The sequence below is a fragment of the Taurulus bubalis genome (genome assembly GCF_910589615.1).
Source record: "Taurulus bubalis genome assembly, chromosome: 12".
Classification (NCBI taxonomy): domain Eukaryota; kingdom Metazoa; phylum Chordata; class Actinopteri; order Perciformes; family Cottidae; genus Taurulus; species Taurulus bubalis.
The window spans coordinates 17,831,169-17,901,709 of record NC_136600.1 but is presented as its reverse complement, the minus strand read 5'-3'; the positions used below and the strand labels follow the sequence as shown (position 1 = coordinate 17,901,709).

Sequence of the window (70,541 nt, the reverse complement as noted above, 5' to 3'; positions counted from 1 at the left end):
GAGAGCAGTCACTATTTTCACTGACTGTCATTGACGTTGCTGGTGTAATCTAGTTTTGTAATGTTAAAACAGATTTTTTTTTTAAATGAAGAAACCTTATAAATATGCAGTTACTGTAAGTGAGCCTTTTGCGTCATCTGTCTATAGGAACTGAAGCACCTCATCTTGGAGGCAGCCGACGGCTTCCTGTTCGTGGTGTCATGCGAGACAGGCCGCATTGTTTACGTTTCTGACTCCCTGACACCCGTGCTCAACCAGGCACAGTCTGAATGGCTGGGCTCCTCCCTGTACGATCAGCTTCACCCGGATGATACAGAAAAGCTTAGAGAGCAGCTCTCTACTGCCGAGAATAACAACACAGGTACACGGCATAAACTAACACTAAATATGCAGACAGTAGAAGATGTGTTATCACTATTAATTCCCAAAGTGTTTTTGTCAATATACAAATGTTGACTCATGATCACTCATTACACCCTTGATTGTGTCTATTCTTTGTTTACCCTTAAAGGGAGGATGTTGGACTTGAAGACAGGAACAGTAAAGAAAGAAGGCCAGCAGGCGTCATCTAGAATGAGTATGGGAGCCCGTCGATCATTCATCTGCAGAATGAGGTGTGACTCTTACTACAGTTGGTTATCCAGTTCATCATTTATATTGATATGTGTCCAGATGTATAAATCGTTCATATTGTGGCCCGTGTGTATTTGCAGGTGTGGCTCTTGTCCCGTGGAGCCGTTGTCCATGAACAGACTGAACTTCCTGAGGAATAGAAATAGGTGACCACAACCAAACAGTTTATTTTACTTTAAGTTTTTTTTAAATAGAGTTGGGATTACTGTGCAGAAATAAACATATGTAGCCCAGTAGCAATAAGATGCACTTTAGCACAATGTTACTACTGGCACAATTAGGGACTGATTTAATTGTTGAAGTATGTATTATAATTTCTTCCTTTTCATCTCAGGAATGGTTTGGGTATAGCTAAGGAAGGAGAGCCCCAGTATGTAGTGGTCCACTGTACAGGATACATCAAGTCCTGGCCCCCTTCAGGTAAAACTAGTAATTTTACTAGGGTCAGCCATATGTAGCTAATATGACCAGACCCTTTAAATGATCCTAAATCCTTTTTGTGAGTATTTGTGGCCCATGTTAACACATTTGCACATTTGTGTTTTAGGAGTATCATTAACAGACGATGAATCAGACAACACTCAGGGGAGTCGCTACTGTCTGGTTGCAATTGGGCGATTACAGGTATGATAGATGCCTCGTGTGTAGAGATATGCACATGTGGCTTTTACTCTGATGCAAGTCAAACAATGAAAAAATCATTTTGAACTGATCATGTAAGTTCATTATTGAGTTGTGTGTATATATAAAATATATATATACACACAACTCAATAATGAACTCAATGAACTTACATGATATATATATAAATAATACAATGAAAATACAAGTCGTGTGTTGGTATGGCTCTTTACTGCAAATTTATATTTACAACAAACGGCAGTAATATTTGATCCGTATATCAACAATCTAAGAATAAAATTACCTTTACCTTTTGCCACAAGGCCATATGTTCTGGCCACAATCTATGGTCTTACCTGAAGTAGATTAAGGCTGACTTTTGGACTGTTGCAGTGTTTGAAAGAAACATATTTTTTACAAGCAGTTGATTGTAAAACATCCATAATATTTATGATGTTTGAGTAAGCACTCTAAACATAGATAACCAAATGAAATTGAAAATATAAGAAAATAAGTAAATGTCATTCATGCACAATGTGGTTTTGACCCAGTTAACACTCAAATCTTTTCCCTTTAGGTAACTTGTTGCCCTGGTGATACAGACGTCAACAGTATTAGTGTTCCAGTGGAGTTCATCTCACGCCATAACTGTCAGGGCATGTTCACCTTCGTGGACCACCGCTGCATGGCAGCTGTCGGCTACCAGCCACAGGTAAGACTCTCGGCTTGTGGACATGTCAGATGGCATCCTCAAACAACCTTTTGTGCCAGAAGTTGCCGTTGATGTCTTCTGAGCTGATCGGGTTTTATTATCTACTGTGTGTTGCAGGAATTATTGGGGAAGAACATTCTCGAGTTCGCCTACCCTGAAGACCAGGGCTTACTAAGAGACAGCTTCCAACAGGTAGGACAATCTGAATATGTGCAGCTTTTTGAGGACTCATTTTTATTTCTGTTTATCTTTTGTGTTTGTACAACCACATTAATTAGTTTAAATGCACATACAAGAATGAAAGAAAAGATGAATACACAATAAAGTAATTCAAAGTCAGACTAAAACTGACCAAAGAGGCCTGTAAGTCTGAATCAGACACTTTCCACAGCAAGAAAATAAACTTTTGGTACAATTTGGAGACATTCATGCTGAAAAGAAAACGGCTCCCTCTCACTAAATAACCTGACTCCAATTACCTGTGTAACCTGATATCTCCCAATAACGTTGCTTGTTGTGTGCATTGATTATAAAAATACCAGATTGTGACTGTTTGGCGTGCTGGATTGTTGCCCACAGGTGGTGAAGCTGAAGGGCCAGGTCCTGTCCGTGATGTTTCGGTTTCGCTCCAAATCGAGAGAATGGATCTGGATGAGAACCAGCTCCTTCACCTTCCAGAACCCGTTTTCAGAGGAGATTGAGTATATCATCTGTACCAACGTCAATGTCAAGTGAGTCACACACAGATTTGACCAATACCAATACTTATGTAAGACGATTACGCAATCAAATGCAGTACATAATGAAACCATTGACGTTTTGAAATGTGACTTTTGTGAAAGATCCCTCTGTCTGAATGCTTACGTATCACCCTCCGTCCCCGGTTCCTCTTACGCCCTTACCACAACCCCTTTGATTACGCCACACACTGATCACTCTCTCCCTACACCTCTCCTCTGCACCCATCTCTGATTGTGGGACAGTAGAAACTCAACTCAGGACCCCCTCCCACCCATCTCCTCCCCAGTGGGTACGCTGCCCCTCTCCCTGGGTCAGAGCAGTCCAAACTGCCCTCCTGTAATACTCAGCCCTGGGCAGGTGGCCGCCAGGTGAGACAGGCCTGGCCTGACTATCCTCCCCTGCATGGGAGAACAAGGGCTGCTTCTTCATGGGAGACTACAGCTGTTTCTAGCAAACTGCCATCCTTCTGTTTTTAGTTTTCATTTCCTACTGTGGGTGATTCTTCTCTCCACTGTATTTGCCTCTGTAGCGATTAGAAAAATAGTGCGGTTTTCTAATAAGAAGCATGTCTCATAGTAAGTAGTGAAAATGGACTTTTAACACAGGTAGTGTAGCATGTTAGCAGTATGTATTTGTATAATAGACCTTTCCTGTCACTGTCTTCCTCTTCTCTCCTCGTTTCTCTTTTATGTTGCCATGGTGACCGGTGGCGGGTTGAGTGCTATTTTGTCAGCAGGTGTTCAGGCTTCTCACTCAACAGTGGAGGGGCATGGAAATGGAATGGAGGCTATTTTAGACCGTCTCTCTGTCCCTCTGTGTTTCCCTTTTCAGGCAGTTACAGCAGCAGCAACAGGCCGAGCTAGAGGGAGGTGGAGCCAGAGATGGTCTCTATGAGGCAGGACCAATCACCCTCTCACAGGTTAGGCCTTGCACGTGTGGGGACACATGAATGTACAGTACATGTCCAGTTTGATTGAAGCATAGATTGCGCCCTGTTTCTCCTGAGTCCTTTGTCCCCAGAACTGGTCCGGCATTTTTGTGGCAGGATGTTGATTATTTGCTTTGCAGTAAAACAGAGCCGGATGTTGAGAGAGACCCATTATCACGGATGCTTGTTGTTCATGCTTGAATTAAATAGAAAACGTTATCTGTAGTACTTCATCAAAAGAGATTTTAAGTATTCCTAGCATAAATGATTTGTTTTTTTCAGGTTCATGACTAAAAGTGCTACATTTGATCACTTAAACTCTTCTTTTACGTTCACTATTCATTTAGGTGCAAACCTATTCAGTCAGCTAGCCGTTGAACAAAACGCAGGGTTCCTTCGGTTGTGAAAAACCTGGAAAAGTCATAAACTGTTTGAAAACGGTTTTCCTGTGCTAAAGAAGACGGATATTAAGCTAATTTAGTTGCTCTTTTCTGCTATGTGTTATGAAATGCATCTCTCTATTGAGCTCTCTCACTCCTTTCTGCGCACACTAACATCTCATAACAACAATTACAAAATAGCTACAGGGCCTACAGATGATAGTACAACAAGGGCATATGGGGAGTAAATAATAGATTCATGTCAATATTTGCCTTGGGACAGATTTAACAAAATGACAGTTAAACTGCTCTGTAACTGTGCCAGTAGTGATTACGACTAGCAACACAGTATTCAACTCAAACAATTGCTGATGGCAGAGTACTTAGTGTTTACTTTATGTCATATGTTATGTACTCTTTATTTACTCTGTTTTCCTAATATTTGGACTGCTGCTTCTGTCTACCCAGTAAAGGTAGAAGCTGTTATATTGTTAAGACAAATCTGTGGTTTCAGGCAACAAACAACTATCCAAACTATTTTGAGATTGGGAGTTATGTCACCGGCTACCATGATTTCAGGCTCCTCCGTCTATTATGAATGTCTTTAGATTAATTACAGGCTGATTATTTTGGTGGCCCTCAGATGCCAGTGCAGCCAGTGACTGCAGCAGGTCCCGACCACAGCAAGAGCCTTGAGAAGCCAGAGCTGTACCCCTCCCTTTTCCAAGGCCCAGATCCGACCAAGGGCCTGCCCTCCACCTCTACTCCCACCACACAGATCTACCCTCCAGCCAATAGCTTCACTGCTGGCCATTCCAATGATGCATACAGGTAGGAATAGGTCTTCATTGTGTATACATATCTGTGCATGTGGTTACATGTACACCATATCTTAAACCTGGAGGCTATACTTAATCTAATCCCTTCCTTGACACTCTTTCAGAGAGTTATTGGTAATTACCACCTCGACTTGGCTCTGTTTTCAGGCTTTAGAAAATGTAGCGCGTGACGGGAGACTTGGCCAGTCACAGGTAATTTCAGAGAGAAGGTGTTCCTATTGGCTGCTCTACACATGCATGTCCAACATCAGCAACAACTGCCTCCACTACACAACATTTTTCTTTTCTTTGTGAACTGCCCAGCTTTAACTTGGGATAACAGTGAATTTGTCAAATTCAGTTAGTGGTGTACTAAATGTAAGATCTGAAGACAATGGGGTGGTTATCTACTGTAAACTATACGAACAGTGACTCCTTGCTGTTGTGAACATGAGTGAATTGACACATTTATGTTACCAACCAACTGGTTTGCATGTCGAGAGGTTTTGCCTATCGGGGCAGAGCTAGCAGGGGCACTTATTTGTATGCTATTGGTTTGTGTGAACAACAGCAGATGGGTCAACTCCCAGTTCCCTCAAATGTGAGTCTACCACATAAAGGGTTTAAAAGAATAAAGGCTTCCCCCATGTGCGTTAAGTTGATGCAGATGCTAAAGATCTCAGATTCCCTTCAGAATGTATTCCTAAAAGCAGTTATAGTATCCTTCCAGTATTTACTCACTGCTATGCTGACTTTGAATAGGATTTCTTCATTTGCTGCTAATCTTTAATTCATAGTGGGTTTTCATCAAAATTATTTCAACTGAGTTTCTAAAATGTTTGATAAGAGGATTTTGTCTGCAGGCCAGTCAACATGACTCCACTGATGCCACAGCCAGCCCACTCGGCAGGGCAGATGCTGGCTCAGATGTCTCGTCAGAATGGAGCCCCGCAGTCGGTCACGCCCTCCAGCACTGGCAGCCCCCTTCATGGAGGACCAGCAGGAGGATGGCCTGGAGCTGCAGCTGGAGTCAGACCACAATTTAATAACCAGGTAAGTCAGTACAACAAGATGAATGATTCTTTGGTGGTATGTTTAGTCAATCTTCATTCACAAATGAGACTTCATATGGTGCTACTTTTATGGTCTATCCCAGTTATTGATCCTTACTTATTTACCAATGACCCCCCCAGCTATAGTCAGTAAATGGAGTTACTCTTCCAATTCTAACCAGCAGGTGGCTCCACAAGCTGCAAAGACCATGTCTCCACAGTTTGCGCCCATGGTAGGATTTGGCGGTGGCTCTTCCAACTCTTTTGGCCAGATGCCTACAGGTGCTGCTCCCACCCAAACCAACAATGCAAACTACCCGCCCATTAATGCACATGCCAGCCTCAACGGCAATGGTTATGGTAGGTTGTGTGCTTATATCTGTGAACCTGTGTCTTTGTGTTATACTGGTGCACCATCTCACCCCGCTGTGCTTAATCCCAGATGGCTCTCGGTCCGGGCCGCAGTTCCCGTCTCGAGCAGCAGAGGCAGTGTGGCCCCAGTGGCAAGGCCAGCAGCACTCGCAGAGTAATGCAGAGCAGCATCCTCATGCTCAGGGCAACCAGCAAGACATGTTTCCTGTGAGTGAACCCAGCCTAATCTCTCTGTCTAGTACATGTTTCTCCCTCTCTCTGTCTCTTAATTCTAATAAATCTCTCAATCTGATTCAGGATGTGTTGTCTATGCTGGACCAGCCTGCCAACTTCAACGGTGATGACTTTGAGATTCCCATGTACCCCGCGTTTGACCAGTGACCCGGTCAATACTTCTCAGCTGGTCCACCCCTTTTGTCTTCTTGAGTGTTTTTGCCCTCACTCTTCCTTATACTGTATGACTCTTATAGCTTTTTTGATCCTCTTTTCTTCCTGCTCCTGAGAGAAGCACTCTTCCCTTGCTATGCATGGCTTAAATTGCACTGCTGCAAGCCATTTAAAGAAGGAATGATATATCTGACTGCAGATATAAAGGGGAGGAAAATCAAGGATTTCCTACTGACAATAAGACAATTGTTTTACCAATATTACAACCATTGTAAGGCTCCGTTCACACCAAATGCAAAAATGCAAATAGACGCAAGCAACAATTTGCACGTCACGAAAGCCTATCAGCATTGAGATGGTGGCACCGATCAGCGCCAACTGGTCATCAAACTGGCTACTGGTCAGCTAGTAGTCCGGCGAGTAAACTCACGCGAGTAACGCAACATGAGAATTTGCTTTTGGTGTGAATGCAGCATAAGATAATTATCTAGCTAGCACTGCCCAAAGCTCAACAACCTATATTGTAGATAGATATATATATATATATATATATACACACACACATACATAAGCGCACTATCGCCCAACCACACTTGAATAGACTAAACAAAAACACTCTTAAACTCTGGTAAATATACACAGGAAGTTAAAGCACACACACACACACAACAGCCTTTTATTCTGAAATGTTCCTAAGTTTTCTCAGGCATTGATGAAGAGTGTATTTAGATGTATCACCCTTTTAGCATGTAGACTAATCACTCCAATCGTTGATTTAAACTCTCAGGAATTTGCAGGGATATACAGCTTTGGTGATTTGTTTTGTTGTAATTCTCAGCTGTCACGCAAACCACCACTGCCTGTGCTAACCTCGCTCACAGTTTAAAATCCACAGCATGTCTCTGCATGTCAGCGCCGCTTTCATGGAGCACTTCTACCATGTGTAGATTTGTACTAAACACAGTTTTCTGTGGCTTTGCCTATACATTTAATTCTTTTCTGTTTTCTCTTGAGGAACATGAGTTTTTTTGTTTCCCCTTATTAAATGATGTCCTCCAACAGACGCACAGTGTTAACAATTGCTACATACTGTTTGCCTAGGTGCCTGTTGGAAATGTATACATACAATCTATTTGTCTTTGCCTACAGAAACGTGTTTATACAGTATTAATGTGTATGTAAAATGGATTCATACAGTACCATCAACTGTAACACAGTCCTAGGGTTTCTGACTTGCTTGATAATCTTCTGTCACCCTGCATTACCCTGTACCAAGCATAGGCTTTTTGTACTCCTTTTGTAAAAGAAATATAAAGAAAAGGAAATCACAGCAATAATTAACAAGCAGGAATTGAGTACTTTTAAAGCCATTCTTTATTTGTTGTCAAATGTGTCCCTTGATTATTTGTATTTTAAAATGGAGAGATATGGTAGTAATGTTTGATTTATTGTTATATTGAAACTCTTGACCTCTCTATCGCCCTATTCTGATTGGTATTTAATCAATGGCTTGATCATGGTATTCAGGATTAAAATGGAATAAACTGAGCTGAAAATAATATGATCGTTTAGTGAGAATGCCCTCAAAGTGTTTCCTCTCGTTTGTAACAAACATGTTGATCTTTGCCAACAAGGTCCAATTACCTGTGTTTTACAATCATTTTTTTGGGTGTTTGTATTGTAGAAGAATGTTGTGAGATGAAAGATGCTTCTACAATATTATGTGGAATTAGTTTGAATTTTACTCTTTTTATTAAAGTTTTTCATTGTCTGTGTGAAACACGCACACTTGTGATTACACATTATGTAATTGTAATTGTAAACAAATGTTGATAATTCTCCAGTTTTCATCTTCAAGAGGATGGTATGTTGGTGACTGTGTTGTCTTTGTTATTGGTTGCTTTGTATCCAGGTTTTCTTTTTCAATGATGTGAACTTTTATCACTCATAGAAACACAAATATATAAATATATACTGTATATGAAATGTTAAACGAAATAAATAAATGTTTGGTTTTTGTATTAAATTGTTGAAAGTGAAGAAGTTGGACTGTTTTGAGCTGCCCATGCTTCTTTGAGGTCAGAGCCGGTTTAGTCAAAAAACTGAGCATAATTTCATCCTTAATTACAAAGTCATGTATATTTTTTTGGTTGCTCCTGATGGCTGTTTTAGCAGTCGACTGATCACACACATGCAAGGTCACGGCTGTTTTCAGTCACATTCATGCATGTATTCACTTTCTTTAAACAGTTTAAAGTTATTAATTATTATCTTTGCTTTGATTGGAGTGTATCTTTTTTCTTTCTCTATTGTGTATCAGCGAAAACTCGAGATCTGTGGGTATCTCCTGGGATCAGTTTCCACCTTCGTCCTGTCCCCGCTCTCATCAGCCTGGGGGTGAAAACGGATGGCATTAATTTCACACACATGCAAGGTCAAGGCTGTAGAGGTCTAAGATAGGTTTTCTGTGCCCTGTTTTAGATGCACTTGAGTAACATCTTGTGCTGTAAATCTTGTTTCGCGAGAATCCTCTCAACACACTCTTCTCACAGGTGTTTGCAGAGAGTTACTTTACTCTTAACTTGTGTGTGTGTGTTGCTGTAGTGGCATCAGAATACAAGCAATCTGCATGTTTTTGGTCAGGATCAGATTCCAACTCAAGTGGATTGTTACCAAGGCGTCATATCCTCTTTCTCTTCATTAACCTTTCCGTATCTTGAACACTCTGTACTCTTAATTTATCGACAACTTGTAGGCCATACATTTTTTATAATTGTGCATATGTGATAGGGTAAACTGATTGATTCAGTATAGACCGAGCATCTTAATCTGCACACCACTTTTTCTTTATTAAGCTCCAAAAGGTTGCGTACATACATGTGTCTGTCGTGTTGTCATGTGTCTATTCGTTTTACTCGCCAGGGATCCAGTGACTCCTTTTAAGGCGTCATCTCCTGTTAAATTCTCGTCTCCTGAAGAGACCAGAGAGATGCATGGGTGTTCTAATCTCAGGAACGGCATGGTCGTTACCAAACTCCTTATTAACTATTCATGGAGGACACGGGTGCCAAATGGGGCTCTGTGTGTCGTCTTTGGGAGGACAGTAGGTGTCAATGTGAGGAGAAAAGAAAACAGACCAAGACAGAGGAATGGATTGTCGAATTCAGACACAACCGAAATAGAGTTGGTTTCTCATTTTGAAACTGCAGCCGCTTGATAGATTGTGTTTTAGCATCAACAAAGGAGCTGCTAGACCCATTTAAAACAAAAATATACTGGATTTTTGTAATAATTCAAGCATTAGTGGAATTACTTTGATGATTAAGTAGTTCCAACAAGAGGGAAGTAAACGGATGAGGTAACGCCTGAGGAATCAATACTTTATTTGTTATTTTCTTTGTGGATTTGTCAACATGGACCCTCCAGTCGTGTCTGTGTCCAGGGTGGATGTGGATGTGGATCTTGGTTTTGCCCTCTTCTTCTTTTTCCTGCTCTGCTTCTTCTTGTTGGTGACCATAGTTCGCTGCGGTCAGATGGTGCTCGACCCTTACAGTAATATCTCTGTCGCGACATACCAGGAGGCACAAACAGAGGAGTGATGGACCTACAAATTAAGGCCTACAGTAAAGCCATCTATTCAAACTCCTCTTATGGGATAACACAAATGAGTTGCCTCCAGCCAAAGAATATTTGTAGGCTTCTTTTATGACAATCAGTCTCGTGGAGTTTTGTCTTACACTTTCTCAACTTTTTTACTGAATTAAATCACAATTTTGTACAAAAAAAAAGAAGTCTTCCAGCAGCATCCAACAACTGCAAATGATGTAAGTATGCTATGTACATTTCAAAATATACTGAACATATAGTGTTGAAAATGCATATGAATAACAAGGTATTCATGGTTTAAAAATACAAGATAGTTGTAAAACTCAAAGATAAAGCAAGTCATTTTTTGGAAATCATTAAAATGTTGAAATGTAATTATTTTAAATGACTATTTACTGTGAGTGATGTATGGTCTATATATGATTAAATATGTTCAACACAAATCTAGAAATGTAATAAACTAATGATTTATCTAGGTAGGCCTTTCTAGTATGATAGACATAAATGCCTGGAGGTCCATATTGAAACATTAAAATATTGACTTATATATATACTTAGCTCAACTGGTAAATAAACATTGAACTATTCATCAACAAACACTGATCTCTGCCTGTGCATTTAATCAGATGTACAATTCCATGACCTTACAAAAAAAGGCATATCTCAACCAGCCCCATTCTCCTCGTTTCATACTTTTCATTTGCACTAAACAGGGAGGCAGACTTCAAGAGATTAAGTGGGATTTATTCATCATATCAGAATGTACATTGTGAAACGCTGTTTGATAAAGACAGAGAAAAATGCCTTCCCCTCCACATTAATAGCGCACAGATGTTTCAACGTTCTCAATGATGTACATATAATGCAAAACAGATGTTTTGCTCTTTGCCCCAAATTCTTGTTTTGGATATTTTGCACAAACTTTCATGCAAGTTACTTGTTATTGAACAAATTCAATAAACCCTTTTGTGTATATCATGTGTTGGTTGTTCAACAAGGGTGAGTCTTTCAATAGAGGCATATTCATAATAATAAGCAGAGTCAAGAAGGAATCCAGAGAGAATATTCTTGTGCACCCTCAAGTGGTGAATGTGAGTGATTACTGATTAACAGTAATTTAAACTAATGAACAGGAATAATGCAAAAAGTAAGAGTCAGAGAACTGCCCATTATGCTCGCACCTTTTCCCTTTCACTCAGATGTGGATTTTCTACTTACAACGTTTTGTAAATTTGCTTGAAAAAGTGACACTTTTAGATTCATATATTAAGCATTAAACGCCTCAAAGCCTCAACATGACACCTAATGCTCCTATAATTAATAAATAAATGCTAATTCCATCTGGGTATCATTCAGAAACTCCATAATGAGCACCGATAAGTTGTTCATTAATTATTTCATGGCCAAATTTCTTTTAAGTGTATTTTGTGCAAGATAGTTGAACGATACTCTCAAAGTAGTAGCCTGGAATCTTGTTTTATGACACATATCGTCATTATTTAAGCCTATTCATCAGAATATACAAAGTGTGTTTAAAAAGGGCAATCAATACATAATCTTAATTTCTTCTGAAAGTCCCATATCTTGCATGAATGCAGTAAATACGAGCTGGGCCCAAGATAATATTAATAAGATGGCAGTGAGTTTATCTGTTTTCTTGATCTATTGGATGAACTATCCTGAGACATTTCTCTGTCCTCAATGTGCACAGCGTCATGTGGCTCAGGTGCGCGTTTTTAAATACCTGGACAACCTGCGTGGGCGGGTCTTTCGTCTTTCACTGAACCAAACTCCGCGCTATACCTCCGCCCTCCTCGGTTACCCCGGGAAGCAATGCACGCGCTCCTTGTTGTGGCTAGCTGGTAGCATTAGCTAGCTAAGCTCATGGATGGCAGGATGGAAATCAGCGATGGGTGAGTTTTTCGTGCTGTCTCTAAATTAAGTTCACCGCCTGGTGGGTGTCTGAGAACAGCTCCAGAGGATACAATGCGATTTTATTTCACCGGCTCCAGTTTGTCAAGATATGAGACTTTCTCCATGCTAATGCTAAGCTAACGAGCTAGCATACTCTCCCTAGTAACACGCTTCAGTTTGATGTCTTTTCACGGTTTTGTTTGACGGGACGTGTCTCATTAAAGTGTCAGTGAAGTTATTGTCGGTTAAATTAGCAGCCACTTTGTCTGCCGATTTTAAATCGGATGTTATCTTATTTAAATGAATGTAACGGTATTTAACGTTAGGTTTTTCCCCCAACTGCCCCGTGTTGTGCTGACCAGTGAGGTCAGCAGGCAATTGTCCAAGTCTGACCATTGCAGCTGCTTCAAGATTACTTTATCGCTGCCTATTGTTATTGTGAAGCCACGTGCCACATTAGTACCAACTGTTCATGGTTTTGGTTGTCTATGGGTAAACAAAGCTAACGTCAACAGGCTGAAGCCGGTTTATAACGTTTACACATGTGTGACCTCGTCTAGTGTGCGTGGTTTTTAATCACAGCCCAACTCTGTAGACGACCTCAGTCTGCGTTGCACTCGTTGATGCTTTAAATGTCACGATGCAGCACGTCGGACGGATCTCACGAAGCATGTTTCATGAGTCTTAGCAGACATTACATGCAGGGTTACAACCACATATGTTTTGAGTCCGCTTTATGATATTAATGTGGATGAAAAGGTCTGCGAGATAATCATACTGGTGTCTAAAACAATGACTTGTCTTTCAGGGTGTTGTATCAGATCAAACTCTTTAAATGTGTAAACAAAAAAATGTATTAGGACAAGCTTTTCATGAGGTTATAAAATAATTGAATGTAGTTAATAATTAATAAGTGAGAAATAAAAGCTTAATGTATCTGTATTTAAAATGATGTTTACATGTTGTTATTCTGGGTTTTTTTCCCTCACAAGAATGGAAGTGGACGGCTGGGACTCTAACATGGAGGAAGAGCTGGGCATTTCTCTGGACGAGCTGAAGAAGTGGATTGACGAAGCAGTGGAGAAGAGTGAGATTGTGCAGAAGAAAAAGGCTCAGCTGACAGAGCTCAAGGAATGGGTGGAACAGAAAGAAGAAGAGGAGGCGAGGACAAACAGTCTTCTCAACGATGCCAACAAGTAAGTGTGACATGACACTTTTCCCAAAGTCTGTTTATTTATTAACAGTCATGTGTCTATAAGGGTCAAACACAAATTTGAAAAAACAAATGCTTTTTTAGGTTCTCTGGAGTGTTGCCTTTGCACATGTAAGGGTGGGTCCATGACTTATACAACCAGTTATCACAAAAGGTTAATCCTGACATCCCTATTTGCAATATTATTAGTTTATTCATATAGCGATACAATATTGCTACCCAAAATATACATATATTATGCTGTATTATACTAACGCCAGTAAACAACTCTAATGTAAAATGTTTGTTTGTATTACGTAGTTATTTGTATCGAACAGGTATTTTCTATTGCACATTAGGTTGTCAGGGCTAGAAACCGGTTTTCTTGATGTGTAGCTTAAATATATAGTGGAGTAATATCTACATGTGCAGGGAATGAGTAGCACTTACCCTTCAGTTGCCCCTCAGGTAAACACTGTGCAAGCTTCTGCTGTAGTTTGCGCTGTTAGCGCTGTTGGTTATGAGCTATATGAGCTTCTATATTTCTAAATAATCCTGATCTCTGATATTGATGAAAGAAATCATAATTTGGGCCATAATTGTGCTGCCCCAACCCATATACAGTATTTCTACATTTCTTCTGTATTTATATTTTTATATATCTTATTGGTTGCTAGCATTTGAACTATGTGCGTAATTGTCCTACATCTTGGTGAATGTGCACCTTTATTGGTTTGAAAGATTCAAGGCAGCATGAGGCTTTAGCTAAAAGGGGCGTGATTATAAAGTCAACACATACAGAACCACTGTTCAGAACAGGCAGATTCTTTGATGGCATTTGTGCTTTGGACTAGTCTAAACAACAAATTATGACTGTGAGGTTATTGTATAGACGCCAGCTGAATCAATCAGCTCCTGTATAACAAGAAAATATAGCAGGTAGCATTGACAGAGCGAAGGGACAACAGACCAACAATTCTCTAACAAAACATCACGGATGACAGTGGCTCTGCTGGTGCTCCAAATTATTACACTGTGTTCCTGTTTAACTTTTAATAATGAAAACAAAATAACAAAATATATTTTGTTTTGACATCACATATTGCGTTATGTAAATACATGTTGTAAAGCACAGTGTAATTATTTTCACATTTTCTGTGAAACGGATAAGAATCCGTGGGTGTAATGTGTGACCATGGGCTGTTTTGTTTGGGGCATTGGATCCTTTATTTGATAACGCCAGTAGAGGGATGACAGGAAATGAGAGAAAGAAAGCATCTCCTGATACAGATGCCAATACTGCAACTAAGGTTATCTCTGAACACTTCGAACTGATCCCATACCAGTATTCTCTTTGGCCAACTCTTTTAAATTCTCTTTTAAACTTAAGTTGGTCAAATCTAGACTTGCACATGTAAAAATAAAGAAATGTTTATGTGTACATTATAATGCATAAGAGAGATGATAAAACAGTGTGAGGAAATGTTGACATTTTTCAAACGGCACAACAACCTGTGATACGCTGGTATTTACGTGCAGGTTCGCAGTTATTATACCGTTTGTACATGTCCTTATTGACTGTATTAAAAAACTGATACAAATGAGTGTGTGAGTTAAGAGTTCCGACAGGAGCTGTCTGGCTGCGCTGTTGCACATCCACAGTAATTGTTCATATTTAGCACAAGGCCGGGGGTCGCTAGGTCACTAAAAATATCTTTAAATCGACTGTTACTGAATGAATGTAGTGGAAACTGTATTTAATGGGATCCCCGCATCCTGGCTTGCGGTGAAACTGATCCTCTGGACATGCTCAGAGCATCCCGAGTTTTGTCTTACAGGCTCACTTTTTTTCTCCCGACTGTTCCTCAGGTCCATATTAGAGTGTGAGAAGCTTGTGAAGGCAACTTACCACAAGAGCGGCCTCGTTTATCAAGAGAGCAGCTCAGAGGAGGAGGGGGGCGGAGGAGGCTTGCTGTCCTCTGAGGTCATCGAAATAGACGATGATGATGACGATGATGTCATTGCTGTTGGCTGTCGTAAGTCCTGCTTCTTTCAGTTACAATGTCATTGCTACTACAACATTAAAAACAATTGAATTGTTAAGTATCTTCTGTTCTTTATAATGTTTCAGTGGTTCCTCCAAAGAAGCCTGGCACTCCTGGCAAAGATCTAGCGGTGAGAGCAATAAAAATGATCTGTAATAACACTGCTCAATGCTAAATATTTAATAATATATGTGGGCTGTCTGATTGAGAGTTAAGATGAGTTGAAACATTGTTGTTGTTTTTTACTTGAAGTCTTTTTGGTCTTCTCTATTTTAAAGTGTTTGATTACTTTGCTAACTTATTTCTAACAAATACTGTAGATTGATAAATGATGCCGTGGCGTCTATGCATACGCATACAAGGAATTTGACTCTTAACATACAAACACAGAAATGAACAACAAAAACAAGGACAACAAAGTAGAACAGAGAAGAGCATTAACATTTAGCTACAAAATGAAAAAGTATCCGAGCGTGCAGTACCAAGGCTGCCATTCGTGGTGCCATATTGATGTAATGATCTATGGAGCTGTATCACTGCTCAGTGTATGTGAGATAATGATGTATATGTTGTTTATTTACCAGTTAAATGAGGCCTCCACAGCACTACACAAAACATCCCAGCAGGTGCATAAATTGGTCCATATGGTCAGCAAGCCCTCACCAGGTGCTCCATTGCTTCGATCTCCATCACAGTCAGGTGAGCAAACATATATTTCCTTTGGTAATGCATCACACCTAGTATGATAAGTATGTGTGATGCTAACAGTGTGTGTGGCTTGTCCTACCCTCCAGGTATTCATGCTTCAGTGCCAGCCGTGTTTGTATCCCAGATTCAGTCTCAGTCCATGACCCAGCCGAACCCAAACGCAACAGAAGATGAGCTTAGAGTTGGGATGATGATTTTGGGAAAGAAACGCACCAAGACCTGGCACAGAGGCGCCCTTGTTGCTACCAGCCCTGTCGGTGTGTTACTAAAAACATTTTACATATATATATATATATATATATATATATATATATATATATATATATATATATATATATATATATATATATATATATATATATATATACTTTTTTTAAATATAATTTATTGTGTGTATTCTATGCTTTAATTTTCCTGATATGCTGTGTTTAATGCAACACACCCTCTGTCTATGTTCAGGGAACGGTATTCTAAAGTATAAAGTGAAGTTTGATAAAGGAAAGAGTCTGCTGTCTGGAAATCATGTGGCTTTCGAGTATAACCCCACCCTGGAGATCCTGTATGTCGGGGCTCGTGTTGTCGCCAAGTACAAAGACGGCACCCTGGTGTGGCTCTATGCTGGAATAGTAGCAGAGATGCCCAACAACAAGAACCGTATGAGGTGGGTAGACAAAGCTAAAGAATGGGTAAACTCAGAGTGGGATGTGCTTACTGGTTGATGTCAGAGTTCTACCAATACCGTATCTGTGAGGCCAATATTACAAAATCAGATGTTTCAACTATGTTAGCCGTTATTCATTTTTGTTAAACGCATAACATCAACATTTTTGGTCCCTTTTAAATTTGGTTAGTAAAGATTTGAGACAAGATATAATGTCAGTGTGACTTTTTACAGTGTGAGTGCTCATTGGTGGTTCAAACTATATAATAGAGACAGTTTATACTAAACAAACTGATGTATATGTAACAAGTGAATCAGTCAGACTCTAGTTAATATCTTTTGTTATTTGTGTTTCAGGTTTTTGATCTTCTTTGATGATGGCTATGCTTCATATGTGACACTACCTGACCTCCACCCAGTTTGCAGACCATGTAAGTGGCTATTTCTCCATGTTCTCCTTCTCTCTTGTAATCTGTAAACCCCTGTAAATTCAACCCATTACCCAGCTGCAGAGATTAAGAAATTTTGATTATTCTTGTTTTTACAGTAAAGCGTACCTGGGAGGACATAGAGGATGCATCGTGTCGCGACTTCATTGAGGAGTACATCACTGCATATCCCAGCAGGCCTATGGTGCTCCTAAAAGTTGGGCAGATCATCAAGACCGAGTGGGAGGGAACCTGGTGGAAGAGCAAAGTGGAAGAGGTGGATGGAAGCTTGGTCAAGATCCTCTTTTTGGTATGTAAAAAAACATTCACCTCGTCAGACCGCTGTCAAAAAGTTCAGAAGGGAGAGTAAACCTCTTGTTGTTTTGTGTTGATCAGGATGACAAGAGGAGTGAGTGGATTTATAGAGGCTCTACCAGGTTGGAGCCAATGTTCAACCTGAAGATGACCTCTGCCAACACCCAGGAGAAGAAGCTGGCTGGCCAGCAGAGGACACGACCTAACATGGGTAACATTAACATTTAACATTCTCGCCATCTTGCCAAAAAGCCTAATTTGATGAATAAATAATACATCAATAATAATTGTTTTAAAGGCTTTCAGTAATACCATGCTTTACCACACACACACTCATGTTTGATTAAAGTTATTTGATTTTCACTTTATCTCTTATTGTTCATTTTGATCTCCAGGGGCGTTGAGGAGTAAAGGTCCAGTAGTTCAATACACCAGTGATGGACATCTTGGAGCCTCTCCCGTCGAAGCTCTGCCAGGCTCACCCAGCCAGTCGCCACAGACACCACAACAACAGCGTCCACAGCCTCCACAGCCTCCACAGCCTCCACAGCCCCCACAGCCCCCACAGCCACCACAGCTCCAACAGCTCCAACAAATCCAACAAATCCAACAAATTCAACAAATTCAACAAATCCAACCAATCCAACCAATTCAACAAATCCAACCAATTCAACAATTCCAACAAATTCAACAAATTCAACAATTCCAACAAATTCAACAATTCCAACAAATTCAACAAATCCAACAAATCCAACAAATTCAACAAATTCCACAGCCGATTCAGCCTTCACAGCCTCCACGTGTTGAGTAAGTGATGCTGACTGAACTATCGCAATAACACTACTGAAGAAAGTTTGCTCGAATGTGTATGTATACTTTGCAAACAAAAGCTAAAGCTGAGGCTCAATTTACTTTTTGACAGTGGTCCCAAACCACCGGGTCCTTTGGTACCGGCCAGCACAGAAAGAATTAATGAAAACAATATTGTATTTATTTATTTAAGCTCTAAAAGACGTTTTATTTTTGAAAAAAGACCGGATACATCCGTCTGTGCCTCTTGACAGATGACAAGACACTCATCTCGGTCACGTGATATGAAATTAAGCCCATAAGCAAGTAAAAATGTGTATTTAAAAAAAAAAAAAAGTCTAATGAGGAGACAGAAGAAGTGGAACTTTAAACCCAGAGTGTTTGAAAGGAAGTGAATACTTGATATTGACTGACTGTCATTTCTCTCCTTGCTGTCTTCAAGCAATAAACATCAGATGGCAAAGAAGAGTACTTCTCCATTTGTCCCAGGGGTGGGAGGCACTCATGCCTCGAAAATCATGATGCAGGCTCTTTCTCCCATTCCCAGCGACCTCACTAGGTGAGTCCACCTCATATTTTGGTCTCATAAGTTGCTACTAAGCATCAACCTCCGGTGCTGAGAACTGAAGCCGACGCGTAAATTCCAAAGACTGCAGTTCCTCAAACGGACACTTTGGCTCCAAAAGCGAGTCAATCCCTGTTGTGACATAGAAAAAATATATAGTGCTTTTAAAAGTGATCTCATCTTAGATATTTAATGTTAACTCGTCTGCTTCTCTTGTGTTTTTTTTTGTCAATCCATAGTGCAAGAATTTTGTCGTATCAGAGACTGCCCACTCTGGCTGCCGCACCCCCTCCTGTGACCCACACGATGGCCACCGTCCCACATCAGCCCTCATACCGTGCCCCGACGGACCGCATTTTCTATCTTGCACACACTTGTCAGCCCGCATGTCTGAATCGTGTCCGACCTGTAAACTCCGACGTGCACCGAGGAAAGAACCCCCTTCTCACACCTTTACTTTACGATTTCAGACGCATGACGGGACGACGAAAAGTCAACCGCAAGGTAAATTTGAAGGAAGATTACAGTAATGTAGTGAAAATACGAGGCCTAACCCTGAGCTAGACTTTCTCCCTAACCTTCACATATCCAGTTTTCCTTCATTATCCTTGAGGTTAAACAGAAACTCTTGTCTTCTGCTTGTCCACCCCTCAGATGTCCTTCCACGTGATCTACAAGGCTCCATGTGGGCTTTGCCTGCGCAACATGGCAGAGATCCAGCACTACCTCTTCCAGACACGCTGTGATTTTATATTCTTAGAGATGTTCTGTCTCGACCCCTATGTGCTCGTGGACCGGCCATTTCAGCCGCAGAGGCCATTCTATTACATTCCCGACATCACGAGTGGAAAAGAGGACATCCCACTGTCCTGCGTCAACGAGATTGATTCCACCCCGCCTCCTAAAGTAGCTTACAGTAAGAATCACATTGAGATGTTAACAAAGGAAGATTCATTGGGCTTGTGCTAGGAACACGTGTGTATGTGGAGAAAATAGTAAGAAGCTTTTTGTGGCTCAAGAGACAGTTATGCAAAGTCTGATAAATTGCCTCAAATGATGTCACTTGAGTCGGCGTCAGAAGTTTAGCAGATTGAGGCTACATCAGCGTAACTCACCCGGATTTCAGGCTGAACTTTCAATGATTAAATAGCAATGTGGGCAATGTAAGTGCTAAGTTTAGACAATGAAGAATAGGTCTATTTATATATATATTTTTTAAAGCACCTGCTGCCTTAAATTTGAGCTTTTGTGTTACAGGAGTGCAATGCTCAATTAGCAGAGCAACTTTTTTTACGTTCTTTCTGTGACTTGGCCGAGAGACATTGCAGAAATTCATTGTTCCTCCTGACGCCACTAGCAGCACATTTACTGTGTCATGATTCAGTCTGCTTCTTTCGGTCACCGTCACAGAACATGTCGTAGAAGTTATGTTGGTTTCTCTTGTGCAATGCTGCATCAGTTGTCCTCCACTATGACACAGACAGTATACACAGTATAAAATGGTTTGCTCAACGCTGATTTATATTCCCAACATCCCACATCTGTCATGTTGAGCCATTATTGGGCTGATATTGTGTTGTCTAATCCTAGCGTTAGTTTGTTCTCTAGTGGGTGCATTTATGCAGTTTGTATTATTGTTGAATAGCTTGAATGAAAAAAACGTAACCCTAACCCCCTTTAATTAAAAAAAAGAAGTGTTATTTGTTTATCTTGCTTTTAGTTTTCATAGAGCTATATTTGTAAGACTTTATCTTCCCACTTCACCTGCAGGTCTTATGTGCAAAAAATAATTACCTAGCCATGCAGCTGTTTTGCTGCCCCTACCTCTTTTGAAAGATCACTGTCGTTAATTGTTCCTCTCTTCTAGGTAAAGAGCGTATTCCTGAAGATGGAGTATACATCAACGCTAGTCCAGACTTCCTGGTTGGATGCGATTGCACCGACGGCTGTCGCGACAAGTTAGTGAAATTGTTGACACATTGTTTTTCAGCATTTCTCCCACTTTGAATATTCTGAACACGTCTTTGCGTACTTGTTACAGGTCCAAATGCTCCTGCCACCAGCTGACCCTTCAGGCTACAGGTTGTACACCAGGGGCACAGATCAACCCAAATGCTGGGTTTTTGCACAAACGATTAGAGGAGTGCCTCCCAACAGGGTGAGACATTGTGGATATCACACTCTACAGAGAGATAATTGCTTTTGAATATAATTGCTATTTTGGTTGTCGAATCTCATTGGCCATCATCTCGCCTTCTTTCTCTCTCTCAGGATCTACGAGTGTAACAAGCGGTGCAAATGCTGTAGCCAGATGTGCACCAACCGGTTGGTTCAACATGGCCTGCAGGTGCGCCTCCAGCTCTTCAAGACCCAGAACAAAGGCTGGGGCATCCGCTGTCTGGACGACGTGGCCAAGGGCTCTTTTGTCTGCATCTATGCTGGTGAGGAGAGGAACAGACTTATAATAAGATACAGACGGATACATCATGGAAAACGGAAGCACATGCAGACATCTTCATCCGTTCATACATTGCAATACAACAGATGACTTGATTTTTTTTTTCCCCAGGTAAAATCTTGACGGACGACTTTGCCGACAGGGAAGGTCTCGAGATGGGTGATGAGTATTTCGCCAATCTGGACCACATAGAGAGTGTGGAGAACTTCAAAGAGGGCTATGAGAGCGAGGCTCACTGTTCGGACAGCGAGGGGAGCGGTGTGGACATGTCGAGAATAAAAATCCAACCATCTGCTTTAGTATCAGCTAACCCTGTTGGGAGACCAGTCAAAAAGGGGGAGTCCAAAGGTGAGGGATCAAGATGGTCCCAAAGGGACCGGGTTATCTTTGCTGTGTTTTTTTTTCTCTTGACCCCGGCTGTATTTATTTATTTATGTATTTTTCAACTGTCACAGCCAAAAACCCAAGCTCATCAGGGGACAGCAATGAAGACGATGACAAGGATTCAAAGAGCGAAGCGGAAAGTGACAGTTCAGATGACACGTTTGTGAAGGAGAACTATTTCAGCTCCAGTTCTGTGTGGAGGAGTTACACCACACGTGGTCAGGTCAAGGGCAACAAGGAAGGTGAGCTGGTGGCATCTACATGAGGCGTGGGAGGAGGTTAATGCTCAGTTACACATTTAAGGAATTATGCTTATTCAAAGGTTAAGTATATTATCCATTAAAGGTAAAGAAATAGGCTGGTACATAATTACTGACTAACATAGTAAATACAATACATTACTTAAGACTCTCCCTAATCCAAAACAATTGCATTTAAGTTTTAGGCCTGTGTGAATGCCAAATGTAGGCAAGTTAAAGCTTATATCTTGACATTGTACTGTATGTTGCTAGCTTTCTCAACACACCTCATATTTTGGGGAATATCTGCATTTTTTCCTCTGCATTGAATCTAAAGATGGGTTTGGAAGATTTCTGTTGTCTTTTCACGCCGCACCTCTCCTTCCTGCCCCAGAGAGTCAAGACAGTAAAGATGGATTGAACGCGTCTGCCAGAGGAACTGATGACGATAAGCCACCGTCCATGCCCGAAGAGACGGGCAAAAGCAAAGTGGCTTCCTGGCTCACCAGCCAGGGGATGAAGAAGGTGAGTAAAGAGGAGATGCAGTAGAAATAATGTGTCATGGATGTAAGCTCTCTGTGCAAAGCCTTTTTAAAATTATTGCAGTGTCCCACACAGAAATATAAACACAATTCTTCCATTTCTGCTCATTAGAACTCTCATCTTAGATATGTTATCTTTTGTAAGAGGATTGATTGTAAATTATGATCATGATTGTCTCGCACAACGATTGATAACCCTCAATTTTCTATTTTTCCATCACAGGAATCCGGAGACGGCAAGAGGTCTGTTGTACTTAAAAACTTATGCTTGAAAAAGTTTTAAACATTATTTGAACAATAATTCCGTAACTCTGTGATCATTAACCTCACCTAAAGTTAGATTGCTTTTAAGATTAGTTTTGTGTTTCTTGCAGTCAAGGGAAGTCGGAAGCGGGGAAGAAGCAGGAGGTGATGACTCTCTCTGACAGTGATGAGGTTCAGACCATCAGCTCTGGATCTGATGATAACAAGGAGAGAGAAAAAGTGACCCAGGGTGAGGAGAAGAAAAGGGGAGAAAGCAGAAAATACTTGAATTGACACTACAATGATGCATGTACTTCATGGTTTTGACTGTTTTCACTTTTCTTTCTTGCTCGCCCCTGTTGCTGCTGTTCTGGTTCAGGTGTGACTAAGAAGCAGGTAGCAGTGAAATCGACACGTGGCATCGCACTCAAGAGCGGCCACGGGATGATGGTGAAAACGGGTACAGCTGGAGGCGGGGGAGGGCCGGGAGGTCATGCAGGAAAAACAGGACAGCAGGGTCAGACTGGAGGAGGTGGGGACAACGCTCACAAAAACACCCGCCTGTTCTTTGACGGTGAAGAGTCCTGCTACATCATTGATGCCAAGTTGGAAGGAAACCTTGGCCGTTACCTCAATGTAAGTGTGTAATCTGAAAGATCTCCGCTTGTAACCATTGATTATGTTCCGATGTGTGTGTGTGTGTGTGTGTGTGTGTGTGTGTGTGTGTGTGTGTGTGTGTGTGTGTGTGTGTGTGTGTGTGTGTGTGTGTGTGTGTGTGTGTGTGTGTGTGTGTGTGTGTGTATATTTTATTTGGTCATATCTATCTGCTCTTTGTATTACAGCACAGCTGTAGTCCGAACCTTTTCGTCCAGAATGTGTTTGTGGACACACACGACTTGAGGTTTCCCTGGGTGGCGTTCTTTGCCAGCAAGTGAGTTTTGAAACAAATTTGAATTTTCAAACAGTTTGTCACAGATTATGGATTGGCGAAATGTCCAAAATCTTAAATGCTGATATTGGTAATTTCATATCTCGATAATAATATATATCACAATATAGCATGTCCTCTGGTAATTAAATGAAATGACTACGTGGTACATTTTTGTATATTAATTAATCAAATGGATACTTGACGAATTCAAGTGTTTTCTCCTTTTGTTGCAAAATATAAAATATATTGTTATCATTTCATCACTATATTATTCCATTGAAAGACAATAAATTGTCATATTGATTTATATTGTCTCAGGAGGCTTTTTGGGGTGTTTATATAGTATTAACTCCAGCAATTAGTCCAGGAGAAGGCAATTATTTATGCAGTAATCAATGCACTGCATTTGCTACATAACCGTGCATAACGTCTTTATAAGCTCTTATCCTGCACTCACTTGCCTGCTTGTGTGCTTGTGCAGGCGGATCCGGGCCGGCACAGAGCTGACCTGGGACTACAACTACGAGGTGGGCAGTGTGGAGGGGAAGGTGCTGCTCTGCTGCTGCGGATCCACCGAGTGCAGAGGAAGACTGCTGTGATCTGCAGCCACCATTGACTTCACTGTCTTTACTGTATGGAACCTTAGAGGATCCCTTTTAGCACCCTACTGTTGCTTATTTTTAAGTTGAACATTGTCTTTTATTACAGCTGTTTTGTTGTCTTGGTTTTATATGTCTTGATTTTGTCTCATTTTATCCATCATATTTTTCTTTTACATTTTAATAAAATGCAGTTTTCTTCACGGAGTCAACGCTCCCACAGCTTGTTCTTTTGTGGAAAACCAGTAGGCCATAAAAAAAGATAAATGGTATAATTTCAAGGTGAACCAGTTGTATTATTATGGGAAAGATTGGAGGGGGGGGGGGGGGGGGGGGGGGGAGAGGAATCACAGTTGAAGAGCAAATGTAGTGAAGAGGTATCTTCACAAATCTATAATTTAAATAGATGTAATTCTTACCACATTATTTATGAGAAAAAAAATCAGAATGCCACTAAGGCTGCACAAGCGTTTTATGTCATGTAACTTAAGCATCTGGTAAGTAACACATGTTATAATGTGGTTATCATACAATTTAATAGATCTTTTCTTCTATTCGCTTAGTTTTATGGTCATTGGCTCACGGTTGACTGACCAATCGGCTTGTCTAAAATAACAATAAATAAACCGACAAACAAGCATCTGCTCTCGCCACTGAAAACCCGCTCTGGAGTAGATTCTTAGCTGCAATTTATCAGCTACTTTTATCGACTTTTTTCAAAGATTTTCTAAAATGTTTTACTACCCCACAGTTTTGCAGCGACATACAGGATGTTTCTCTACAATCTGGTGAGTAAAAACAATATCCTGACCATTTAAAATCGATGTAGAGTTAAGCTAGTGAGGTTATGATGGAGACGTGGTTTGATTTCGTCACCAGGCATTAGATGTGTTATATGCCCGTTATTAATGGGGAATCTCTTAATACACTGGATTTGTACTTTATTATCAGGTTTTAGAGACTCTACTATAACGCTGCTGTTTTGTTAACTGGGAGTTGGTTTATAGTATTTTTTTTTTTAAGACTTACATTAAAACCTTTTGAAAATCATCAAATACTTAAAATACAAAATCAAGCTCTCTTAAATTGAAGTTGATGCCCCAATATTCAATTCAATTTAATCTCGTCAAGTAAATCACAACTAAGACATCTTGATAATGAAGGTATGCGGGTTTAAATGCATATTTGTCAGGTCTGTTGTTACACTTTTTCCCGAAATGAAGAATTACCCAGCATGTAAAACCAACGCACTTTTTTTTTTTGTAATTCAAAATCTACAATTTTAAAACCTAGATTCTCCCTCATATACAACACAAATACTATTGGAGCACACACTTGCATATACAGTATGAAGAAGGGAAAAAAGCCCACAGTGCAGCAGGTGCACCAGTGGCAAAGAAAACAAACACCTGGCAACATAAACTGCAACCAAAACAACAAGTCTCAGGCTTTGAAGTCCCCTTTTAAGGCAGCAGCTTTGAAGCAAAGGTCAGGGTCAAAGGTATAAAACAAATGCATGTAGGCTTGCAGTTGCAATTAATGCTTAAATGAGAATACACTTTTTATTTCTTATTTTTTTGTATTCAAATTTGCTTTCTTGACATATTATTAAGTACAGTTCTGCCAGGACAGAATGATCAAGGATTATAATGTAAACATAATAATTAAGGATTCAAGAATAAAATGCAACAAAGAGTTTGTGCATAAATACACTGCATACTATCATGAAAAAAAGATGCCATCAAAGAATTTCTAGCAAGCCTGCAAAATTATCTTGGCACCGTTCTGTTTAATTTAGCCTTAAAACACAAATGAACAGTTATCATTACTTTAGTCCTGTACAATGGTGAACTGAGCTCTGTTTATATTGTTATTTTTTTTTTTTTTATACACTGATGTATTAACAAGTATAGATGAATGTTCAGCAATATGAATACAATGACAAACATCTACTTTTTAAAATCTTATGAAACTTCAGCTTTGTGTTTTGGATAGTAGGGCATCTTTAATGACCTCTTTCAGTGCTCTCATCAAATGCTGTAAACGATGAACAAGTTGTGTGATCTTTCTAACTATTTTTTGTTTTGATTGCTGAGAAAAAAAAGTTCTGTAAAAACGTTAAAGATTAAATATAAAATGTGTCCGTGTCCAATTCAGGCTGGTTGCTACAAAAGGAATCCGAGTTCCTCGTCGGGATTTCCTAAAAGTCAACGTCAAAAGAACCTGGTAAGAAGTTATTTTAGTCATAGTCACGTATTTAGAATGGTCTGAACTGTGAATCTGTCCAGTTACAATAAAGCTTATGTCCATACAGTGACGACATCATGAACTACTTGCTGGAGCAGGTCCCACCACCGCGGCCTGGTCTGCCACGACCTCGCTTCTCCCTCTACCTCTCATCCCAACTCCAGTATGGCGTCGTCCTCGTCTTCCACCGACAGTGTGCTATTTTCCTGGGTAAGAAGTCGTCAACTGACTGGAGGAAAGAGATGTGTGCTGGCTCTTTTTTGACAATATATTAGTTTTTTTGTGTGTTTTTACAAGTAGATGATGCAAAGAAAAAGTAGAAAAGACTAATTATTAGAAGAAAAAAATGGAAAAAAACACAGAACACATGTTCAGATCCACAGTTACAATGGAAATGTTCAAAAAGAAAAATCAAGAAAAGGCCTGCAGCATGATGACACCAGGCTCTAAGTAGTTCAGGAAGAGTGCCCACATTTTATAGAATTGATCTGTTTAAATGAAAGGTATTCTAATGCCCCTAAATCCAGAGGCACTCTCTCACTCTAACAGTTTTAATGTTTTTTTAATGTTACATGTTAGCTTTGGAGGCCCAGGATGAGGGACACTGGGTCCAACTCCAGCTCCAGACGTATTATGTTTTCTAAATTATCAGATTTGACCAGTGCTGTTGTAGCTTATGGCATGCTAAAAAAAAAAAGTTAGGGTACCATATTCTTATCTTTGGTGAATGAGTAGGGCTTAATGAATGTTTACAGTTGATACATGCAGTCTGTGTATGACATTAAAACTGTATTGCTTTGGTACAACGGCAGACTTAAATGGAGTTGGCATGTCTCCAGATGTCTTTCCACTCTGTGACAGCTGGTGTGCACTGCAATATATCATCTGCAAATAAATCCTCCATTCTACTAATTTCATTGTTGCAGCACTTTCTGAAACCAGCATCTGGAAATATGGATTGTTAACAATAAGGTGGAAAACACACTAAAAAGTAACACACCTTGTGTCTTTCCAGAGGAACTTCATGACGTTGTTGGCCAGCTGATGAAAAAGAAAACGTCCAAGAAAATTGATATAGATGGCCACAGCAGGTGAGAACGGGTGCTCAACATTTCATGAATTTGTCTGCACTTATAAACACAAAGTAACTCCGGTTTCTTTCTGCTGGGCCTCCTGTCGACTCTCAGACAATCTGTGGACTTTCTTGACGCCCTGTCTCACCTGGAGGAGGCAGAAGGAGCTCCTGACCCTTTATTCGGAGTGATGTACATGCAGGAACCCTTACCCAGTCCAAATACACTGATACAGGTACCCAAATACCAGAAAATGAAAGAGATTTAACACGTAGCCAACACTTGCAACTGAAAGTAAATATTTGTACTAATACAATGAGTGTACTCTTCTGTCTTTCAGATGGGTCAGCAGTATCTGAGAAAAACATCTCCTGAAAGGGGTCCAACTCCAACCGCTGCTGCACTAAAGAGCGGTAGGATGACTTGATGTGCTGCAATGACATGAAATAATGATCTCTTCAGGGCATGGGGGTCATCGCAGGTCCAGAAAAAAGGAATAAATGGGCATATGGTAGAATTTGAAACAGCCCACAATGTGTGCAGATGAACGGTGTTTGTCTTCCTCCAGCAAACCTCAGTCATCAAAATGATTAGGGAGCTCTCGGCGCTGGAAACATGGGAGGGGCCAGACACTGTTCGTCTGCACACATGGGATGATACAGAGCTGGTTGAAATCTGCACGGTTTCCCTTTAATGAAGGTCAACTAGCGCTATTTTGAACTGATAACACAATACAAGAATACAAGAACAATAGAAAGAATACCAGCACACAAAATATTTTTGCGTAGGATTGTTTTTTGTCCCCAATCACGTAACATTGGCAGCCCATTAAGAAATGATCTTTTAATGCCCAGAAGGAAGGATTACATCGCGCTTGCCTGACATGTTATTGAAAGGGAATACACAAGGCCTGTCCTGCTTCTTTGATTATCAGCATTAATTGATTAATGTCAGCTGTGCAGCTTTCCAGAGAGACATGCAAAAACGTGTCCAGAATTGTGCAATATGTCAGATTGCATGCAGCAATATGCACAGAAATACCAACAGGTCACAGGAATAGACAGAGCGCAGTGCCAATACAGGCGGAAATCCAGAGCAGCACAGAGAGATACTGTAGGTCAGGTCAGGGCAGGGCAGAGCACACTGCCTTCAACAACATCCTCCTAATTGGCAGAGGAGGATGCCACGGTGTCAGGAAGTGTTATGTAACTGCATTTCACACTGCAGAAAAGAGCACTTTAATTGCTGCTTGATTAGTTGTGTTCTCTCCTGCTGGTTTGAAATAATGGGATTTTTTTCATTAAATTCACCCTGGTTTTCCCTCCAGACATAACTGCATCTCAAGACAGCATTACTCTGAGGGAGACGGAGCCTGTCACTATCCCGGTTGCAGAGGTATGACTGTCAGAAGAATACATTTTTGTGTCCTGCTGGTCTTCACTTTGCATTCATCCCTTCTCTTCCTTCTCCTCAATGCTAGTTTGAGGGTGAGGAGCTCGTCGATCAGCATCCAGATACTATTGACTTGCTCCTGGCCCAAATGGATCACTTTCCAGAAGGTGTGTGGTAAATCTAGGAGCTCCTTTCTCTCAAGAGACAAGGGTGAAAATAACGTAGTGACGTTTCTGTCTGTCTTTAATCTTTTCGAACAGAGGATTTTGAGATGCCGAGAGAAGAGGTGGCACCGGGAGAGCAAGAGAGGGAGATGGAAAGACATCTGGAGAAAGAGAGAACAAAAGAGCTCCTAGGATCGCCTATAGAGTAAAGGATCCAGATGCACATAGAGGACATCAGCACAAACACACACAGATCCGCACAAGCGCACACTGACGGGGGTTTCTTCATGTGTCAGATCACAGCGCACCACGTATTCGAGTGAGGACGCCATGCTGTTGGCTCAGGAAGAGCCAGACCTGTCCGTGGAGAAGCCTGGACCCCTACCAGACCATCTCACCCCCGTCTCTGGGCCCGTTATCCCGTCCCCGCCATCTACAGCAGAGGAACGTGAAGGACCAGTCCTACAGTCAGAGGTGCAAGCATACCAATGCTTTTAAGATCAGATTCAGATTGATAAATGGCCAGCACTTCCACGTTCTAATAACCTGTTCATTCTGCAGTTATAAATCTTAATAAATGATCAATAAAATCCAGCAAGCCTGCACTTGAAATTGGTAATATTGTGTTATTTATTAGATTGTAGTCCAGTGGTTAAAAGGTCTATTGGAGGTGTTAAAAGGTAAAAATAGCAAAGCAAATGTTAAGCTGAGGGAGTGTAAACACATGCAACCTGGCAACCCAAAAGTCTTTTTTATTTTAAAGAGGCACCCGTATTACTACTTGACAGCTGGAGGAAAGTTCTGGTAAACGTACTTCCCCCACCCCTCCCATGCTCAGGACGAGCCTTCTCCAAAGGTGAAGACGAGGAGGAGGAAGAGGCAGCTGATCTTCTTCGACTCGCAGACGCAGATCGACCAGGAGGTGCTGCAGAAGCAGTTCAATGACCCTCTGACTGAGACCAGACCAGCACCTCACCCACCGGCGCCCTGCCACAGGTTGCCCTCTGCTGCTGAGCTCTTCAACAATCCATGCACCTGTGAGTAACACGCCTGTGAAAAACTGTTTCCTTTTACATGTCTGATTCTGACAGACGAGTTTCCCATAAACACTGAACAACAGCCTCGTGTTGCACTCTAAATTATGTTTACTCTAAAAAAAAAATCCCCTGCAGTGTTGCCTGAAGCAGTGCTGTTTCTATGGAGACGGGCTGCGAAAACCATGCCTGTCTCGGGCTCGGACCTGCTGGTCGGGGAGAGAGGGCTCGAGTCCACGGATTCTGAGAAGGAAAGAGAGGGCGAGATGGTCGAGGCGGCTGAGGCACTCGAAAGAGAGGAGGTGTGGAGGGACGTTTATTAGTTTACTTTTTTTGTGCTGGAAGAAGATGGAAAATGTCACAAAATGAATGACTGATTGTGTGTGTGTGTGTGTGTGTGTGTGTGTGTGTGTGTGTGTGTGTGTGTGTGTGTGTGAATGCAGGTCCCCAGAGATGTGGCAGAACCAGAGTTGTTCAATGTTTCAGGTACACCATGATGAGACTGCGTGGTGGAGGATGAATCCAAACCAGTTGACCGGGGTCAGATAGTTCTTGGTTAACTGGGGGTGAAGTTGCTCTGTAGTTGCATTCAGCACAAGCTAAAGGGTTTGTATGTCTTCCCTGAGGTGAAGCTGAGGTCAGAGGTCGGGGTTAGGCATGTATCACTTATGGTTAAGGGTTAGGGCAAGCCTCCAGGGAACGGATACAAGCCAATGCAATGCTCTCAAATGTGTGTGTGTTTGTCCAGAGCCTGGCTCACTGCTGCTGGAGCGCTCCGACCAAAGGGACGTGACTCGAGAGATCTCTCCCATGTATGAATCCGAGAAAGAAGGGTAGGTAGCTATAAAAAAAAAACTTTAACAAAACAGAAAAGAGAGGAAAAAAAGTGTGTGAGTACAGACGTGCTTATGTGTGTTGGCAGGTCCATCGTCTCCAGGTCTGTTTCTGCACTGCAGGACATCCCGGAGGTGATGGACGAGTTGCAGGAGATGGCTGCAGCAGCGTCTCCAGGGTAATGACAGTGGACGCAATACCGTAACTAACCTGTAAAAACTCAGAGCTGAGAAGTTTGTTTTTCCCAGGCTGTGCATCTGATGAGTTTGGAGATAAGAATAGGACCACGTGCTTGTGTTTCCTTGTGTGTTTAAGGCTGCTGCTGGATTTGCCCGAGCAGAATGCGGGACCTGTAGTGTTTCAGTCTCTTCTGCCGCCAGACGTCGACCGCAAAGCTGTCAGCAACACTTTTCAGAGGCTCCTGGGTAAGGAATCAGTATTCAGTTATCATCCACTCATCTCTTTACACATGGTGAAATTGTGTTAATGTTACAGCATTGACATTGAAGGAAACTCTGTAATCAGTAGCTCTGTGGGAGATCCTTGAAAATACCAAATGGTGTCACGAGTGGAAGCTTTAATCATGAGGTGGAGGTCTTGAGGGACCAATAACACACTGACGTCATGTATTATCATTGGATTCAAAATGAAAATATTTCAACCACTTTTAGTTCCAGTAAAAGTCCTACATAATTAGTTGTGAATGCTAATAGCCTAATTTTTCCTCCATTGATCGTTTTGTCAAAGCATGTTTTATTTACGGTAAGTGGATGTTTTAAACTCTGTGTTTGTGTCTTGTCTGCAGAGACGTTATCGGCCAGGAAGGTGCGCGTGGAGCAGGACGAGCCTTATGGGGACATAGTGATATTCCCAGGAACCAACTATGAAGAGGTGTACACTTTGTGACCACTCCAGGCCTCACAAGCCCCCCAAAACAAATTCATCAAGTGGTTGTTCAGTCTGATAGAAGGTCATTTGTCTGTTTCCTACTGTTCACTTCTTCAGAGAAAAAAAAAATCGTGATTTAAACAATATGAAGTCAATAAGTCAAATATGTTGTTACTAATCACTTCATAAGATGTGTTGTTGGTGTGTCTTGTTAACATATTTGAAATGATTTTAGTTTTTAAAATACTTTACCTGCTGCTTCATATGAACTCCAAAATAAAATCTTTATAAGAGCTCTGTCTGTTATTTGTAAAGTGGGAATGTCCTGTCTATTGAACGGCATGTGTGAAGCATGCAGAGCAGGACAGGTGTGGAAAAACATGTTGCAGAGGTTAAGGAGGTGCAATGAGGAGAGTAAGTAAGATGAGTGAAACTGGATCTCTCCTCCCCCTGACCACATCTTGATTCTCCTCTGAAGACTTTCTCAGGGGGTTGTGACCAAAGTTTATAATTAGCATCAGTCTCAGCTCTCTCTTTCTCACCCTCTCTATCTGTCCTCCTCCTATCTCTTCGTCTCATTTCTGTCCGTCACTTTCTGTTTTTGTCTTCGGCTTTCTTTTTTCCGATTCCGTTTGATTTCCACTTTTCTTTATTCCGCTGAAGCTATTTTTTCTTCTGTCGGTTTGGTTTCTCACCTTCACTTCTGGTTTCCGCTGACAACATCGCAAGCTGTATTTTACTTTGTCACAACTCGATGTCCTGCAGTTTTTTTTCTGTGCCGTCCTTTGTGCTTTTTCTCTCCATGACTCCTGGTCGACTGGTTTTCCTGCTTTTGCTTCACTTGCCTCTCTCCTTCACCTGATTACGCCAATCCATCCTCTTCCACTAAAGCTCTTCTCATCTCCGAGCAGCGCTGTCCTTCTGCATAATGGGAAAGACAGAACTGTGCTCTCTCTATAAGGGTTTTCTGGACTGTATTTGCCTCTGCCTCTCTGTGAGTATCTCCATTTTTCTGTGTTGTTTTTTCTTGTTGTTTTCTTTCTTCTATCTTCTATCTAAGACTCACCTCTGCATCATGGTTGACATTTGACACTGTGTGGTTTAATTCATAATTAAGCTCCACAAATCATGTGCAGTCTGTGTGTGTTTACATGCGTTTGTGGATGGTCTATTTCGTGGCCCATGCCCTGCAGTAAGTGTCCCCTCAGCACATGCTGGGCTTCTGATATTAATAACAGTCTCAGAATGCAGATGGAAATAGAGCCTCAGCTCCTCCAAAGAGGCCAGAAGTCATTTGACATTTCTTATTAACCTCCTTTAGAACAAACTTGGGTCATCAGGATAAATCTCAATGCAAAAGTTTGCATTCTGGAGGATTTTTTCTTTTATCGCGGCTGCATTCAGAGTCTGCAATTTTTTAGAAATTCGTGAAATTAAGCTCCTTTTAATGCGGATTTGTTGACATGTAAGTTTGCATGCATCAGTGTTAGCCAGGGGTAAACCCACCCAATGACCATGGCCCTTTAAGACCCGTAGGTCAGATGTCACTGGCATCGCCTCAGCCTTGAGTTGGATTGTGGGGAAAGGCACAGATCCGACCCAGATTTCTCTTCTTTTGCTCCAGCTGTCATAAATGTGCCTTTGCTTCCAGCGACGCAGCAGTGAGGCTGCAGGCGATAATGAGAGAGACACTGAGAACGGCCACCTGATCTACAAAAGTGGCGACGTCCTCGAAGACAGATGTAGGTATCAGTTGTAAGTGTTGGCAGCCGTCTTAAGAACGCTCTAGCTTTAATTTAATCTTAAATTCTCTTCCAGATGAGATAGTCAACACTCTAGGTGAGGGAACCTTTGGGAAGGTGGTGCAATGCTCGGACCACAGCAGGTACTTTACACCTGTGATAATTGGACCAAAATGCAACGTGTCTTTAGTGCTTTTAACGACCGTGTTTTAACACACAGAGGAGGAAATCCAATTGCTCTGAAGATCATTAAGAACTTGGAGAAATACAGAGAAGCAGCCAAACTGGAAATCAATGTTTTGGAGAAGATCAGTACGAGAGATCCAGACAACAGACAGTGAGTCGTTTGTCAATTTGACTCTTTTTTTATGCACATTTTATCTCTGTGTGTTTGAAGGCACTACAGGTCCATCTCAACCAACAGCACACAGTTCAAAAGCAGCTTCTTTCCTCCTGAAATCAGACCACTTAACTCTCCTTGGTAGCTCCCCTGCCACAAGTTCACACCCACTGACCTGCTGCTCTGAACCATACTCTTACTGGTCTTGTTTGCATTCTTCTGGAAACTGAACATGTACTTCTCTGTCCATGTTTTCGTTTGTGTACGTGTTGTAATGATTCATTGTGTCTGTTGCTTTAACTGTTTCTTTGCACCGGAACTGAGTTGCGATGCTGTACTAAACAATTACCACCATCTTCTTTTCCCATCAGTCACTGTGTCCAGATGCTGGACTGGTTTAACTACTACGGCCACATGTGCATCTGTTTTGAGCTGCTGTCTCTCAGCACCTTTGACTTCTTGAAAGCAAACAACTTCCTGCCTTATCCCATCAACCAGATCCGACACATGGCCCACCAGATCTGCCGCGCTGTCAACTGTGAGTGCAACATGCATCACACCAACTGTACCTCTCTGCTTTTTCTCTTGTACTTTAGGATCAATGTAAGTGATGACAGTAAGCTGTCCCGTGCAGTATAGCGAGATATTTAGGGGCCGACGGTTAGCTGGACATGATAGAGGTGCTCCTGGTTCCCAATGCAGATTAAAGTAAAAAATAAACAAAACTAGGGCAAATTTCTGACACACCAGCATTTATTTTCCCCGTAAAAATGTAGCACCGTCTGACTGTTAAACCAACAAAGAACTGGACCAGACGAGGGCGTTGGCTCTCTCCTGATACATCTCAATCTATTCCCCTCCTCCCTCTGTATCCACTGCAGTTCTCCATGACAACAAGCTGACTCACACCGACCTGAAGCCCGAGAACATCCTCTTTGTCAACTCAGACTACTCCCTCATATACAATGCTGAGAAGGTAAACAACTGCAGGCAGGAGGCTGGGACCTTTAGGGGTGAAAGAACGACAGGATGTTAAATAAGCTGGGATTAATGCCGGCAGAGCAACCTGGGAGGTTTGCTCTGTCGTTGCTCATTTGGATGCAAATTTACGTAAATTTGCATTTACGTATATCATGATTTTTTCTTGATTTTCCTGATATAAAAGGGGCTCAACAGGCAGACAGGGCATGAGATATGAGCAGTGAGACAATCAGAAAGTTTTTAATCAAACCCTCAGGTTAGCCACACATATTTGAATTACAAATGCACATATTTTCTCTTTTGTAAATAGTCTTTGCAGACTTACTGTATTTCTTTTCTGAACTGCTATTACAATTTCGAAAACGCTGTCCCTTACTGTCAAACTCTCAATAAAGAAGGCAAAACACATAATAATACACAAAATATACAAAATATCTTTCATCGCTTGCAAAAGCAAAAAAACTGTATTCAAATATATAATGCTTTAAAAAAAGTCGTGGCAACTGCAAAAGTCTGTAACAGCAAAGTTCTATGTTTTGGGTGTGAGCTGAGAAGGTGGGTTTCACTGACATTGGATGTTAGCTTAGCTTAGCGTAAAGAACTGGGAGGAAAGCTAGCCTGGCTCTGTCTGACAGTAACAGAAACCCACCAACCAGCTCCTCTACTGTCCAGTAATTAACCTGGTGTATCTCATCTGTTTAATCAGCACACATGTCAGATGTGGTCAGAAGTGAAGACAATTTTCTTTTGAAGCCTCATATCATCGCCTCAAATTTTGCCCCTGGATTGTTTGTACAGTTTGTGTACAGTATATTCGGCCATAACAGCCAACATACCAACTGTACAGATGTTAGCTTTAAGACAGCTGGCTACTGACCGTCTATCGGAGTGTGCTTGTGTGTTTGTGTATGTTTGTGTTCAGCTGGGCCTTGGACTGAACTCTGGTTCTTTCGGTTATTTCTCTTCAATCTCTTTGTTAAAACTGTTTCTTTAGGATAGTTGCATGTGCACAATTTTCCTTTGCAAAAGGGGATTATTACAGACACCAGCATGCTTGTGCATCTGGCTAAAGGGTTGGCTTGTTTACTTTCTGTCTTCCTTCAGAAGTGCAATGAGCGAAGAATAAATGACACCACAGTGCGGCTTGTTGACTTTGGCAGCGCCACCTTTGACCACGAACACCACTCTGTCGTCATCTCTACACGTCACTACCGAGCTCCAGAGGTCATACTGGGTAAGAGACGTTGGTTAAGGGAGGGACCAGGAGCTGTGAGCCCTATTCAGTTGTGTTTAAAGTGTTGTCCCTCTTCTCTCCCCTGCAGAGTTGGGTTGGAGTCAGCCATGTGATGTGTGGAGCATCGGCTGCATCCTGTTTGAATACTACGAAGGCTTCACACTGTACCAGGTCACATGTGGGATTATATTGGTCAAATTAGAGCATGCTGAAAGTAGTATGATTGTGATCTTATTGACATGATCTCTGCTTTTAGACCCATGACAATAAGGAGCATCTTGCTATGATGGAGAGCATACAGGGGCCGGTTCCTCAGATAATGATCCAAAGGAGCAGGTAACAGACTCCCTCCCGTACACTGTAATACAAAACACACATGGAAATAAATGTTACCTGACAAAACCTCATTTTATTCTTCACAGAAAGCAGAAGTATTTCCATCGTGGGCGTCTCAACTGGAATGAGTGCTCCAAGGCCGGACGCTACGTGAAAGCCAAGTGCAAACCATTAAGGGTGAGCTGTGGCGGGTGCAAACTTTTAATCATGAGCCACATTAACTCCCTACAACAACAACATGTTCGTCTCTGTGTTTTTCTTCTTCAGAAGTTCTTGTTATCACATGGAACAGAACACCACCAGTTGTTTCACCTCTTGGAGAGGATGCTGGAGTACGAGCCCTCAACACGCATCTCTCTTTCCTCTGCCCTGTGTCATCCCTTCTTCCTGCCGCTGCATCATCCAGGGAGGAGTCAAGTCTGGAGGAACAGCTGTGACATGAGCAGATGAGACCCTGGATAGACACTTGACCCCGTGCGGACCGTACCAGTGTGTTTGCAAGTATTACTTTCTCAACTGCAAAACATGTATACTTTACAATACATTTCAATCAGGACAGACTAATTAAAAGAAGGGATAACTAGGTTATAATGTGCACAATATGAAAAGTTGAAGGAATACTTTATGTGAAGAGTCTTTGGCAAGTTGACCGATTTTATGGGGTTGTCATGCCGCGAACCCCGCAGGATTCGGGTGATGGTGAAAAGGTGAAGAACAAAAGGTGAAGATTTGGATGGATGCAATCTGGAGCGAGATTTTTAACGAGCTTAGTGGAAGGACACCTTAGACAGGTGGTTCTGATGAAACTTGAGGTGAAGTAGAGGTGGGTCGTGTCAAATCGTCCACTGCAGCAGAGAAAGGAATATATGTTTTACTCCAACCAGATGATTGGTGAGGCCCTCAGTCAGCAGACTGAGTTATAAATGGCAAAGAGAACATGTATCTACAAAATTAGAGTGAGGCAAGTCAATTGCATTCACATTGTACAGCAGCTTTCATAAACACGCTGTTCTCATGCAGTGTTCAAAGTTATACCGATGAAAAATACCACGCTGGAATTCGTAGATATCCTCCAGACTCAATTCATATGTAATCTGCGTAATCATGAACCAGACAGCAAAAGCCCACACAGGGTGGGCGGGTCAAACCAAATTTATTTGTCACATAACTAAATGAGTTGTAACCCTTTGAAGGCTCATATGAACTATTGCATGAGGACACGTTGACCTGTGAACACAATTCTGATATAAAAATGTTAAGTTGGTATAGTAAACGTTTTAACAGTTGCCTGTTTACACACCCAGCAGACACAGAACAGAATTATCCTTTGTTTGGAAAGTAAAGTAAAGTCCATTATTCACTCCCTTTTAGCTCTGGTTTTGGTCTCCACCTATTTCTGAGGGGAATCTCTGTCTCTTTCGATGCTAAATGCTCCACCATGTTCCCCTTTGTCTGTCGCTTGGTGCTGGTCAGGTAGCTCATATATGGGAATGAAAGTAAATGCTCAAACCTGCAGAACCACTGGCTGTTGTCTGACTGATCGTCACATGCAAGTACATCAAGTCAGCTTCAAAATGTGAAAAAAATTAAACTGTACATCTAAAATTTTGCTACAAAAGCTTATATGCAACTTTTAAATGTATCTGTGTTACGCTCCGTCACTTTATAACATTAAGTGTATTTTTTGTAATAAATTTGGTATTGAATGACTTCTTTAGTAGTTAAATAAATTCAGTTTTTCAGCGACCCATACATGTCTCACAAGGACAAACTGCCGTTAGCTCGCTGAACCTCCTCTGGCATCGTGATTGAGTGCAGCTCAGCAGAGAGCACGGTCACAAGGCTGAGCGAGGGTGTGCGCCTGCCAATTTTCATCTCCAGCCTGCTTATTATCAACGTATGTGTGTTGGACTGAATGAGATCTTATTTTTTCAAGTGTGCTTGTGTGGGTCGTTGTGTGTACTTGTATGTGTGCATAATGAGGGTATGTATAAGTGTGTGCATATGATCTTCTTCCTTAGCAATGCTAAAAGTACATTTAAGCTGTCAATAGGCCGGGGCATCACAGATTTTTACGTGTGAATGGAGATTTGTTGAAAGAAAGTAAATCAACGTCTTTGTGTTTATACAGAAGTTAGAGTTTTAACAAATATGTTACATCTAATATGTATCATATATGTACACGTATACATAGAATCCAGAAAATACGTATTTTGTTTAAATCTTGGGATTTGAGAAAAGGACAACTAAAGCATGAGTAAGAGTCTGGTGAAATTAGTAGTTTAGACGTTTTTGGGCCAATTTATTTAAAAAACGTCACAACTAGGCCTAGAAGCTGAATGGGGCTTGAACAGGTGGTTTAACAGGCTGAGACGCCCTACAGCGACGCACACTGACTGCATGGAAACGTGTCTGTGCCAAATCTTTTCTTAAATCATCGGTGTCGTGTCTTCTAGTTTAGCTACCATTCTCTACAACAGACCTGAAACCTAAACGACAAACATAATGATAGTAATATTTCAGATTTAGTCATATTTTCTTATCTTCAAATTCGAATGACATGATATTTCATGCAGAATGAAATGTGAGAATGATACATGGTTGTAATTTAAGATTTCTCAGTTGCAGGACCACATCACTTTGCAGCTCTGGTATCAGTCTGCAATAATATTAAACGATATGATCCGCAATTACACAAAAGACATGACTTGTAATGTCTTGGATGAAATGAAGAAAGTCTCAATTTTGTCTGTATTGCTGTTTCTCTATTGCAGGCTGCCGGTGTCTGTCTCCAGCTCATTTGAATAGTCCCTTTTTAATTCCCCCCAAAATAGTGATCGCTGAGAGCCATTTAAAGAAAGATGTATTTAGAAATGCTACGTTCACATAGCGTAGGAGTGAATCCCCTGATGGTGAAATTGGATATATTCAAATGTTTTAACGTATTTAGGTCATATTCTAATGTGTTATGATGAGATGTATATCTATCTCTGTGTGGTGTCAGTTATGGGATGTCACATGTTGAACACGTGGCTCTTTTTGCTGGGCTTTCATGGAAGCTCTGGTACACACGCACACACGCACACGCACACACACACACACACACACACACACTGAGAATATTAACGTATCTCAGATGTAAGGTCGGTAATGTGCTCAACCTCTGTTTCTCTGTGGAGAAATACTGTGGACAGGATCGACGGTTGGACGAGTGAACTGATCCCACATCTGTGTGAGCTTGAAGGAGCAGTGGCTTGTCTTGGTGATCTTGTTAAGGCATTAAAGTGGCCCCACCTGTCAGAAGCCAAAGTGGTCTGGGCGTCAGAGGGAAAAGAAAAGGAGGGGAACAAGGGATCGAAGGACATTCAGTGGGCTGGAGGAAGAGTTTAGAGGCTATGGGAGTGCCAAATAGGACATTAGAGTAGGCCATAGAGCACAAAACCCAACCAGGGGAGACGTTCAAAGACATTCTAACACAGAAAATGTGCTAAGAGGAAATGCAGGAATGCACATGGGTAGCACTTCACTTTAACTTCCACAATGCAACACTCATTAGCTTCATGTAAGCCATTCACCGAGCCACATTCCTTGTATGCGTTGTCAATGAACAGTTCTGATTCTGATTCTCATTAATAAATGATTAAACACAAGGATGTAGCTGTAAGCCGATTTAAGTGTTTCTGAATGTGTGTCAAACAACTAGATACAAAATATGTCTTCATAGGAGAAGTTGTAAATTCTGGGTAACTGGTTTTCCAACTACATTATATTGTGTAAAACCATTGAAAACACAAGCCATTTATTGAATGTTCATTTAGTACTTATATGTACTGTATTTTTAATTTTGTTCTCAACTTAGAGAACAACAAACATTAACGAAACAGAAAACTAAGCAACCACAAATGAGAAAAACACACCAAAATATAAATTATGTTTTTATGGCCTGCATTTCTACTTCTATATTCATATTTTTAGAGGGATGATCTCACTCTGTCACTTCCTCTTTCATAGTTTGGGCAGCTTGTAAATAATCTAATCTTATCTCTATGACTCAGATGCTGCTATCTCAGGCCAGACTCTCTTCATGCAGGTGTCTCTTTGTTTCATTTCCTCTCCCCAAATATGTGTTCATCTCTTCATCTCTTCACTTCTGGATATCCAAAGAGCCAAATACTGACTCTGTTTTTGGAAGGGACTGAAAATGTGTTATATCTTGGTAATTGTCTGAATTGGATGGCTTTCTGGTTGGCTGAGTTTGAAGGACATTACCCATTACTTATTGTGTCACCTTCCCAAATTAAGTGGCCAAGTGGTCCTTAACAAAACTAAATGTAGCATCGTCAGAGCACAATTGAGATCCAACAACACCAATGTCACTCAACATGACATCAGCTTATGTCTCTAAATCTTCATCACAAACACGTGAGTCATCAGGTTCATTGCCTGCCACGGCTAACGAGATTCCCCTCAATAAGTCCTTTAAGTAGCGATCTGTATGGGAGAGTGGGGGGTGTTGAAGAAGGGAGTGAGTCTGGAGGACAGAAGTAGAAGAAGAAGAGGCAGAAACCTGGACCAACAAACAGTACATTTCTCCTGTGAGGGCCAAGGAGCACAGGAACAACATCTCGTGGAGAGTCTTCTGCGGTTTCTTCTTGTTCTCTCTGATTTGTTCCGAAGCTTGGGGGGGATTGTCTGGTTGTGGTGGAAGCCATCTGGAGCTTTATCAGGATTTTCGGCTGTGAACCTTTGGCCTACTGTGACCACCTGCATGGGTAAGAAAACTGGACTGACAAACATGATACATGTTAATGTTGTGTGTGGTTTAATAGGGATAAGTGGCCTGAACAATAAGTTATACATTATGTTTGAGTCTGACTATTTGTCCCAATGTGGTTTCCATCTTTCGCTTGTATATTCCCTTTTCCTCTCAATGACTAACACTGCATCTGTGTTTGTAACATTGTAAAAGAGTTAACTAGGTCTGTGTGTCTGAGCCTTGTCTGACTGACGTCCTTGTCCTTGGCAGGTCTAAATCTGAGTTATAGGACAGGACAGGACCTGAGATTATGTTAGTGTGTCCTGAGTGTTTCCTGTCAGAGCACAACATGAGCAAAGGAGAACACTTGTATCTATTCACCCAACAGCTGGTTAAGAAGTAGGGCAGTGGCCATTCCCTCCCATCCCGAGAGCCTCGGTGCTTCATGGAGTCTGTGGTGAGAGGGAAAAAGTTGCTAAAGACGCCTATCAAGAAGCTGACAAGCTGGGTGTCACGGGTGAAGGAGAGGAAATTGTTTGCCAAATACAATAACAAGAGTAGAGGAGGTCGGAGAGGAAGAGGAGGAAGAGGAAGAAGCAAGCGGGCGGAGAGGACCCCTCCTCTTCGAACAGCACACCCCAAAGACCCATCAATCATCTGCTCGTACCAGGTGGACCTGGAGAAGGAGAGGCAAGTGGACGGCTTTACAAACACATCCTCCCTTTACTCAAGTAAAAGTGACAAGACCACACTGTAAAAATACTTTATTACAAGTAAAAGTCATTTTTTGAAAAGTAAAAGCATTATTTGCTAAATGTAGTCGAAGTATAAAAAGCGTTGTACAATTTTGTAATATATCATTAGATTAGTGCTTTGTTATGAAACGTAATGAAGTAGAAGTGTAAAGTAGCATGAAATGGAAATAGAGTATTTGAGTAAATGTACTTAGATACTGAAAACACATATTTACAGAACGTGTACATTTAAAGACTTTATAGAAACAAAACCAAACATGCATATTGTTTTTAAATATTACTTTTAAATATGATTTTCATAATGTTACCGTCTGCAGCTGCTTGTATTTGCTTTCATTAGAGATGCAAATTTAATTCATTCTGAGTCACAAACCTGAGTCACTGATGCTTTAATTAAATTCTGTCTGCAATATGTCAGGTGTATTTGTGTTTTAATCTGCTGTGTTTACAGAAAGCTACGGGAAGCAATGAACGCTCAGAAGAATGCAGAGAGAGCAGCTATGAGAGCTCACTTCAGGAGAAAATATCATCTGCCTAAGGTCGGTGCTCATGTTTCTAACAGACTGAGAAAACACATTAATAATTTATGTTTTAATTTAGTTTGTTTAGTCAGTGCGACGTCTCATTAGGAGACTTCAGGGTAATTTGAGCTCGGGTCTGGGACAAAGAAGACGTTTTTGGGGAAGAAATAATGTGATGTGTGATATATATTTACAAAGCACTTATACAAACGTTCCACATGTGCTGTGTATATCAATATAGCATGTCCATTTCCACATACACTGACTATTTTTTTCTTTCTTCCCCTAAACATCCAAGCTTCATAATTTTTTTTCCATAACATATTTTAAAGGGGACATATCAATTTAAGACCTTTGCAGAGGTGCACCATATTTTTCTCATACTTTATCAAACCTTCATAAACAAATAGGCCATCACTTACAAGGTACTTTTGTATTTGTTATCAATGCTGCCTGTTGGTATAGCATGGGCAAGAGGGATGCAGACAAATACAGAGATAATTCAGGACATAAAGTTATTTTCTTCTTCTGTTTTTTTATTCATGATTAGAGCCCCAAAGACACAAACCACCTGAAATCTGTTGGAGGAAAAGTGTCACTCCCCCGCAAGCTGTCAAAGATCATTCATCCTAAAACCCAAAATAAGGACGACGGCTTTAACCTGCTGAGCGCCTTTCAAGGCCTCAGCTTCGGCACAGAGGAGCTCAAAGGACGGAGACACAGCAAGACGCCCACTCCTGGATCAGCCACTTGTAATGTCATGTGATCAATATGTGATGAAAGGGATGTGCTAGTTCAGTGCAGGGCAACAGCAGGGGACCCTCATGATGGCTGCTCACACACAAACTGGGCTTCAACATCTTACATACAAACTTCTGTTACACAGACATGTCATTCAGATGCTCCTTTTGTCTTTTATGTAACAATAATACTAACATGCCAGATAGTTTAACTAAATATCAATTTGAATGATCTGCAAATATAATGAATTCCCTGATACGAATCTAAAGAATACACCTGTCGGTGAAAGTTACCTCCCAAGTGGTTTTATATTGCGTTTTTACTTTCGATACAATTTTTTTAAATGAACAACTAAATAATGGCTCAAGTTATTATTTTAATGAGGTGTTGTATTAGGGGGTCGATAGGTTGAGTGAAAATGACGTTTTTTTCATATTTTCTGTAAAAGCGTTGATCATAATTTCTCCCCATTTAGAGCCTCATTTTGTAATTATAATAATGTGTTCATGACATTATGTACTATGTAATCTAGGAGCTATTGTAGCTAGTTTATTTGTACAGTCACTTCTCTATAAATGACATAGATCCAAGTGATCTATTCACAAGTAAGGAACCTCAGGGAAACACGTTCACATTTAATGTGCTAATTTTGTATGATTAACTGAGAAAATAGTTTTACTGTCGCTTTGTAAATATTCTCTGATCTATATCACATGTATATGAATTGTATCCAAGTAGATAAGCCAAGTTTTAGAGGTGCGCAATTAAAAAATCAGAGCATATATGCTCTGATTTTGTATTGTCTCCACACAGCTCTCATGGCAATGGCAGAACCGGCGGCTCGTAGCCAACAGCGATAACAGTGCTGTCATAGCTAACGGTGCTGTCATAGCTAACAGTGTTTACCTGAGGGGGAACCGGGGTGGGGGCTAAGCCTTTGGTTGGGACGCTGTTATCAGCTGCAACCTCCGTGCAGTGCAGAGGGACGGGGGAAGAGCTTCCTGCTCTCTGCTCAGGTCGACATTACTCCACTATTTCAACATAGAAAATGGTTGTTTGATGCTATATTGATGCTCTGAATATTGTAGAGAGCTTATAAGCAATTAGTTTCTTAATTAGTTTCCCTGCCTAATCAAAGGTTGTTATACAACAGGAAGGAGATACAACGAACTCACCACAAAACCTTGGAGAGTTTTCCTACAAACTGATTGGCTGTCATGGTCCTTTTATTTTTTCTTTACAAACTTTGACAAAAAAAACTTTGAATAAAGACATCTTTGAGCAGCTGGAGTGTGCGTGTGTGTGTGTGTGTTCTGGATCAGCCTGACATTTGGGCTCTGTTGTGATTCTCTTGAACTCTGAGCTTCACATCCATAAATCATCATCCACTATCAGTTCATCAGAGCGATAGAGCAGATTCAAGGATATGAGGTTGAGGATGAAGGAGGGAAGTAATCGGTCATGCAGAGACGACAGCGGGCGAAGTCACAACTTTGAATGAGGCCGACAGGACACATCTCGTTTGGACCATGAGGAGCATGCACATCCGAGTGACTGTGTGTGTCAGAACACAGGCCACCTGCGGGCCCAGAAATCTGCTTTGTGGCGTTGCACCGCAAAGAGCTTTTTGTATGACGGCAGCAGGGACGGTGGCGCATGGAAAGTTGGACGGGAGAAAAGGAGCTGAGGGTACAGGAGTTAAAAAGAGAGGTGTGGATGGCCGGGTGCGGAGCTTTGAGGAGATCCCTCACACAGGGAGGAGCGGCTGGATCAACTTGGTGAAGTTCTGGAGAGAAGATCGTTTCCGGCAGCTCCACACGCACATGGAGAGGACCTTCAACGCCCTCGGCCCCATCTACAGGTAGTAGGAAGATAGAGGGGTGGGGACGTTATCTGCAGTGTGGCATTGAAGCTTGAATAAGGAGAGAAGGATTTGATCATCCAATATGTTTATGATGCAGTAGTGCATATGAGTTTACGCCTCTCTGTGTGTATTTGTGTGTGTAGGGAGCACGTGGGCACCCAAAGCAGTGTGAACATCATGTTGCCGCTGGACATTGCTGAGCTGTTTCGCTCAGAGGGCCTGCACCCCCGACGAATGACCCTGCAGCCCTGGGCCACACACCGAGAGACCCGCCAGCACAGCAAGGGAGTCTTCCTCAAGTCAGTACCACTCCTGTGTACATGTGTGGTGTGTGTGTGTCGCTCATTTTGCGGTGATGTAATGATAATAACTTTATTTGTATAGCACCTTTATAGCAAAACAGAGTTTAACGAGATCGGTAAGGCTCTAAAGCTTATTCAGGCTCAACATGTATTCTCTATATTTTGGGATCAGACCCAGATCTGCTTTAAAATTGATCATTAAACTCTTAAAATCGATTCTGAAACGAACAGGGAGCCAACATCTGTAAATCTGTTGAGCCGTCACAGTGTGGGGACTCAGAATTGAGCATTACCATGATCAAGGATAGGATAAGTCTCAAATAAATGTTTCATAAAAGTCAAGGCAATGTCCCTCTTAAGTGAGAGAAACATGTGTAGTGTGTGTGTGCATGTAATCACTTGTGTCATCATAATCCTGTTCATTGTTTGGGGTCATTCAATCAGTTGTGGAAAGTATTCAGCTATTCTCTTGTTGGTGTAGCTCTTTAAAGCTCTTCGAATATTAATGTGATTGTAGCATTATTCAAATTATTCGGATGGCATGAGTTTGTGTTTGTAAAAGAAATCTGACAATTTCAGTCAAAGAAAAAGACTGCAAAGAGACACAAAATGATCAAATGATTGCAAAGTGATGCAAACAACCACAACAATATGTAAAACAACTGCAGAATGACAATAAAGATGCACAAAACGAACGAGAAACAATGCCGTCGTGTTTTTCAGTTTGGGTTTCTTGCTTCTATTTCGGAGGGTTAGGAGGCTTTTCACACGTCTGTCAGAGACCAAGCGTTTCATTATCTGTCCCCTTGGGTTTGGATCAGGATTTGGTCAAGCATTGCAGAAATAAATAGTTGAGTAGCAGTTAAGCCTCAGACAAAAGACCTGTTAAGGAAAGGGAAAACACAAATTGATAAAAACAGACTTTGACACTCTACTTTACACTATTTTATTTCTGTGCTTCAAAGTGAAGCGTGTCACTTTAATGCCTCGCTCCGAATGTTCTTGCCACAGGAACGGAGAGGAGTGGCGAGCTGACCGTCTGCTGCTCAACAAGGAGGTGATGATGAGTGCGTCCGTGAAGCGCTTCCTCCCTCTGCTCGATGTGGTTGCGATGGATTTCTGCCGAATGTTGCGAGCGAGGGTTGAGAGGGAAGGGAGAGGCGAGGAGGGGAAGCGCAGTCTGACCATGGATCCCAGTCCTGACCTCTTCCGCTTCGCACTAGAAGGTCAGAGGTCATCCCCCGCAGTGATTTGTGACCTGTGATTTCTTTGCGTATTCTTGTGTGTGATTGTACGTTTAAGTACACATGATGAGGGTCTTAACCGTTTCATCCAGCAATGGTCAACACTGATTTGGGGCTATTTTGCTTCCATATGTCTTTTTAGAGTGTTGAAAAGAAAACCATCCAAAATAATGTTTATTTTAATACACTGTGTCTATGTAGTCAATAGATTTTTCATAAATTCACCAAAAGTTAGTGTTAGATAATATCTCATTTGCATATTTAAAATGAACATATATTTAAAGGTTTTTTTCTCAAAATGTGTTTTTTCTTACACTCTAAGCCAGAAATCCAATGTCATGTCAGTATCACTTACATACACCAGACTTTCCAGTGTCACTTATATCGAGAACATATCGAGAACATATTTCAAAAGATACCGGAACAGAAAACTTGTAATACAAAAGTGTACATGTTTCACGGTGATATCTACTAAGATGTTTGCCCTATTCATCTGGGGTGTCTCCTCCTGATGTCCCCTCCCTCTTTGACAGGCTTTCATTCAGCCTAACCACAAGCTCTTTGAGTTGAGTCACAAACGCTGACGTAGGCCATGACGGCATCTCACGTCAGATGAATTACACAATCTGCAGGAACCAAATTTTCCCCCTCGCTCACTCCTGCTCTTTCTGATTTTAATTCAAATATATTCTCACCTCATATGAGAGCCAAACCTCAAATTGAACCTGAGGCATATCTGTCGTTAATATATTATAGCCTTATAGGAGAACATGCACCTCTAAAAATAGAAACACCAACAAAGATGATCAAAGCTCCATCAGTCTTTCACCAGGTCTGCTCCTTTCATCCGCCTAAATCTGCAACATGCCACATTCTCACGTGTGAATATGCTTGAGTGACTCAGAGTGATGTACACAGAGAGAAAGAGAGAGAGAGAGAGAGAGAGAGAGAGAGAGAGAGAAAGAGAGAGAGAGAGAGAGAGAGAGAGAGATGATGACTTTCAGTCATGCTAGCCTGCTCCTAATGGGCCGCGGCACACGATGCCAGGTGCTAATCCAGGATAGGAATAGACGTGCAAGAAACTCTATTCCAGTCAGTGTGAGGTTGATATAATACCAGCGGATTTGATAGATGGATGTCTGGTGGAGGAGAGGCAGACCTCTGTGGCAACGTACGCACTCAGAGAACCAAAAGGCTGAACTGTGCGGAGCTGCATTTAAAAAAAAAAACATAGCATTATTTCTTGCTGTTACAGACTCTCTCAGGCTTCAGCATAGAATATCCTCAACCCATAGGGCCATGTAATCCTTCAAAGCTTAAATGTTAACATGAAAATATAAGACAGGCGGTTTTATAATCTACTTAAACAAACTGTCATCCTGAAGTTAATTTATTCAGTGAAGCCTTTCCTAGTTTAAAACATTTTCAAACAACAGTGTTGTCTCTCACCCTCACCCTCATATACACCCCATATACACCCTCATATACACCCTCATATACACCCTCATATACACCCTCATATACACCCTCATATACACCCTCATATACACCCCATATACACCTCATATACACCCTCATATACACCCTCATATACACCCTCATATACACCCCATATACACCCTCATATACACCCTCATATACACCCCATATACACCTCATATACACCCCATATACACCTCATATACACCCTCATATACACCCTCATATATACCCCATATACACCTCATATACACCCCATATACACCTCATATACACCCCATATACACCCTCATATACACCCTCATATGCACCCTCATATACACCCTCATATACACCCCATATACACCTCATATAAACCTCATATACACCCTCATATACACCCTCATATGCACCCTCATATACACCCTCATATGCACCCTCATATACACCCCATATACACCTCATATACACCCCATACACACCTCATATGCACCCCATATACACCTCATATACACCCCATACACACCCTCACATACACCCCATATACACCCCATATACACCCCATACACACCTCATATACACCCCATACACACCCTCACATACACCCCATATACACCTCATATACACCCCATACACACCTCATATGCACCCCATATACACCTCATATACACCCCATACACACCCTCACATACACCCCATATACACCCCATATACACCTCATATACACCCCATATACACCTCATATACACCTCATATACACCCCATACACACCTCATATGCACCCCATATACACCTCATATACACCCCATACACACCCTCACATACACCCCATATACACCCCATATACACCTCATATACACCCCATATACACCTCATATACACCCCATACACACCCTCATATACACCCACACTCCCCCTCACCCCTATAGCTAGTTGCCACGTGATCTACGGGGAGCGTATTGGCCTCTTCTCCTCATCTCCCTCCCTGGAGTCCCAGAAGTTCATCTGGGCCGTGGAGCGAATGCTGGCTACGACCCCTCCTCTCCTCTACCTGCCCCCTCGCCTGATGCTCCTCGTCGGCGCTCCCCTGTGGACGCAGCACGCCAGCGCATGGGACCACATCTTCAGCCATGGTAGGCAGCATTCATTGGGCTCCTAAGGCAACTCTCTCCTCAGTCTCTTTCGGTATCCCCCTTCAGTATCCCCGTCTTACTTGACTCTGTCATCCTGTCCTGATCGCCTTCCAGCGGAGGAGAGGATCCAGAAGGGGTACCAGCGCCTGTCTTCCTCGCGGGCTCGGGGCTCTGAGGCTGCAGCTGAGGGCCAGTACACCGGGGTTCTGGACCAACTCATGGAGAAAGGGCAGCTATCTTTAGACCTCATCAAAGCCAACATCACTGAGCTGATGGCTGGAGGGGTTGACACGGTGTGTGTGTGTGTGTGTGTGTGTGTGTGTGTGTGTTTTTCTTCTTTGTGTGTTTTTGTATACCTCAGCATAACTGATTCCATGTCACCTCTCATCCCATTCTCTCTGCAGACAGCTGTGCCCCTGCAGTTTGCTCTGTTTGAGCTGGGCCGTAACCCAGAGGTGCAGGAGAGGGTGAGGCAGCAGGTGAGGACGTCATGGGCACAAGCTGGTGGTGATCCTCAGAGAGCCCTGCAGGGGGCGCCACTGCTAAAAGGCACAATCAAGGAGATTCTCAGGTACATACTACTTAAGACACATCCATCTGCTCGTGGCCTGATTATCCTGTTTGTGGGCCACTGGGAATTTGTTTAATCTGTCAACCACATTTACACTCTTTGCTGGATCTCTGCAAGTACTCTGTTGCTCCCAGTTTCTATCAACATAGCGGCCAGCGGCTACCTTTATTATAATATACAGTTACCCAGAAACCAGTTATCACATACTGGAAAATAAAGCTTTATTTAGGAATATGCACAATAGTAACACAATGTAAACCAACATAATGAATTTGAAAAAATAATCTAAGCTGTTTCCTGAGCTTTCAACCATCTGCAGACCAATTATCGTCAGTGTATTGAGTTGGCTCAGTTGTCATGGAGACAGATACTTTTTTTTTAAAGAGCACTTTTAGGATGCTTTCATCTGAATTAGTTTAAATGTTAAGCATGACATGTCATTCTTGAGTTGGAAATGTTTTGTCAAACTACTATTTCCAAAGTCAAGGTCTACTTACACGCTTTTCCATGGCATTGGAACGGATGTCTAAAAGTCTGTTTTCATCAACAATGACAATTGATTACCTTTGATACTGAGTATGAGTCATAAGTCAAAGATAGCGTGTGTGTGTGTGTGTGTGTGTGTGTGTGTGTGTGTGTGTGTGTGTGTGTGTCAGGTTATACCCGGTGGGAACCACAGTGCAGCGGTATCCAATCAAAGATATTGTTCTTCAGAATTACCACGTTCCTGCCGGGGTGAGTGATCAGATTCTCACATATACTCGTACAAACACATTCAGGTATACTGAGTGCTATCTGACTTCAGTTTGTTCGACGCTCATCAACTCTCCCCTCAGACGATGGTCCAGGCCTGTCTTTACCCCCTGGGAAGGAGTGCAGAGGTGTTTAAGGATCCACAGCGCTTTGACCCCGGCCGGTGGGGCAGAGAAGACGGACAAAAAGGAGAAGGGGCGGGAGGGTTTCGCTCCCTGGCGTTTGGGTTTGGGGCGAGACAGTGTGTCGGGAGGAGGATTGCTGAGAACGAGATGCAGCTCTTGCTCATGCATGTGAGTGAAGGATGGAGTCAGAGAGAAAGGATGCAACACAAGAGGAAAGAAAAGAGTTGGAAAGTGTGATGTTGAGTTTTAAGGAAGGAAAGACAGACGGATGATGATTAGACAAGCTTCAAGTACTCAGAACCTTTACTTAAGTAAAAGTACCAGTTCTACAATGCAAAAATACAAAACATTACAAGTACAGGTATTGATACTGATGCATCATAGTTTAATTCAGTGGTTACAAACTGAATCTGGAGCGTCGTGAGACCATGATTGGAAGAGGAAAGAGAGTTCTTCTGCACAAATTTGTAAGATTTCTTTCAGCCTTTTCTCTAATATACTAGATAATTGTACCTCTTTAGGCATACAACTGTTAAAACTGTTCAAATGAAACCCTTCTCGAAGTTTAGAGAAAAAGTATATTTCTGGTGGATCTACTACAACTCCTATAATGTGACAAGGAGCCGACTGCTTTACTGTACGGGGTTACATGCCAAAAAGGTTGAGGATCCCTGGTGTAATCATTAACATTGTGTTGAATTTATAAACGTATGATATGTTGAGTATACTTACACCACTGTTGTTGCTGATTATGGCATGAATGTGATCCTTCTTAACATCTGTTCTTCTCCTTCCCGTCCACTCTGTTTTTACGCATCCATCACCTCCTCCCCCTCTGCTTCCCTTGATCCTCCCTTCCTCTCTCTCTCCGCTCCTCCCTCTCTGTCTAGATCCTGCTGAGCTTCGATCTCAGCGTGTCGTCCTCAGAGGACCTCAAAACCACATGCACCCTCATCCTCCAGCCTGAGACCCCACCAAGAATCACTTTCAGCAAACTCTGACATGCGCACACAGAAGACAGTCATGCCATCAACATTTGACACATTTAATCAATACAACACAATATAATACAATACAATGTAGCCTGTTTTAATATCCCAATGTAACAACCATATTCTGATGATACTCACTGAAGCGCATGCTGAGCTTTTTTTTGCATCTTGATACACTTCGTATTCAACCCAAGAATTCATATTGCTGATGAATAAACTTCCTATTGTGTATAATTTCCTCCTGTCTTCATTGTGGCAAAGCTTGCGAAATCAACATTAACACTACTGTCCACCAGATGGCGCTATATCTTACGCCAACCTATTCATTTACATTTGACACACTTGTCTCTCCTCAACACTCTTGGTCTTGGCCCGCATCGTGCATCCAATAGGTTGGTCGTTTCCTTTCTAAAGATCTAAACTTTACACCTTTACTTTATACTTATATAAGTAAAGTTATATACGTGTACTTAGCATGTTTTACTGTTTAGGAACTGTATGCAGTGTGCCAACACTTCTTTCTGTACCCTGCTGTTTATGTAACATGCTTTTTCTGTTAGATTGAAAATCTTTCCTGCTGTTTATTACTGTCGCTCCACCAACTATTGATTGTTCACTACTCTTTTCCGACTACTAGCGGTTCTCCCTTTTGTCAATTGTTTGCTGACAAGTTCCTTAAAAAGACTTAATGTTCTCCTAAAACAGAAGCTGACAGCAACTTCAGTGCTCGATGTTGGTGAAAGCTTTAATAATACTTCCTCTCCCTGTATTTTATTATTCTATTGTTGTAAGCGATGGGAATTTAAGTTGCATGTCATAGTATTACACTACAGTATCTTCAGTTGTCAATGTTCTGGGAGTATCTATGTGTAAAACTGACCTTTTCTCCAGTGTGGTCATTATATTCAGAGCTATTATATCATATAAGTGTGTGTCGCACTGAGCAGAGGGCTGCAGGGTTTATCTAGTCAACTCAGGAACAAAGGTCTGTTTGTCCTTTGGCTAACGATTTACACCTTCTGTCAGACTGGGTTCATGGGTGACTGTGCAGCGATACAACTCTGTTGTTTCACTGAGAGGAAGACACGTCATCTCTTTGTGTCACCTCATTTGTCAAAGTCCAATACTTATATAACATCAGCTCTTATCAGTCTATAGTTCAATAAGACAGCTTTGCTTTCCATGAATAAGGCAACATGCTGCAGTGGGTGAATGGAAAAAATGTTAAGGACAATAAATTAGTTATGATGCAAACTATTCCAAAGGTTCAAAAACTTCTGAGATCAATAACCTCAAACTAAATCTGCAACAAACTTGAAACGATCCGAACCTAGAAATGTACCACTTTTGTAAGTCACCTATTAAAGAGGGGTTGTAAACTGATTTATAATGGTTTCTAATTAATGATGAACAAATACTGCCCTAATACGTTATAGAGCAAATATAATCCATTAATAAAAACGTATTTTGGGTTCACAGTTTGCAGCCGGTGTTTATTATTATAACACCCTCTTTGTCTTTTTATCTCTGTAGTTCAATATGTGGATTCCTCCACTGTTTGACCTCTGACCTCGGTTGCAGGCCATCCAGCCCAAATGCAATTTATTGCTGACTTATTAACATTTACAACTATAGATTATTTACTTACTTTTACTTTTGGCCGATTAGAAAGTAAGAAACTCCTGTTTTCATTATTGATTAATCTGTTTAATTGTTCATTTTTTTTATTTATTTTATTTTACAATTAACTAATAAATTGTTACTTCTAAAAAAGGAGTTAGTAAAAAAAAATCCCGAAGATCTGTCTTCAAATGTCTTGTTTTGTCCAGAGTCTAAAGTTTCACACCAATATAAAAAAGCAAATATTTGGCTGACTTTTATTAATTGCTGATGATTATTATTATGTAGTATTATTGTGGATCAACTATTCAGTTAACCAACAAACATTTGTGTGGAAAGTACAGAGAATATATTCTGTGTCTGGTTTGGTGTTAAAAGTGTGTCAAGCTCAGCCAACATAATCTGTAGCGATGCAGCAAATAGACATGAATCACTTTAGTGCACCCAGATAGTTTAGTGCCAGCACATAAAGTTTATTTTCTTCCTATTTTTAGCATCATCTAGGCCCAGTCGGGCTACTAATTCATCAAAAATCATTCGCCTGCTGCAAGTAATGGCCCCACTCCAAAAGGTATGAGTGGGAGGAGAGACGAGGGAGCAGCAGAGGGGTCAGAGTGTGAAAATGAAGAAAAGAGACTGAACCAGACTTGTTCAGGTGTCACGAGAGAATGACAAGGACACGGCCTGAGCACAGACAAGATTAAAGGCAGAGGAGGAAGCATAGAAAAACTAAATATAAACCAATAGAGGAGGAGGAACTGTGCCGTGGATTTGGATCTTATAAGAAAATGGATGGTTTAATGAAATTGGGTAAGTGGACCAATGGTTTAGCTTTGTATTGTGGGTGCAGAGATATAAAAAGGTGTGTACATTATCATACAGCTTCAGCATGATTAAAAATCCAAAATAACCTTTTAGGGAGGACTGATTGACATGCATTAACTGTGAAAGTGAAGTGGAAGGACAAAGGAGCATTGTGTGCCGTTAATTAGATGTATCTTATCTCGTGGCTAATCATTTTACATTTGCAATATCCGCAGCTATGCATTATCAAATAATTTCATCATATATACCCAGTTGTAACTTGTACGTCAGATAATGCATCACTCACTGGCCCTTTTGAACTTTTGAGCAGAGTCCTAGCTGGACAAACATCTGCCCTCTTGGCTTGATTTCACCGATCGATAGCACACTGAACTGCGTTCATGCAGAAATGTGACCTGCTGCCAACAGGCCACACCCATCACCTGGTTCACCTCTCTTATCGGCCATGAATGCTGTCTTTGACCTGCGTTATTTATAGTCAGCCTTCCAATAACAGGTGTCATGCATTTGTGTATGTGTGTGTGTTTCCATGTTCTGGGAGGTGTCAGAGCAGGATTTCTCAGTGGGACACGTAATGATGTGTTCAGCGGTGCGGCAAAACTGGGTCACAGAGAGGTGGAGGGAGAGAAAAAGACATGAAGAGAAAGAGACAGAAACCACTGACAGCTACCGACTCCACAGGGTGGAGGAGCTGTACAGGTTCCTATTATTCTGCAAAAGACCCCCTTTTCACCAGGGAGTTTCCTCTACAGACATCAAGCGTTGTGCTGTGTTTCTGCATGTCCATTCTCCACTGAGGGCATAGCACTCAATTAAAACATAACACCTAAATGAAATTGGTCAACAAGGTCTTAGTACAGTGAAGAAAACAACCTTAAATAATTGACCGTTTCTTTTGTCCCCCCCCCCTATGATGGATCAAAAGAAATCTTCCTTGTCAGATTAATCCTCTCTTCACCTCACCCTTCAGTCTCTCCAGCTCTCTCCTTTGTCTTCACGTCTTTGCTCGTGTTGTGCTGTTAGCAGCGACCTTGTCGGTCTGAGGCTCTCCTCTTCTCGTCCTCCTCCTCCTGGCTACATGGTCTCTCCTCTCTCCTCCCTTGTAGTGGCAGAAATTGACTGATTGTGACATCCTTTAAAATGGATGCCATCGTATTGGCTCAAAGCCCTCAAACCAGGTTCCACAATGCTTTGCAAAAAAGACACTGGCTCCCTTTACTGGTTTGTGCTCTCAGGGTTTATGCAGCAGCAGGTTGTGTCGCTAGGGTTTGAAAGGCTTTAGGAGTAGTAATTCTACGATTTTAAGAGGTGAAAGGTCATCAAATATTATTTAGCTTTGTGTTATGTAGTTTGACTGATTGGAGATGACTTCTTAATTTCCAATTTTATGTTTTGGTTCACTCAAATTGGAGCATTTTGCAGCTTAAGAGTCATATCTCCTTTTAGTTGAGTTACAATGTATTGAGTGCAAAACAAATTGTACAGGATTAACAAGCATTACTTAAACAATTGGTATCACATAAGAAATGTTTCAATAATAATTTTATGCTTCATACTCTCATTTGTCATTTCCTCTTGGAGAATGTTTTAGCACTTTGGGTTTACATGACTAGCAGAATGCACACTGGAACTGGACAACAACACAAATGCAGCCAAATCAGTCTCCTTCCAGTTTGAAAAGCAAGACATGTCCGTTTGTCTTCATTCCTTCCCTCTTTCCCTCCTCAGACACGTATCTCATCCCTCAGTCCCCTTCATTGTCATTTTCCATCCATCCACTAGATGCCCTCTGACTGTCTCTGCCTCCCCCAGCACCTCTCTCGCCTGCCAATCAACACACCTGTTCCCACTTTCCTCATCAGCCATTTCCCCCTTTTCCACCCTCTGCCAGTTTGTTAGAAATGTAGTTTAGCGTTCTTGCCTTGGGTCGTTCTGTTACTGGCTGTCATGGACTTTGGATTCTAACCTTTTTTGGATTTGATTCCTGTTCAGACTGCGTTCCTGTTTGGATTCTGTAAGCTCTTGTACCTTTTATTTAATCAATAAAGCCCTGAGATGTATCAGTAGTCTGCATTTGGGTTCATTCCCTGGTAGCCCACTCATTCAAGCAGTGACCTCTTCAGTGGAGGGGGAAGTACTCTCTTATTAAGCTGCATGTGTTCCTCCTGTTGTCTAAAATAGGCGACAGCCTTCAATATATTGACGGATTGCTGGTGTAGAGGCCCTTTTTTTAAATTTGTGTTTAAATGTGAACTCGCAGCCCTCTTTATTTCCTCTCTGGCATTAATATCAGCCTTTTTCTTTTCAAATGTGTTGCTTGTCAAAGAACCAGTGTTTTGTTTTCATATAACCGACTTGTATGAAAGCTGAATGTCGGCATGTACATCTTGATAACCTTCCTGAGCTGAAACTGATCTGAACTGTGTCTCTGGTGTGTTTTTGTGCACACATACTGTCTTCTGTATCTTTTAGTTTTCTGTAGCTATACATTCAAAATCTGTAGCTGTTGGCTGCCATATTGTATCTCTGCTGTTACAAGTGTTTTTCCTTGTTGCTTCCTCAGAAATGCACCCTTTACTCAGTTTGAGGTGTTTGGTTCATGTGTATTTGCTGGTGGAGTTGGCAGTAGCTTTCATGACTGACTTCACCCTGCTGTCAACATTTCTCTGTTGCTGCAGCTCGCATCAGGCGCTACTCCGAAGCGATGACACAGCCGGACTCTTTCATCCAACGCCAGCAGCTGGATGCCAGCATGGCGGACACTTTCCTGGAGCATCTCTGTCTGCTGAACATTGACCAAGAGCCAATCACAGCGCGCAACACCAGCATAATCTGCACCATCGGTGAGTGTGACAACCGGTCGCAGACCGTGAGTCTCAGTTTCAAGTTTGTTTTCTGGCAACTGTTACAGTATGTCATCGCTGGCAGCTCCTGGGTGCTGGGTGGCCTTCTGTGTGTTGCCGGAGTCCTGGCGGTGGAGCGTGCGCTGCTTTTCTTCTGTCCAGAAAAAAGAGAAAATAACTAGAATTTAAATTCTGTTTTTAATGTATTTCATTATTTTCTTGGACAATAAAATATCAGGAAACATCACAATATTCCAGAACACATTTTGAAATATGAAGTTATTTTGTCTCAACAGTCCAAAACGGTGAACACAAAACAATCAGCAAATTGTCACATTTGAGAAGCTAGAATCAAGGATTTTAATGTAAAATGTCTTTTCTCTTTCTTTCTTTCTTTCTTTCAGGTCCAGCATCCCGATCAATCCCCAAACTACAAGAGATGGTCAAAGCAGGAATGAATATTGCTCGTCTAAATTTCTCTCATGGCTCACATGAAGTATGTACAGCATACAATTATAGTAATTAAACACGCCTGTCTTGGGCTTTCCTTCAGCCATGTATTGATTCTCCCTCCCTCCATGTTTTCTGTCAGTACCACGGTGAAACCATCAAAAACATCCGAGAGGCAGTGGAGACGATAACCCCTGACCCCTTGTATTATCGGCCGGTTGCCATCGCCTTGGATACCAAGGGTCCAGAGATACGCACGGGATTAGTGAAAGGGGTAAACGTGTTACGCTTCATCTATCAAACTGTTTAAACCTACTCAACCAGTCCGCTGTAAGAGGAGCTGAAAATACGGTCACCGCTTTGTCTCTTTATCATTTCATACAGGTTGTTGCCTTCATATTTTTGGCAAAACAAAAACTGGTTGTGTGTCCTCATTTGTTTTTTCTTCATGTTTTGTTGGGCTTTGAATTGCTGTTACATGCTGTCTGCTTTGTTGAACATATAACTTGAAGCTCTTGTAAATATCTTTTGTAAGCTTTGGTTGGCTCACAAAAGGCTCTGCGTGACGCTGATTCTTCTAAAGTCTGTTCAGTAGCTTAATGGGAAAATAAAATGGAGCAGCAAACATGTTATATTTGACATTATATACGATCTTAATGTTATATTCTTACAAACTAATTGTAATTTCATGTCTTGTATGTTTTAGCAGAGGACATTTTACATTGACAGAAATAATATGGATTGGTACAGGAATTGAATCATAATAATGTTTTTAACCCAAAATACAACTGTAGTTATCAACAATTTATTGATAGAAAGGCCTTGACATATTTGTGTGATAATTGTAACCCTGTAGAGTTGAGATCTGTCACGTTATCGTCACCATTGGTACTCAGTCCCTCTGATGTGAAATACCAGAACTACTCAGCCATCATAAAACACACTGGCTTGTTGACGCTCGGCATGCCATTTAAATCAAACCGCCATATGTCTGCACAGCGTGTGAAGATGGTTAAAGCAGTGTTCAGCCTGGCTCATGTACAGGTTGTGGTTTTGCAACAGCAAATGAGGAGAATTATCTCCCAGGATGAGAGAAAAATATTTGATCTTTTGTTGTTTTTCTTTTTTTGCATGAGCGCCAACAGTTTGCTGTACATCAATGTACGATATAGATGACCGCATCAGAACTTGGGAGGTTTTCGGACTGTAGTTAATTTAATGCCAGTGCAATGTTTATTTATTGTAATTGATAGTGTCTGAGTTTGTTGGTTTTCATGTTAAACAAAAGGCGCGTAAGTCTGTCTGTGTGGACAAAACATTCCTGCAAACACAGAGGCTTAAAATAAATGAAACTGTACTTGCACCACAGGTTTCATCTATAAACACGACACCTTTCATGCATTTGTGAAGAGGTATGTTGACATAAAAATGCTATTTAATGCATTATGTAGCTTAAAGTAGTTTCCTTTTTAAAGATTGTTTTTATTTTTTATAGAGACAATGGTGTTTATTTAAAGGCAGCGCTTCTTTCTTTCAACTACGTGTCTTTTGTATAGAAAGTGGAGGAGGAAGTGGAGCTGAAAAAGGGCAGCCATGTCCGTGTGGTGACCGCAGAAAGTGACAAAGACAAGACAGATGGCAAGATTATCTGGGTGGACTACCCGAGCCTGCCCAAAGTCCTGAAGAAGGGAGGCAAGATCTACATTGATGACGGCCTCATTGGACTCAAAGTAGTAGAAACTGGTAATGCACATTAAATATCACAAGCCGTCACACAAGCTTCACTTTCTAGTCATTTTATTGTTTTGTGTATATCATATTTTTTTTATTTTGCACTATAAATAGATACAGAAAGTTTCAATAGAAAATTCAAGAGAGAACTTCAATATGCAGAAAAAGATTATATATTGCTACTTATACTATTTTAATTAGTTTGTGTTATGCTCAAGTTTGTTGCTGTAATGCATTCATTTGTACGACCACTTCTTTTGGTCACATGATAATGTCTGTCATTCTGAAGAGATTTTGTCAAACGAGGCAATTTTTTTAGATGAATAGCCTATTCATGAAAAGATGGTTTTTCTGCAGTTTTTCAACCTTAACAAAATCTGCTTCCTCACATCGTGTTCGTCAGTATCATATCTGAGGCTCTGCAGTCTTCGTGTGTGTGTGTGATGTATACATAGATATATTGAGAAATCCCAAATATATTTAAGGAGCTTCCTCCAGTAAGTATGAACTAAAGTTGATTCTTAAATCGGCATTATGTCCTGCAAGATTATTCAAATTCACTCCATGTGGTCATCCTCTCTCACGTCAGGGTTTTCTCAACTCTTATAATGTATTGACTGCTTCTTCTTCAGGTCCTGACTGGGTGGATACGGTCGTGGAGGCCAGTGGGCTGCTGTGCAGTTGTAAAGGTGTTAACCTCCCTGGCTGCGACCTTATCGGCCTGCAGGCGGTCAGCCAGCGAGACGAGGCCGACCTGAGGTTCGGGGTGTCCCAGGGTGTCGACATCGTGTTCGCCAGCTTCATCCGCTCTGCTCAGGATGTCAAAGATGTGCGGCGAATTCTGGGGGCCCACGGACGAGAAATCAAAGTGATCAGCAAGGTGGAGAGCCGGCAAGGGGTTGAGAAGTGAGTCCAGGAAAAACCTTTCATGAATTAAAACTATTGAGTCACAGTTGGGTTGGATAGCCAAAGGGAGGGAGTTTTATAATCGGGCCATGACAGGACTTCATCCACTGTCTTGTGGACCGCCAGCTGTCAGCTCTGGCTGTTACACGCTGATAAGAGATCTGGCTGTCTCTGTGAGTTATGGCTGCCACTTAATATATCTGACACAATTTATGTCACAGCTCTCATCTCCATTACTCGTCTCGCTCTCTTCTTCCTGCTGCTAACTGGATGCTGACGGTGTTTAACTATGGCTCTAATTTAAATAGGATGTATTTAAGATCGGATCATAAAATTATTGTTACACGTTTATGATCACGCATGCATTTGGGTTTCATCCAGATGTAATCTGTAGATCTCAATGCAACAATATCCTCAGTTTTCAAGATCCAGAAGCTCAGAGCAAAATTCTGTTTTTGCAGATCAAAACCAGTATTTAAATAATAATGCACAGAAACAAGCTGCACATCCATTGTTTTCCTGCCTCTTCCTTCATGCTCACCCCTTCTTTTGTGCTCTTTTCTGAGTCTCAATCCTGTGCTTCCTCATCATCCCCTAATCTGTCTGCCAGCTTTGAGGAGATCCTGGCTGAAAGCGACGGCGTGATGGTTGCCAGGGGCGACCTAGGGATCGAGATCCCTGCGGAGAAAGTCTTCATCGCCCAGAAGATGATGATTGGCCGCTGCAACTCTGCCGGCAAGCCGGTCATCTGTGCCACACAGGTCAGGAACACACACAAAAGGATGCATGAATGGGAATATAGGCATATTTAGACTTTCCACTGTGTTGTCTAATCAAATATCAGAGGGGTCAAATTAAACCAAGATTAAAGCCTAACTGGCACACATTAACCTTGCACTTCTACATAATGTACTCGCACAAACACGCACTCACTTGTCGAATGAATTCATTCTCAAAGACTTCCACGTTTCTTCCCTTTCACGGCCCTCTCCTGAACACACACGCCCTCTCCTGAACACACACACACCTGCAGCCATGTTGAGTCACAGTGCTTTATCTTGCTAGAGCTCCTGACTCAGAGGGACGGCTTCATAGCAGGTTTGCTACTCGAGACATGAGCCCATAAACCCCATCACACACACTAATCGGCTTCTTAACTACTACAAAAATGCAGTCTCTTAGTCAACGCTGCACCACATTTTCCAACTGTCTGCCTTAATTATTGACTCATAATACAGAGTCTCCGGCATCTTGGATATGCAAGTGGCTTGTTTTTAATTGATCCCTGATTGATTGAATCCCTTTTACAGTGCTTGTGGAGACATTTTGGTTGCTGCAAAAAGACTAATGTGTTTGTGTTTGTAGATGCTGGAGAGCATGGTGGCCCACCCAAGGCCAACCAGAGCGGAGGGCAGTGACGTGGCCAATGCCGTGCTGGACGGAGCCGACTGTGTCATGTTATCTGGGGAGACCGCCAAGGGACTGTTTCCTGTGGAGGCAGTCGCAATGATGCACTCGGTGTGTGTGTGTTCATGATGTCCATTCTGTTACATCTGACCTATGGTTTCCCCTCTGATAACACTCTCCCCCACTCCATCCCTCTCACTCTCAGATCTGCAGGGAGGCAGAGGCGGCCATTTTCCACCAGCAGCTGTTTGAGCAGTTGCGTCGCCTCACTCCTCTCTCCTCTGACCCCACAGAGGTCACAGCCATTGGAGCTGTAGAGTCTTCCTTCAAATGCTGTGCTGGGGCCATCATAGTCCTCACCACCAGTGGCAGGTGTGTATTTGAGACAAAACTATTTCTATGGTAAAAGGTTAATGGGTTGACATTTTGGGAAATATTCACTTTCTTGCGGCGAGTTAGACAAAACGCTTTGAACACGTATCTAGTTTGTTTAATTCAAACAAAAACGGTGTAAAATGACCTTTGGACAGAAACGGACTAGCTGTTTCCAGCCTTTTTGCCAAGCTAACCGGCTGCAGCTTTATATGTATCATACGTCATATAAATCTTCTCACGTAATGCTCGACAAGAGCGCACAGTACATCCTGCTTTTCCTTGAATGGTGACATTGACATGCAAGGGCTGAGCAATGTGAATTTTAAAACTTGGCTAACATTCATATTCTATGCGCCCAAAAGCATGCACATACTGTAGACTTTTGGACTCATTTGTGAAAGAGTTAAACCCGAGTAAGCATCTCTGGTCCTCTTCGTCCCCTTGACATCCAGGCCCTTTAAAGGCTGGAGCAACACGTGTTTGTTTTTCATCCAATTCAGTATTGCAGTACCGTTCCCTGCTTTAGCATCCTCTGGGAGCTTTATGCTTTCTGTAATGTTTATTGCATTCCTCTTTATGTTTGTGTGTTTGGACTGCTTGCTGTTTAAACCAACTCCCATATTGCAAAATAATGTCTTTATTCTGCATGCACACAGATATAGATATACATACTGCATATGTATGGGTCATTTACATAAATACACACACAGGCAACACATACAGAAGGTGACAAATGAAAAGGAAAACCCAACAAATACAAATTCTTCCAGACAAGCGGACTGCATGATGTTGTCTCGTATCATGGTGTGACGTAGACTGGCTGAGCAAACGCTGCTGACCTTGAGTTTGGATCAAGATTGCAATAAAACAAGTCTACAGCTATCAGCTCTCTGAGGCTGTCTTTGAGCTGAATTCTAAAATAGACATGCGAAGACAATGACAAATAACATATTGATTAACGGGTATAAAGTTTACTATATGGAAAGTCTGAGTTTAATGTGTTGCTCTGCTATTTGGTCATTAACCATAGAAAAGGCCAAATTGAAATTTTGACCTGATGAGTGCCAGCAGGTTGCAAAAATAAGTCTAATCATCTATGAGAAAAGGGTCCGTACTTCTCACTTGTTTTATTACCTCAGTAAACATTGTTTACATGTTTAGGTCTTCAGAACAGTGCGATGTAAATTTGGTAACCAAAACATGTTTTGTTCAGTTGTACTTAGCTCCACCCTCTTGTGCCACTTCTGGTTGCAAAAAAACATGGCGACGGTTAAAAACAAAGATGGCGATGACGAAATGACCAAACTCGAGTCTTCATGATGTTAGTCCACAAACTGATGGGTGACCTTGCGGTGAATATGTTCACTTCTTTATATACAGTCTATGGATGACAATATACTCCACTGACTAGTGTCTTAATAGACGCAGTGTCTGAAGTGACATCTGCATTTAGACAGAGGACATGTAGGACTCTGCCACCGCAACCATCGATCATCCCTTTCAGCAGAGTTCAGAGACTTGACAAATATTTGACAACGAGTATTCTGGCATCTGGAACATTTAACTAAGACACTTGATATTTCAGTTTCCTTTTTTAAATTGGTAACCTCATGGAAGTGCTTTGCATGCATTAATATCCTTTTTTTTTTTCTCCGTCTCTCTAGGGCGGCACATCTCCTGTCCAGGTATCGCCCTCGCTGTCCTATTATTGCCATCACCAGGAGCCCTCAGGTACAGTCTGCTAGAAGGCAGCAGCAGTGCATGTGTCTTGCCTGAAACAGACTTTACTGTTAGTGCCCCCCACCCCACCCCACCCCTCTTTTGCAGGAGTGCCCTATTGATACAAAAACCATTAGTGTGAAAAGCAGTAGTCATGTGACGGAAAATAACATTTACATTAGAAATTGAACAAAAATTATAATAGCTACCAGAAAGGGATGACAGATGTTCTATTTCCCATGTATTGCCTGTTTTGTTTTCATCGGGAAAAACTAAACGGGCAATATAAAATTTTTAACATGTATATTAAACATTTTGAATAAGATAACCAATCTTAAAGGCAGTTTTAGATCTTTAGAACATGAATCTGTTTATTCTGCTCGATACACATCTGAGATTTTGGCCTGATGCTGCTAAATAAAAGCTTATAAATTTAATTTAAATATTTATTTATGGTATGTAAGTGGAAATGTTGGCCTGCTGGTGGTACTCGAGTAAAAGTCAGACGTTCACCAAAAATATTGATTTATTGAATATGCACAGCAACGTTTTTGTGATAACCTTTGGACCAAAATGTCAGTGAAATACCTTCACAGAGGTGTTGGATTGTGCCCAAACTGTGGATGAGGACTCCTCAGAGGTCACAAGAAAACCTTTCAAAACCAAATGCATTTGTTACACAAAATACATTTTTATTTTGTGGCTTTCTTTCCTATTTTTGCTGTTTTAAAACAAATACGAAAACACTGCTTTGCACATCTTCATTTCTCTAAAGAAATCTTCAAATGAAACCATCTCAAAAGGAAAATGCTTCTTTGGTTGAACTAATCATAAGTTATGTCCACACAACCTGTGATGAGGGGTCACAATAGAGATTATATTTATTTTATGTTGTCACAAACCAACAAGTTTAGGAACCACCGATGGGTGGCTTTGTCAGTCTTAAATGTAAAAAAATAAACTATTTATTTATAACAAAACTGTATTTATTCACTGTAACAAACCCTTGATATTGGTGTGTCTGATCCCTCAGGTGGCCCGTCAGTCTCAGCTGTTAAGAGGAGTGTTTCCTGTCCTCTTCCACCCTCTGCCTGCTCCCGTCTGGGCCGATGATGTAGACGATAGGGTCAATTTCGGCATGGATATTGGTCTGTGTGTGTGTGTGTGTGTGTGTGTGTGTGTTGCTTGTCTGATTGCATGTCTCCATTAGCCTCATTTATACTATGATACGGTCTTACTCACACACCCTCCTCCGTTTCTTTCCTTCCGCCTCCTCAGGGACAGCAAGAGGATTCTTCAAGTCGGGCGACATGGTGATTGTGGTGACAGGCTGGATTCCAGGATCCGGTCACACTAACATCATGAGGGCAGTCACTGTCCCGTAACCACCCGACCTTCTAGTTGACTGACATGCGGATGTATAAATGTGAAAACCTGAGGACCAACCCTTTGAAATGTAATAATAACCACTGTCATTTATAGATTAACAAACGCACAGAAACACTTCCCCCTGAAACTGGTCTCATGAATATTGCATTTGTGTTTAAACATGTCTTGAAAGTAATGACTCCCTCCAAATAAAACTTGAATTAAGTTTAACACTGTTCTTCTATTTGATGTCGAGACTCTAGCTTCACTAATTGAGCTGCCTTTTTCTTTTCATCTGTTATTTGTATGAGTAATATTGAATTGAAAATGAACATGGTCTCTTTTGGATGGTGCCATTGTTGTAGCATATCATTATTTATAGAATTTCAAGATACGGCCGGGCTTTCATTCCTGAGTTCATCTCTGACGTCACAATTATTTTGGTTATTATGAGATGCAGAGATGACTGGTATTGAACTACTTCCTTTTGTCCACTGAGATAACCCAGATGCCAACATCTGCATATACTGGTCTCTCTTAAACTAATTATATTTGCTCCTGCATGGGGCTTCTCATGTCCGATCCTTTATGTGACATCCTCGCCTTTCTGCTGCAGGCTTCCTCTTCTCTAGGATTTATTTTCCACCTTTTTAATGTAGCTTTACTCATCCTCCCTAAGATACTCTTTCTGTCTACATCCACATTCACATAATGTAGAAGTATCTAATCTAATATTAATTTGCAAAGTAACAAGTTAATACAACTCATGTCAAATAGGTGAAGTAAAGCCTCTCATGATACAAATGCCTATAAATTGTTGGTCTAGAGGTAGTATCACCTTTTAGCTAGAATTTCCATGACTGTATTTTGAAGTTTACTGCTTTCTGTCATTTACATCTCAACACATTGGAGACCAATTGTGTATTTGTAGTCTGTTTAATTGAACAGCTCTGATGGGAAGGAAGATCATGTATTACATCAGAAGTAACCTTTTAAAAGCTTTGAGGTGTATCAACACGTTAGTTTGAACAACATTTTTTTTTTCATTCACTAATTGTATTTTATTTTTCTCGTTTCTTTTCATTCATTTTTTCCCCCTGTAATTTGTCACCGTTGTTAAATAAGCTTGTGATTTTTCAGAGGTTTAAATAAAGTTTCATCATCATGCTCTCCATCACGCGCGCGCTCGCTGTATTGGTGAGAGAGGGAGCGGGTGACGCGCGACCTGTACCTGCGAGGGATGCGTGCGTCTTGCGCCGGGCCGGGCATGCGGCCTTTGGGGACGGATGATGCGGATGCCATGGCAACAGACCGATTAGATCCGGACCTTTATATGCACATTTATTTATTTAATATGTCATTTGCATGCGATGCGCGCCTCTGTGGACGTGCCAGCTCGACCTCTTGAGCTGAGTCAGAGAGATAAGTGAATTTCTTCTCTAAAAGTCCATCGACTCTAATCGGAAAAGGAGCAGCAGTGCACCTTCAAAGCTCAACAAGTTGTTTTATTTTTTTATAGGAGGCTTTTCATTTTAACTGAGCCCATCGCTTCACCTCGGAGCAGCATATGAAATATTGAATCTGTCCTCGGTGTCATTAAGGCGGAGAGGACCGCGCCGTGTCCCTGGAACAATGCCATTGAAAGTCGGCAGAAGTGGGAATGGATGGCAGCGCCTGAGAGAACAGAAGACTCTGAACACCTGACCAGGTTCATTCTGTCATCACTTTTACAAAATCGCCCTGTTAGAGCCGGTTGTCTCCCCGGCTGTCTGAGCGCTTCTTTCAGCGGCAACATTTCGGCGCGCCTTCCATCACGATGAGTGTTTTTCCGCTTGGATACTGGAAATGAAAACGTGCCGCCGATTCGGTGAAATCATGGGATACATTTGGGCTCATTTGACTTGTTTCTGCCGTATTGTGTGTCTGTCGATCCGTTCTTCTTTGTGCGTGTCTGAATGAACGCCTGTGTGTGCCCGTGATGCGCGTCTCTTGTGTCCATTAACAACCCATCCCTCCTGACAGCGGATCAAGTGTCCTTGTCATTCATCCGTGGATGAATGTTCCCCACACTTCCATCTTACCGCTTATTTCTTACATAATGATATTGGTAGAAAATTGCCAATTTGGCTGAGCAGTCTGGGCATGTAGGATCGACAGACAAGGACACCGACAGCCAATGAGCGGCGAGCTCCGTTATCTACAAAAGACCGGGAGTCCTGTGCCAAAATGACCGGCGTCGGGGCGTTGAGGGCGGCTGTGGAGAGGAGAGGGAGGGCCTCGGGGGGAGACGAACGTTTCAAGGACGACGAAGGAGGAAAGATACAGAAACATCTGTAAGGACAAAAGAGGCATTAAGAGAAGAGGGAAAGTGAAGCTGCTGGCGTCACTCTGACAGGGTGCAGGATTTAATGTCTGGATGGGGCTATTTCCAAGGGCACCGAGGTAAGCATGGCCACATGAGCTGAGAGAGGGCGGAGGTGTGAGCAGCCGGCTCCAGGACAATGACTGGAGATACAGAGATCACTTTTCTTTAGCTTCTTCATTTTAACATTCAGATTAAAATTGACATTGTTTAGCCTATAGGTAGATCAACTAAACAAATTAGTAGTCTCCCTGAGGGTCCCTAGTTCACCCTCTTCCCTGAGTTGGGATGGATGGGGTGGCGGGAGGTGTGGGTACCCCCAGCAGCACCGGGGGCTCTGGGGGTGACAGCCTCCCCAGACGTAACGGAGGGGACTCAAAGCGGCGCAGTAAGGGCAGCCTGCCTTCACCGGGCTACAGGCTGTCCCAGGCCTCGCTGGAAGGGGAGAGGGGCTCCTTCGGGGCGGACAGCACTTCCTTAAGTGGACGTGGCCGTCGGCCCTCCATCATGAGCTCCTCCACCAGGGATGGCCTTCCCTTTCGAACAGCAGGCACCCCAACCACCCCGGTGCCCCTGCCGCCACCGCCCTCCTCCTCTGCCACAGCCCATCCTCCCCCACGCTCAGTGGGCTTTGCCACCCGCGCCACCCTGACCTCCACCTCCTCCACCGGGACTGGAGTGATGGTGGTGACCACCGGCCCGGAGACCACCACCACCACTACATGTAACACAACTGCTGCAGGGTCTCCTGAGTTAATGAGTCAGTGTGGACTGGGTGTTTTGGGCATGGGGCTGGACGGAGAGGACTACAGCACCTCCAACCAGAGCACCTTCATACAGAGACAGTTTGGAGCCATGCTTCAGCCGGGGGTCAACAAGTTCAGCCTGCGCATGTTTGGATCCCACAAAGCCGTGGCACTGGAGCAGCAAAGACTGAAATCAGCAGGGGCGTGGATCATACACCCATACAGTGACTTCAGGTATACGCACACACACCCTCCACAGCGAGCTGCAGTTGTTGGTTTGCAAAATAAATGCCACTTGTAGCACATGAAAAACACCTCAAGTTATTTTGGTTGAATTATGGATCAAAGCCAGCTGAAGTCATGCACAGTTCATGGAGCACACTTGAAGCATAATGACAGACACTTAAGTAAAGGGAGAAATAAAAAAGAGAAACATAGCATACATTTAGCTCCCTCTTCAGTTGTTAACTGAGGGAAATAGGGAGGAGTACATCTGGGTGGAGGAAGCCAAAGGCTTTGGTGAGGAAGCAAAAGATGAATATCTGCAGGAAAGGTGATTTTGAGGCAAAGCCTGTATAAAAGGTTAAAATGGAGAATGAAAAAAGGGGAGTATGTTTCCACTGCACATGATGAAGGCAGGGAGAGGCGTTTATGGAAAGGGTAGTGTGACAAGGCCTCCAGTGTAAACTCCATGGCAGGTCTCTAGTCAGTAGATACTCTAGAGACTGATTGTTTCCAGAATAAATAGTTTCAGGATAAATGTGAGAAGATACAAATTAGGAGCACACATTTATAGAAGATGTTTGGTTGATCAGGAAACAGCGAGAGACGCCTTCCATGTCAAGAAAGTGAAAAGTCAAGTTTTCATCTGAACAGTGGATGAACCCAGCACAGCACCCCTTGCTGGTGGCTCTGTGCAAGTAATAGTTAGCATGAGAATTATTGAAATGAAAATTACAATTGAGGCTGTTAATTTGTAGTTTTCTTGAGTGAAACTCTCCTCATGAAGATAAAGATGAACCTGGTGGTTAATTGTTGTCGTGCATGTTTCTCTGGTTTTCTTTTATCAATGTATGGCAGAGGCATTTTTTGAATGTCTGCCAGTCTTAAACACGAAAAGCCCCATTGCATTCACCCTCACATACTTTTACAATGTCGTACTATTTACAGACTGACATGCTAAACACCCATAGGCATGCTGGTCATTGGCTGTTAGAGACTTTGTGTTAATGTAAAATGTGCAGGTGGAGCGCAGAGGGAGAAACAGCATTCATAATCTCTAGACAGGCTGCAGCAACAATGGAGGACTTGATCCCCAAGGCTCCTGGCCCACTTTTGTCTCATGAACCGCGCGCACACACACACACACACACACACACACACACACACACACACACACACACACACACACACACGATTGAGTCATTTTGTATTTGTCTGTCAATTTGACACTCACAAATTCTGCGTATGAGTCTGCTGACAGGAGATACAGTGAATGAGGTCAGTCAGGAACAGAGAAAAGATGGATGGATGCCCCTCTTGCATTTATTGATATTCATGCACGATATCTAAAAATGCTAATAGTCCTAATTAACCTGTCAGAGAATCACAATTGAATTTGGATCAATTATGTATAACTTCCTAAATTATGCAAGTTGAGTATGCATTATGCATAATTCAGTCATCTAACTTTTCCGTTAAGTACCTGTAGTCTGAAGAGACAGCTGAAGAGGAACTTTGTGAGGCCGGAGCAAGCGCGAGGGAACGACGGATTACTGATAAAGCCCCTTTATTGGGTTTTTGTCCCTGTATTGACCTTGAGCACAGAGCCTGCATGTGCAGTAGTGTGTGTGTGTGTGTGTGTGTGTGTGTGTGTGTGTGTGTGTGTGGTCTGTCACTATTGAGTGTGCTGATTAGCTCTCACCTCATTAAGAAAAGATGTATTTCTGCTGCACCTCTAAGAGTCAGAAGAAGCCTATCCATACATTGAAGTAGCAAGAGAGAGGTGAAAACCGAAAGACGGTGTGTCTGTCACCACAGATCTGTCGTGTTGAGACAGGGTTGGTGGCATTACACACATAGTAACAGGGATTTATTACGTAATAGCCGGGTGCTGTTGTGCTTGTTCGTCTGTAGTCTGGCAAGATGATGTGTGGAAACTTGTTCAGAACTGACATCTGGCCAACCGCGAGCAGGGAACCAATCAGACACTTGCTCATGAGACACTTGGCCTCAATTACAGTAGAATTAGTGTTTTGTTTGACAACAGCTGAGCAGGTAGATGCAGGTCAGTTCTCCTCTAGCACCTGTTCATGTTCAAGATGGAATACTAATGAGGCAGTGGAGAGCCTTTGATTGCATTTGCAATTCCTATCTGTGTGTTCACGAGTACACACAAGCGCACGTACAACTACACACACAACGC

At 41.8% G+C, this 70,541-nt stretch overlaps 8 protein-coding genes across 8 annotated transcripts in view; all 8 read left to right on the top strand.

Moving 5' to 3' along the window:
• Positions 1-8,681, top strand: part of LOC306745117 (aryl hydrocarbon receptor nuclear translocator-like) — a gene marked incomplete at its 5' end in the record, with an annotated part of 11,131 nt that extends 2,450 nt beyond the window's left edge. Inside the window, 15 exons of the mRNA XM_079227853.1 lie at positions 148-361; positions 512-614; positions 714-779; positions 968-1,053; positions 1,181-1,257; positions 1,832-1,966; positions 2,084-2,158; positions 2,546-2,697; positions 2,950-3,075; positions 3,539-3,626; positions 4,659-4,846; positions 5,697-5,886; positions 6,071-6,245; positions 6,328-6,464; positions 6,555-8,681. Coding sequence (XP_079083979.1) covers positions 148-361; positions 512-614; positions 714-779; positions 968-1,053; positions 1,181-1,257; positions 1,832-1,966; positions 2,084-2,158; positions 2,546-2,697; positions 2,950-3,075; positions 3,539-3,626; positions 4,659-4,846; positions 5,697-5,886; positions 6,071-6,245; positions 6,328-6,464; positions 6,555-6,638 — 1,896 coding nt within the window. The 3' untranslated portion in view covers positions 6,639-8,681. The remainder of the gene's footprint in view (positions 1-147; positions 362-511; positions 615-713; positions 780-967; positions 1,054-1,180; positions 1,258-1,831; positions 1,967-2,083; positions 2,159-2,545; positions 2,698-2,949; positions 3,076-3,538; positions 3,627-4,658; positions 4,847-5,696; positions 5,887-6,070; positions 6,246-6,327; positions 6,465-6,554) is intronic.
• Positions 8,682-13,157: 4,476 nt separating this feature from the next.
• setdb1b (SET domain bifurcated histone lysine methyltransferase 1b) lies at positions 13,158-24,491 on the top strand (the record flags this gene model as incomplete). The annotated part of the gene is made up of 23 exons (XM_079228147.1): positions 13,158-13,360; positions 15,226-15,392; positions 15,488-15,531; positions 15,986-16,100; positions 16,196-16,366; positions 16,569-16,770; positions 17,128-17,201; positions 17,318-17,508; positions 17,595-17,724; positions 17,909-18,092; positions 18,766-18,882; positions 19,128-19,392; positions 19,543-19,804; positions 20,756-20,846; positions 20,930-21,046; positions 21,160-21,329; positions 21,458-21,694; positions 21,802-21,972; positions 22,364-22,514; positions 22,886-23,004; positions 23,134-23,390; positions 23,597-23,685; positions 24,167-24,491. The coding sequence occupies 23 exons, from the start codon at positions 13,158-13,160 to the stop codon at positions 24,282-24,284; spliced, it is 3,645 nt and encodes a 1,214-aa protein (XP_079084273.1). The 3' UTR covers positions 24,285-24,491.
• A 525-nt stretch (positions 24,492-25,016) lies between these two features.
• Positions 25,017-31,934, top strand: LOC306744612 (meiotic recombination protein REC8 homolog; the record flags this gene model as incomplete). The annotated part of the gene is made up of 17 exons (XM_079227292.1): positions 25,017-25,072; positions 26,442-26,510; positions 26,599-26,741; positions 27,547-27,622; positions 27,719-27,839; positions 27,945-28,017; positions 28,932-28,999; positions 29,085-29,163; positions 29,257-29,296; positions 29,457-29,634; positions 29,999-30,197; positions 30,333-30,496; positions 30,638-30,680; positions 30,943-31,027; positions 31,117-31,206; positions 31,344-31,453; positions 31,834-31,934. 17 exons carry the CDS (start codon positions 25,017-25,019, stop codon positions 31,932-31,934), a joined length of 1,695 nt encoding a protein of 564 aa, XP_079083418.1.
• Positions 31,935-32,774: 840 nt separating this feature from the next.
• clk2b (CDC-like kinase 2b) lies at positions 32,775-38,253 on the top strand. The gene is made up of 11 exons (XM_079227219.1): positions 32,775-32,910; positions 33,568-33,658; positions 33,735-33,801; positions 33,879-33,995; positions 34,370-34,536; positions 34,880-34,974; positions 36,084-36,213; positions 36,302-36,384; positions 36,470-36,549; positions 36,636-36,726; positions 36,817-38,253. The coding sequence occupies exons 1-11, from the start codon at positions 32,845-32,847 to the stop codon at positions 36,997-36,999; spliced, it is 1,170 nt and encodes a 389-aa protein (XP_079083345.1). The 5' UTR covers positions 32,775-32,844; the 3' UTR covers positions 37,000-38,253.
• A 3,491-nt stretch (positions 38,254-41,744) lies between these two features.
• On the top strand, positions 41,745-43,347 carry LOC306744611 (complexin-3-like; the record flags this gene model as incomplete). Its single annotated transcript, XM_079227291.1, has 3 exons — positions 41,745-41,999; positions 42,516-42,599; positions 43,132-43,347. Exons 1-3 carry the CDS (start codon positions 41,751-41,753, stop codon positions 43,345-43,347), a joined length of 549 nt encoding a protein of 182 aa, XP_079083417.1. The 5' UTR covers positions 41,745-41,750.
• A 1,504-nt stretch (positions 43,348-44,851) lies between these two features.
• On the top strand, positions 44,852-51,773 carry cyp11c1 (cytochrome P450, family 11, subfamily C, polypeptide 1; the record flags this gene model as incomplete). Its single annotated transcript, XM_079227531.1, has 9 exons — positions 44,852-45,183; positions 45,330-45,485; positions 46,500-46,714; positions 49,120-49,323; positions 49,438-49,616; positions 49,728-49,894; positions 50,551-50,629; positions 50,731-50,940; positions 51,663-51,773. 9 exons carry the CDS (start codon positions 44,852-44,854, stop codon positions 51,771-51,773), a joined length of 1,653 nt encoding a protein of 550 aa, XP_079083657.1.
• Positions 51,774-56,913: 5,140 nt separating this feature from the next.
• Positions 56,914-65,025, top strand: pklr (pyruvate kinase L/R; the record flags this gene model as incomplete). Its single annotated transcript, XM_079227603.1, has 11 exons — positions 56,914-57,052; positions 57,457-57,548; positions 57,645-57,776; positions 59,059-59,245; positions 59,866-60,139; positions 60,750-60,900; positions 61,505-61,657; positions 61,752-61,918; positions 63,586-63,652; positions 64,674-64,794; positions 64,925-65,025. The coding sequence occupies 11 exons, from the start codon at positions 56,914-56,916 to the stop codon at positions 65,023-65,025; spliced, it is 1,584 nt and encodes a 527-aa protein (XP_079083729.1).
• A 2,633-nt stretch (positions 65,026-67,658) lies between these two features.
• Positions 67,659-70,541, top strand: part of LOC306744610 (potassium/sodium hyperpolarization-activated cyclic nucleotide-gated channel 4) — a gene marked incomplete at both ends in the record, with an annotated part of 12,460 nt that continues 9,577 nt past the window's right edge. Inside the window, 1 exon segment of the mRNA XM_079227290.1 lies at positions 67,659-68,350. Coding sequence (XP_079083416.1) covers positions 67,659-68,350 — 692 coding nt within the window.

Excerpts from the sequence above, each read along its gene's own strand:
- clk2b (XM_079227219.1), top strand. The coding sequence starts at position 32,845 with ATGGGAAAGACAGAACTGTGCTCTCTCTATAAGGGTTTTCTGGACTGT. Across the intron at positions 36,214-36,301 it reads AGCTCCAGAGGTCATACTGG|AGTTGGGTTGGAGTCAGCCA; the intron begins GTAAGAGACGTT and ends TCTCCCCTGCAG. Across the intron at positions 36,385-36,469 it reads AAGGCTTCACACTGTACCAG|ACCCATGACAATAAGGAGCA; the intron begins GTCACATGTGGG and ends CTCTGCTTTTAG.